Source organism: Lytechinus pictus, chromosome 8, assembly GCF_037042905.1.
Source record: "Lytechinus pictus isolate F3 Inbred chromosome 8, Lp3.0, whole genome shotgun sequence".
Lineage (NCBI taxonomy): Eukaryota > Metazoa > Echinodermata > Echinoidea > Temnopleuroida > Toxopneustidae > Lytechinus > Lytechinus pictus.
In genome coordinates, this window is record NC_087252.1 from 8,769,201 (window position 1) to 8,841,289 (window position 72,089).

The 72,089-nt window shown below is 36.4% G+C and overlaps 2 protein-coding genes and 1 long non-coding RNA gene across 4 annotated transcripts in view; 2 read left to right on the forward strand and 1 right to left on the reverse strand.

Annotated features, from left to right (window-relative positions):
* Positions 1-3,858, forward strand: part of LOC129280729 (uncharacterized) — a 4,288-nt gene extending 430 nt beyond the window's left edge. Inside the window, exons 2-5 of one of the 2 annotated variants that reach the window (XR_010294398.1) lie at positions 327-502; positions 1,181-1,280; positions 1,698-1,812; positions 3,507-3,858. This is a non-coding gene — a long non-coding RNA (uncharacterized LOC129280729). Of the gene's footprint in view, positions 1-326; positions 503-1,162; positions 1,281-1,697; positions 1,813-3,506 lie in introns of both variants that reach the window. The other variant, XR_010294397.1, reaches the window with a different exon arrangement.
* An 11,400-nt stretch (positions 3,859-15,258) lies between these two features.
* LOC129266348 (serine/threonine-protein phosphatase 2A 65 kDa regulatory subunit A alpha isoform-like) lies at positions 15,259-46,333 on the forward strand. Its single transcript, XM_064103534.1, has 14 exons — positions 15,259-15,413; positions 18,940-19,030; positions 21,630-21,730; positions 23,912-24,144; positions 25,070-25,217; positions 25,651-25,809; positions 27,980-28,165; positions 29,030-29,115; positions 31,915-32,137; positions 33,059-33,119; positions 34,139-34,212; positions 38,093-38,316; positions 42,760-42,848; positions 45,442-46,333. Exons 1-14 carry the CDS (start codon positions 15,321-15,323, stop codon positions 45,447-45,449), a joined length of 1,776 nt encoding a protein of 591 aa, XP_063959604.1. The 5' UTR covers positions 15,259-15,320; the 3' UTR covers positions 45,450-46,333.
* Positions 46,334-51,787: 5,454 nt separating this feature from the next.
* On the reverse strand, positions 51,788-68,731 carry LOC129266347 (zinc finger protein 892-like). The gene is made up of 2 exons (XM_064103536.1): positions 68,600-68,731; positions 51,788-59,553 (listed from the first exon to the last, which is right to left on the reverse strand). The coding sequence occupies exon 2, from the start codon at positions 59,021-59,023 to the stop codon at positions 56,858-56,860; it is 2,166 nt and encodes a 721-aa protein (XP_063959606.1). The 5' UTR covers positions 59,024-59,553; positions 68,600-68,731; the 3' UTR covers positions 51,788-56,857.
* Between the last annotated feature and the right edge of the window lie 3,358 nt (positions 68,732-72,089).

The following is a 72,089-nucleotide window of genomic DNA, read 5'->3' on the forward strand; positions in this document are numbered from 1 at the left end:
TTATTTCACAAAATCTTTCAGTTGATATTGTTCCATATATTGTTATAAGTAAATGAGAGAGATATGTGATCGAATGTGAAACTGATTTTCTTGGTCTTGGAAAAAATCTGAGACTCAGCCAGTTATGATTTTCAATTTCAGATTTAACATTATGAATATGATAGTGGCCAGCGCCTCGTGTCTGCGCACCAATCACTTTACACACGATTTGAGGATTTTGATGAGATTTTGAAATGCCGAAAATCGAAATTCATTATTTTTTCCACCATTTTAAGAGTCTGATTTTTTCATGAATAGCTGTTTATCACTTTTTGACTGTATTTCAGGAGAGAGGGAGACCCAAAACCACCTGGAGTCATACTGAGCCTCGAGGAGGAGATGAAGTCAGTGAACATGACCTGGGGTACCGGTAGTTTCCAGAAGAAGGCCCAGCTCAGAACCGCCAGGAGTAGAGATCCGAATACTTCGTTGCTGCCCTCCATATGAGGAGGCTGTAAGTTAGGTAATTCAGATGTCAAGTTTTCTTTTGGGGTCTTTGTGTATCTTCTATTAATATGAGAATTATGGAAAAGAGATGGTGATTTAATGGTTTTAAAGATGTAAAATATGAAATTCTAGCACTTTTTTTAGGCCTAATATGAGTTCGGACACCCTACTTATAATTTTTTTTTTGAGGAGCGCGATATTTTTGTACATGACCCAAGCCTAGTTTCACCACAGATTAATTAATAGCTACACAGCTGTTGCATTTACAATTTTAATAACAATCTACAACAATTGAGCATTTTATAAAATTGAGTGTGTCTAGGAAAGCAAATTCGGAGGCATAAGGAGAGCCATTTATTGAGCTCCATGGAATTATAAACATGAAGGACTGATCTCTGCGACATCGATTTCAGAAGTATTCCCAAGACCAAGTGAACTTACTCATTTTTTAAATAAATATGATGATGTGCTGTTTATCATTATAGTTGAACCATTGATTCACAATCCCATGTATTTTTCTTAATGTGCAAATGGAATTTTACAACACTCTGTAGTAACCCTTGCCCGCCTTAGGTGTAGACATGTATTGCTATTCACTGTAATATAGACATATTTTTATTCACTGTTCACTGTACTGATTATTTTTCTCTCCATTGTTTTAAAAAAAATTCTTCAGATACATCGCATCTACCAGCAAAGAACGTGTGCCAGTACAGGGAAGGAATGTACCTGTCGCACATGAACTCTTCAGAGGCAGTGAGGACAACAAGATCTGCAAGCAAGTGATCCTTTTTGTAAGAAAATTTCCAATTTGTACATTTCACAATTAATTTTTTTTAAAGCCTTTGTACACATTTAGAGTATCAAGGCTTACAAAATGTAAAAATTAAATGTTTGCCCAAAAATCATTATGGGAAAGGTGGATTTCCGAGGAAAAATCAAATCTATCTTGGTTTACACAGTTGTACGAGCAACCTTATAGGAGGCTTGTCTAGGCTCCGTGATGAAAATACAATGTAAAAATTGATTCACTATCCCATGTATTTTTCTTAAAGTGCAAATGGAATTTTACAACACTCTGTAGTAACCCTTGCCCGCCTAAGGTGTAGACATGTATTGCTATTCACTGTAATATATACGTATTTGTTATTCGCTGTTGTTCACTGTACTGATTATTTTTCTCTCCATTGTTTTTGAAAAAAATTCCTCAGATACATCGCATCTACCAGCAAAGAATGTGTGCCAGTAGAGGAAAGGAATGTACCTGTCGCACGTGAACTCTTCAGAGGCAGTGAGGACTAGATCTGCAAGCAAGTGATCCTTTTTGTAAGAAAATTTCCAATTTGTACATTTTACAATTAATTTTTTTTAAAGCCTTTGTACACATTTAGAGTATCAAGGCTTACAAAATGTAAAAATTTAATGTTTGCCCAAAAATCATTATGGGAAAGTTGGATTTCCGAGGGAAATCTATCTTTGTTTACACAGTTGTACGAGCAACCTTATAGGAGGCTTGTCTAGGCTCCGTGATGAAAATACAATGTAAAAATGATAAAATTATCTTCATGGAGTCCTCTAGGCTAGCCAGTGACATGGGCCCATGCCCATCAATTTTAATTCATGCTTTTGCATAGCCAAATGGCGTGAATTTAAAACTGGAAGTATAATTTCAGATTGACCTCCGAAATGAAACGTGCACAATAAGTCTGAACTAAAATAACATTTCCTGAATTTTTTCTTAAATCTGGAGGCTGAAGTATTTTTTTATCTTTGAAATTAAATTGGTTCTCGTTGTTTTTTACCTCTGACTTACCAGTATGTGTGGGGGTACCGTAGAAGTAGAATTAAAGGGATGGTCCAGGCTGGAAACATATCTCAATAAATAGAGTAAAATTCACATAGCAAAATGCTGAAAACTTGATCAAAATTTGATAACTAATTAAGGTTTTGAATTTTAAAGATTTGCATTATTCCGGTGAAATAGTTCTAGGCATGTCTTTATGAATATTCATTAGGTTGGCTGATGATGTCATATCCCAATTGCCCTTTTGTATTTTATTATATGAGATTAGGTTTATTAAGATATTTTTAACCAAGAACTATTGACAATTGGATTGACAACTGATTAGGTGCATTAGTTATTGACGCAACCTATTTCATTACAATGGAGACGCATCATTTACACGTGTATGAAAAAATCAAACATTTATGATTTCATCTAGTAACATAAAAAAAAGGAAAGTGGAGATGTGACATCAGCCCACCTAATGAATATTCATGACGAAGTGCATACAACTGTTTTCACAAAATATTGATAAACTTTAAAATTCAATAACTTCTTGTTATCCTATTTTGATGAAATTTTCATCATTTTGCTCTGTGAATTTTACTCAAGTATTATTTAGATGTAAATATTTTCGGCCCGGACCATCCCTTTAATCCTCGGATAAAATTTTGTATTTCATTTTTTTTTTTTTTGCTTTGTCTTGCGTTTTTAAACATGTTCTGGGAACTGCTTTTTGAAAGTTGTCAGCATTAACAAGTTGTCTTTTTCCGACAGTTACCATAGTAACAGTCAGAGGCCAGTGCTTCTCAGCCAATCAAAAGCAATGATTTCACTGAAATAGTCGGCACTGACAATCATGAAATACCCATCAGATGTTAGCAGATAATGTGCAACATAGACTCCTAGATACATATATGCAAACATACATAGTCTAAGTCTTTATTATTAAAATAAATGTATAGGTATAAGGTCGAGGCAATTTCATCTCTGCGATGTCAATTTCAGAAGTATTCCCAAGACCATGTGAACTTACTATACATGTTGTAATAAAAATGATGATGTGCTGTCTATCATTTATAATTGAATCATTGAAATATGGAACTTAGAGAAGTTTCACTATCCCATGTATTTTCTTTATGTGCAGATATAATTTTACACCACTGAAATTTTGTATTACGGTATTCACTGTACTTATTATTTTTCATTCCATTGGTTTTTTTCTTCTAATCTTCAGATACATCGCATCTACCAGCAAAGATCAAGTGCCACTACAGGAAAGGAAGGTACCTGTTTCACGTTTCCTCTTCAGAGCCAGTGAGGGACCCAAGATCTCAATAAATAATAATTAAAAAAAGACTCCTTTATCATTCCTTTAAAAATAGTACATATTATTTATTGAAGGTAAATGCTTAGATGCATTATATTCAAATTTTGTCTCCAAGCTAGCATGTAAAAATTGGATTGACTACATATTTACTGTGTAAGTTAATGATCTTTGTTGACACATAATACAAGAATTATACACAGCATGTTACAGTTTGTAACATAATTTTCTTTCATTAAATTCCTAGTTTAGATACCATATAGATGTTTTTTGTGACTTTTGTCATTCTCTGATGTTTTTTGGTACAGATTTCAAGAGACTGAGGGATTGATTTACCAGAGCAAGTTTACAGTCCAATCCTGTTATATTGTGCATGTGGAAATTAACAAGGTTTCAATACAATGCTACAAATTTACCTTGATTCATTTCATCAGTCCTATGTGCAAGGATAATTATTTCACTTGTCCTTGCACATTGTTATAACAGGAGTGGACATTCAATGTAAAGATAATTGAAGATAATTTATAATTGAAATAACCGCCTGAGAGGGGGGGGGGGGGTGTTGGTACCAATATTCTAATGTGTGTGTGCGCAAGGAAAACGAAGGAGTGATTATACGAGAAGAGTAAAAGATCGGGAATGTACATATCCACATGATTCATTTTTGTTTATGCTATACATTGCAGGGTGTTTCTAACTGGTACCACTTGACAATTTATGTTTCCAACTGGTCCTAACTGGTGCTTCCAACTTGTTCTAACTGGCACCAGTTGACAACTGGTGTTTCCAACTGGTTTTAACTGGCACCAGTTGACAACTCATGTTTCCAACTGGTCCTAACTGGCACCAGTTGACAATTGGTGTTTCCAACTGGTTTTAACTGGCACCAGTTGACACCTCATGTTTCAAAATGGTCCTAACTGGCACCAGTTGACAATTTGTGTTTCCAACTGGTTTTAACTGGCACCAGTTGACAACTCATGTTTCCAACTGGTCCTAACTGGCACCAGTTTACAATTGGTGTTTCCAACTGGTTTTAACTGGCACCAGTTGACAACTCATGTTTCCAACTGGTCCTAACTGGTACCAGTTAGGACCAGTTGTCAACTGGTACCAGTTGCTAACTGGTACCAGTTAGGACCAGTTGCCAACTGGTATTTCCAACTGGTACCAGTTACAATTTGTCAACTGGATTCCAGTTGATTCCAGTATTCCAATTTCCATATTGAATCCAGTTCGCTAACTGGAATCAACTGGTACCAGTACCAGTTGGATGAACTGGTCCTTAACTGGTTTTTTGACCTGGGATTGTCTGCCTGCGTTTTGCGCTAGCATTATTAATGTAAGGAAGACCCCCAATTACTCCTTTTCATGATTTACAAAACATGAATAGAGTGTCTCGTTTGCAGGTCTAAATCTCGAAATTTTCCGCTCGCATCAATTGTTTATATATATACCTATTCTTTTTAAGTTTCAAAAAGTGCTTAGAATGTCCATTTTTAGGTCAAAATGTATTAAAAAATGTCAGCTCGCATTATTTATTTGTTGAAAAATGTAACGTCTTCAAGGCTAACTGCAAGAAGTCTGTTACAGCCTTTTCCATCAGTTCATTTCTGCTCGCACTTCGCGTTCGTAGTAATTCTTTAGTTGCATGTACATCTTTTTCAGGATAACTATTATTGCCCGTGCAGAATGTTCAAAATTTAGGAAAAATACATTAAAATTTCAACAACAAAAAATTAGCTCGCGCTTTGAGCTCGCATTATATGAATAAGGATTATGATATTATATATTCATGTTGATTTATTTAAGAATAAAGCTAGGAAGTTTCTATGAGGACTACCCCTTCAAAGAAACAAACAAAACTCATCTTCGAGCGGCCGATCGGGGAAAATATGGCTGAAAAAAAAAAATTCCGCCCCCCCCTTTTGGCGAAGGCTGGATCCGCCCTTGAGATGTAATGCTATTTTCTGAATACCATGTCAAAATCACTCTTAAAGTTAGATTCTCATGATAAAATTATTTTTCTTCTCGCTCGATCGCTTCGCTCGCTCGGGACTTTTTGCGCGCGCTTTTTTGTACTTTTTCACGCATTGAGCATTTGAGCTTCACCTAATGCTCGGGGCACAATAATAAAAAAAATCCTGTTCATAACATGATATGACTGGGAAATTTTTGGCTCTTGCCCCTCTGGCCACCGACCCCTGTTACGCCCCTGGTTTTGTATACGAGGCGGTAGGCTCTGGCCCTGGCTTTGGACAGCTTCATTTTATCCCTACTACTAGTAGTAGACTTGTTCACTGCAAAAAAGGGGTGAACGCTGCTTTTTTTTTTGTACAAATGTGCCTCTTGGCATGTATATTCCTTGAACCCATTTGAAAATTTTTATCCAAAGAGACACTCTGTATCTATGCAAATTAACCCTAATTAGCATAAATTATGTAAATTAGCCTCTAAAATGAGTAATTTACTAAAAACACTTGTAAACATGTAAAGCTACTTCAAAGAAATGTCCAATTTGATGCAAAGCGTTTGTGGAACCCTGAAGGAAAAACTAGTTAGACCAGTATTTTTTTAAAATGGTTTCCAGTATATTTTTACTGGTTTCCAGTATTATTTTACTGGGCCAGGTGATTTTTAAGTGGACCAGTAAAAATCAACTGGAAACCAGTTCCATGCAGTTCAGGCAAAGTAGTAATACCAGTTAAACTATTTTTCATCAAACTGGTGTATGCTGGACCAGTATAACCAGTATTTTTTTACTGGTTTCCAGTATAATTTTACTGGGCCAGGTGATTTTTAACTGGACCAGTAAAAATCAACTGGAAACCAGTTCCATGCAGGTCAGGCAAAGTAGTAATACCAGTTAAATTGTTTTTCATCAAACTGGTGTATGCTGGACCAGTATAACCAGTATTTTTTTTTTACTGGTTTCCAGTATAATTTTACTGGGCCAGTTCCATCATTGTATATACCAGTTCAAGCAAAGTAGTAATACCAGTTAACCTGTTTTTCATCAAACTGGTGTTACTGGACCAGTATTTTTTTGTATTGGTTTCCAGTATATTTTTTACTGGGCCAGTTGATTTTAACTGGACCAGTAAAAATCAAATGAAGACCAGTTTTATCAAATGTATTATCATTATTATTATTATTATTATTATTCTTATTATTATTATTACCATTGTTATTATTATTACTATTATTATTATCATTATTATTATTATCATTATTATCATTGCTGTTGTTATCTATTTTATTATAGATATTATTATTATTGATATTATAATTATATTTTATAAATTCTATTATTATTTTGATAATTATCACTGTAAGTTTCGTTATGCTTTCGATAAAAAAAATATATATTTACCTGATAAGTCAACAGTCTAATTCCAATCCTTGTTTGAAATAAAATTACTAACTGGTCATGACCAGTTATACCAGTAATTCTGATTGTGCTGATCACGTGGTTTACCTAATTTGCATATTTCAAATTTTTTACAAAAAATCATTATTTAAAATGAAATATCCATGCAATGGCACTCATTGTTTTTTATTACGTTCTAAATAAATGTGTGCACTAATTCAAAATAAAAATGTGTAATTTTGCATTACATATTTAGAATAACAGCAGAAAGATGAAGTTACTAACCATCTTTTCCACCACATTTCACTGATCATGATATACTGCATAAGCAACCAAACGCATATGACACATTGATCCAGAGCACCAGTTCCACCAGTAGGAAATACCAGTAACACCAGTTGAGTTGGGTACCAGTTTACAACGCCAGTTTAGGCCACTGAGACCAGTAACAGACTTCAGTTTCAAAATTGCAGTTAAAAATTAACTGGAGACCAGTAATTCAAGACCAATTTAATTTTTAACTGGTCCAGTATAATTTTAACTGGACCAGTACGACCAGTTAGACCAGTAAACCGGTGTTCCAATTTCCAGAGTTACCAGTTAAAATTCTACTAGTCGAACTGGTCCAGTTGAACTGGTTCTTCCTTCTGGGAAGTAGCATAAGAAAACTAATGAAAAAAGAATGCGGTAACCATACATTTCATTACCTAATTTGCATAAATTATACACATTTTCAATAAAAAGTGCCTCTTTTTCAAATGATTCTGGATAATCTAAATTGAATAAAACTAGCAATAAATGTGGTATGTAAATAATAAATGGTAGGAATGTGTCTAAGGGTTTGGGAAAGACATTGGAAAAACGAACTTTTTGAAATATGCAAATAATCTCTAATTACCGTAATTTATGCATAAAACTGCAAAATGCTTTGAACATTAGAAAATCCGCCTTAATAGTAAAACATGTCTTGCTCGGGAAAATCTAATTATGATGAAAGGAAAGGAAACTGTACATGAAAAAACTATTTCTTTGTAATATTCAATATTTGCGTTAAATTCATTTGTTTGTGATATTTTTAGTGCGTAATTTGCATAAATTATGCAAATTAGTACTATGGAGGCGCGATAGCTCAGTCGGTAGAGCGGGGGACTCGTATTCCGGTGACCCGGGTTCGATTCCCACTTGGTGCGCTAGTGCCCTTTGGTAAGGCATTAATCCTCAGTACCAGGTCCTTCGGAGGGGACCTTAAGCCGTCGGTCCTCTGGTTGCTTGCTTACAAGCATTCATGCTTTCTTAGCAATCAGGTAAAAATCACCACCAATCAATATCAAGCTTTTGTGTGATTTTGAATGATCTGAATTTAATAAATAATGATATATGTTTTAAATAGGGTTACTAGAAAGTATTCAGGCACAAGGGATTCACTACATCTTTGCAAATGACCACTTATTACCATAAATACATATTAATGAGTTAACCTATATACTACTTCCATGAATAGTGTAAAAAACTTCAATCACCAAAATTTTACTAAGTACTAACTTTCTATGGATGTAGGAAAATAATACATTTACCAACGGGCTGGTTAACCATCCATATTGTCGTCTAATTTGCATAAATTATTATGCATAAATTGCCATACATTATGCAAATTCGAATACAACATGGCTAATTTTCGCAGTTTTTACCTGATTCCCAATTAAAATGTGGCAAAACTAAAATTAACGTTCATATTATGACATGAAGAGAAAAGTAAATACAGATGTAGATACAACTTTTAATATTTTGCTCATTATACAACTGGTATAATTATATAGTTCAAGACTGTGTATTATTTAATTGCTTGTATCAACTGAATTGATTCTCTTCTAACATCTACATGGGGATTATATTTACAAACGTTGGTCCCACAGTTAAAGAAACTTTTAGAGTTCACAGTCTGAAACTTTAAGAGTTTCCTAAACGCTGCGATGCCACATTTAGCAAAACTAATTTTATATTTATGAAACCTCTTCTGCTCTTGGAAAAATAGAGAAAGACAGAAAAGGTTTCTATGAATGCTTATTTTGAGCCATGTTTTAGTCAAACGAGTTACTTACATACGATGTTATTCAAGGAACTCTGCACTTCAAACATTTTCTTGTTTATATGCTTAGTTCCTACTTTGTATTTATATCATTATTATCAATGTAACATTATCATGTCAATTAATGGAGAAAAATAAAACATTGCTATGCATGTTACATGCATTGACGTTCTGGTAACCGAAGCCTAATCCCATTAAGAGCCTCTCGAAGGTACTCTCCATCCCTTTCTCAATATTAAGAGTTATATGATTTTTATTCGAAATTATCGCTATCATTTCCTCTGATCTTTTGAAAAAAAAAGACAAAGACGTCCTGGTACATTGAAGCCTATATAGACCCTTTACTATATTTACGTTGCTTGTCAAAGTAGCCCCATCACTTTTCTTTGACTCTATTAGTCTATTTAAAATATCTGCATGTTAATATCACCCCTTCTGTAATAGGGGCGCTTTTGCTGAATATTAAATCAGCTTTCATTTTCATTAACGTCCAGGAGGCATAAAGATTAAATTCCTGTAAACAATAAAGCCTATCCCCATCGAAACCTATAAGAAGTAATACGACTAATTATCTTATTAATTACATTTCTGCAAATTCTGCTACACTGTATAATACTTCAATACTTATTGTTCTCTTGGATGAGAAATAGAAGACCTTATACTCTACTGGTTTCATTAGCATTTGGAACATCAAAGTCTTTCCCAAAAGGAGCCCCCATGGCATTTCTAGTACACGGGCACACATCAAAATATATTATTGTGCGTAACATAGAAACGTATTCTTCAATTTAGATGGGTATTGGTACATTTTTAACTATATCAATAATTGTAATACAAAATATGAAGAGATTCCATTGGGAAAGGTGCCTATGTTTCCATTAGCTAGCCATGGTAACTATTAACAAGTAAGAGGAATGTTTTTTGCCCCAAAGGGGGTTTAAAAAGCATGGGTGTCGATCACGGGGGGGATGGGGGGGATATATCCCCCCCCAATATTTCAAGTGGGGGGGGGGGGGTGGCCTGTATTATCATCCCCCCCCCAATAACTTAGGGTAGAAAATTTATAACAATGATGAAAAAATGTAAATGTTTGATCATGATGATTATAGTGATGATTATAGTATGCCATCAATCAGTTTGTTTCCCTCGCAATTTGTGTATATTGTTATTAAATTAAAACATTCTTTTCCAGGACTTTTAAACAGATTGGAGGAGGTTCAAGATGAAAAAGAATGAAATGTTGACGTATATGATATTTTTTAACACATGACATAAAAGGACCCCGACGAAAAACAACTTTTGTTGATAGGGTGTTCCATCCCACCAGTGGTAATATGATCATATTTTTACAATTTTTAATAAGTGAAATCAATTAATGGTTTCAGAAAGAATAATCATTCATTTCTCTCTAAAGCGTATCTTCGGATATGAACATCGGATTTTTTCCCCTTGTTATTCTTGTTATTGTTATGGACTTGAATAACTAAACTTGATTGGCTCTTTCTTATTTTGGCAAAAAGAAATCTCTTTTGAGTTTGGAGAGGGATGACAGTTTTGCATTCTATATGAGCACACTCATGCGGTACGTAAATTTCATTTTAACACATATATTAGCTGATATTACACACTGATGGTTCAAGAAAATGTTGGAGAAATATCATAACTGACAGTTGAGTTTTTATTGTTTTTATTTTTTGTTTTATGCACTTATAAAGCATTTAAAACATGTTAAAATCCAGGGATAAAATCGTCTAAGGAATGACGGTAAGCCCGATGGCGCACGAGAAGCCACACAGTTTGTAATTTGTGCTAGTCTTAATTTGTCCGAAACTGCATTTTATCATCATGCATTAAGAAGAAAAAAGATATCGCCAGTCGGTTTAGATTTAAGAGAGAAGTTGTATACATCATGTCCAATAAACAGATCACTTTGTACATGGTCCAGACAATTTTTGTCATTTTTTCTTTCGTATGAGTTTAGAATAGGCTTTCTTGTAACACAAATTGAATTTTCAAAAAAAAATTATAAGTACAGTACACTGCAATAATGAAAGAATTTCCAAGAACACAGTGGCGTAACTACGGGGGGGGGGGGGCATGGGGGCACATGCCCCCCAATCGGCTGGCCCAAAAAAAAAAACGGGGAAGAGGAGAAAGGAAGAGAAACGTAGTGGGAATGAAGAAATTATTGTTCATTATAATGTTATATTATAATAATGTTATGTTATAATACATAAGAAACATTTTTTCATAACTTTATTTTGCTCAGGCCTAGATTTCTTCATTGTTCCCGGTACTCGCATTGTCTGTTTAACATTTTAAAGTCAATATACACCAAATATATTTCCTCACACTTCGACTTATTATTGTTTTATGTAGTGACATATGGTTCTTTTTCATGAATACTTAAAGTGATTGCCCCATTTTAAGGTGTTAATATAAAACATTTCCTGTCAGTGCTTACGTTCGCACTGTACTAGTAGATTGGTGAGATATGACTGCTCTTCATGAATTCCTAAAAGTCAGTCCTTAAAATGTCCCTTTTTACGATCTGAATATCAAAAATTTTCGATCGCATCATTTGTTTAGTGAAATACGTATCGTATGGTCTTAGTGAATTCTTACAAACAGGCCTTAGAATGCCTCTCTTCAGGTCTGAATATCCTAAATTTTCAGCTCGCGCTTTGCGCTCGCAATATTTGATGAGTGAGATGCGTATTATCATGATTACAATGACTACAAAAAGTGATTCATGTGTTTAGATGTAGCAAAATCAGCAAGCGCTTTGCACTCGCATAAGATGACTATGGTGAGATATGTATACTCTTAATGGATTCCTAAAATATAGTCCTTAACATGTCCTTGTTTGGGGTAAATATTTACAAAAATTTCAGCTCGCGCTTCGCGCTCGCATTGTTTGTTTAGCGAGACAGGTATGTATCATGATTACAAAAAATTGCTTATAATGTCCTTTTTTGGTCTGCATATCAAAAATTTTCAGCTCGCGCTTTGCGCTCGCATTATTTGAGCAGTGAGATACATATCCGTTTAATGGCACTGTCCTTAAAATGTCCCTATCAGTATACCTGGCAACGGAGCGCGCTTCGCGCGCTCACTAAGTGACTCAAAAATTTTGCTGGTACCCCCCCCCATGCCGTGACTCACGGTACGCCACTGCAAGAACACCATGCATATCAACCACTCCCAAATGTCCTAACTTGTGATTTTAGTAGGGGTAATGTTGAAAGATCCCCATCCACAAGAACATTTGTGTCAATCATCCCCCCCAACCAAGAATACCGATCGACACCCATGTTAAAAAGTGTAGTATGGAAAGGAGTGGGGAACCATGAAGGTACGCTCTGTATCATGAATTTTCTACATGCAACTTGTGAAATGATGCCTCCTATAGATCTTTACCAGGATGGTTTATCTAATATGTAATTGTGGGGGTACTATGACGGGCAAACGATGTTGGATATGTTTCAATGTGCCGGATTTTCTCTACCTGTAACTTGCAGACAGGCAGAGTGTCCCCTCTATGTTTTTTAAGAAATCATTTTAAAAAATGGAAGTGACCTTTCCATGTAGAAAAATGACGTTTTGTCAAAATTGAGGGTTCCAAAAGGACGCTAGTTTCAAACATAGAGTCAAATGCGGAATGAGACGTAATACATTCGACATGCAGGCTCCTTTATGGAATGGGATCTAATGAACTAACATGAAATCGACAGAGCCACTTCTTTTCTATATATTAAACAGAGGTTCCATAAATCTAGAATTTGCTTTGATAGGTACTAAAGACGCCTTTTTGCCACAGTTGGGGCTACGAAAACATGAAATATTTCAATATAGTCAAAATATGAAAAGGGATAGGGAACTAGCTCCCTTAGAAGTAGGCTTTAATTTGACAGAATTTCTTATTTATATAACCTGTACACTAGAACAATGTCTCCTCCAGGGCATTGTGAACGATTTTTACAGGGGGTGCTGAAAAGCAAAAAAAAGGTTCACTATAAAATGAAGGTCACTTTGGGCCCAAGAAATTTAACAAGCAAAGAAACAAAAGGATTGCACTGCAAAATTAAGGTTATTTTGGTAACGGTTTTTTTTTCGTTTTGTCACATCTGCCGGAATTCCAGGGGGTGATGTATGTGGAGAATAATACACGCAATACCCCCTCCCTCCAAAACCTTGAGGGTGCTTCAGCCCCTGCTTACAGTGCCAGGGCCTCCTCTATCGTTACAAATGCTGCTTTTAATAAGTGCCCTTTTCCAGATGAGGGCTTCATTAAGACGATATTTTCAATATACATTGTCAAAATAAAATCAGGGTGGGGCAAATTCGACAGGCCCCCGTAATGTACACTAACTTATTTTCATGGGATATAAAACAATGCCTTCTCTGTTTTTCCAAGAGGAGAATGTAAAGCGGCTTTACTGTGTAGTATAAATGCATCTTTCTTCCGAAAGGGGCACTAAAGGGGTTGGGGTAGTTTTTGAGCTCACATGTGGCTGTTCTTCGATCAATGTACCACAGCTCCTCTACATGTCACTTCAGAGTATTTTCTCCTCAATCTATTCCAAGATATCAATACAAACAAAAGTAATTTTTGGGGAGTACTAAAGACAATAAATTATTTTCAAATACATAAAATCAAAAGGGGAAAGGGTACCCTAGGCATGCTCATGTTGGGTTATTGCCTTTACTGTGCTATAGAGCATTATTGCAAACTGCAGAGTAAATAAAAGAGGTTCCCTAAATATAAAAGTTGCTTTAACAAATACGCCATTTGCCTTGCCGATGGCTTTAAAAACACGATATTTTCATATAGTGTTGAAATACGGAGAGAGGTGGGGGTAGATTCGCGGTGGGGGGGGGGGGGGGCTCCCGTGGGCGTAGGCTTAAATAAACGAAAAAAAATCTTTAGGAAACATGTTGACTGATGTATCATAATTCTTTTCCAAGTCGATGATACAAGTAAAACTGGCTTTGTAAAGTAGCAGGAATCCATGAGTGTGACTGTGACATAGAGGTTTGTTTTGGTCTCGTTTTAGCGCAATATCACGTAATACATTTTTGACATATTTGCCCTCTTTCTAAGCAAATTAAGACACTAATACTGTCATGAAGCATATCAATGTTTTCGCTAATATATTATCTTTCTTGTAGAATGTTGACATTGTGCATTAATTGCTGTTATTTATAAAACAGTTCAGGATTCATGAAAAAATACTCTTTTTAAAATTATGATTTGCATAATTTATGTAAATTAGGTAATAGTAAACAAGGATATCCCAATAATTTCAAGACAGTTTTCTTCCCTTTCTGACCTAAAGTCTTTGTTTCCTATTTAAGAGTAGTTCTGGTTAAATATATATTCTAAAAGGGATGGTCCAGGCTGAAAATATTTATATCTTAATACATAGAGTAGAATGCACTGAGCAATATGCCGAAAATTTCATCAAAATCGGATAACAAATAATAAAGTTATTGAAGTTTAAAGATTAGCAACATTTTGTGAAAACAGTCGTCATGAATATTCATTAAGTGGGCTCACATCTCCACTTTCCGTTTTCTTATGTTATTACATAAAATCATATTTTTTTCATTATTTCATACTTGTGTGAATAATATGTCTCCCTTATAATGAAATAAGTTGCAGCAATAAATATCTCATGCACTGAATCAGTTGTCAATCCAATTTTTCTAGTTCTTGGAGGAAAAAAATTGAATAAACCTAATTTCATATAATAAAATACAAAAGAACAAGTGGGGATGTGACATCATCAGCCCACCTAATGAATATTCATGACAACTGTTTTCACAAAATATTGCTAAACTTTAAAATTTAATAACTTTGTTATTTGTTATCCGATTTTGATGAATTTTTTTGCATTTTGCTCAGTGAATTCTACTCTATTTATTAAGCTATAAATACTTTCAGCCCGGACCATCCCTTTAAATACTTGTTTTCACTATATCGACATAATATGCAAATTTATGCAAATTACTTGCTTATTTGCATAGATACAGCATGTCTCTTTGGATGAATCTTTTTCTTTTGACTCAAGGAACATTTGTGCCAAGTGGGACATTTGTACTAAAAAATGCAGCGTTCAACGTCTACTAACCCTACAGGAATTACGTGTGTTACGCATTTTGAAAGAAAATGTGCGCGCTGAACGAACGTACGCGAATGCATCCGGGCGATCGGGTTATTTGAAACCCGTCAAAATTGACCACCACCGGTGATAATACAGACAAAATGGCGTCAAAAGAACAGCAGCCAACCATTGGAGATGACTCCCTGTATCCCATAGCTGTACTCGTTGATGAGCTGAGACACGAAGACGTAACGGTAAGACTACCCATTTTGTGATACATTTTCCAGTAGTGGTATTTGAGATGAGTTTTCGGTGCAAAAGATGACTCGAATATTTATGATAGTATGCGTACCGGTACGTACGACTACGGTACGGAACCGTGTGGAGCCTGAGCTGAGTTTACGTGTGTTGTTATGCGCGATTCGCGAAGAACGGCCGTCTGTGTGTGAGTAGTGTGATTAGTGTAATCATGACATTGATTAGTGAAATGAAATCATGATCATGGAAATAGAAAAATCAAATTTTCAATCATCTCCTCACAGCAACATGGACATAAGGAGGCGTGGTCTTATTCTGAATTGTGTGTGCAAACGTTGTGTGTGAAGTCAATGGGACTCGGTTGAAAGAAGTCGTCAGCGGCAGCATGCCATTGACATTGTCGTTGACAAAATAAACGGCAATGAATGAATGGACTGGCTGCTTAAGTTAAGCTTAAGTTAAGGGTTTTTCCCATCCTGTAACTATTTTGCACAAACTATTTTAATCCATACATATTTTAAAATAACTATTGAATTGATACTGACATTTTTTAACGCGAAAATTGGTGGCCGATACAGCGGCACGGCCAATATGGGAGACTCCAATAGGGGAGACAATCTCCCACATTGGAGACTTGCTTTGCAAAAGGACAAAAGAAACAACACCAACAAAAGCATGATTTTTTCCACCCAAAATTTTGTCTCACTGAGGTCAGAAGCCCATTTCTTTGTTTTGTGTGTGATTGACAACAAAAATCCTTATCAAAACAAAAGTAGACGGTGAATTTTTAAAGTAGACGGTGAAAAGGGGTAATTTTTCATGAGGAATCTGCTTATCACATTTTTATTTGCCGCCAAGGTAATCCTTTTGCAGCAAATGTAAACAAAGGAAATTGGTCTCCAAAACTGGAGACTGTCTCTGATTTATTGGATACCCAAATTCTTTACAAAAGTCTCTGATATTGGAGATAATCTCCCACATTGGAGACAGTCTCCACTATTGGCCGTGCGCCTCTACTGGTCAAGATTGACCATGACCACCACTTCGTACTTCTGACTAGCCAGGAGGCTTCTAGAGAGTAAAAATCATTTTATACTAAGGCCAAGTAAAAAAAGAAAGTAGTTGATCGTCCTCGCGCGCATCTATTTTGGCCGCCGCATGAAAATTTTTACTATTTACTATTTTCAAAAATTGGCTAAAAAAAAAAAAATAAATAAAAAAAAATAAATAAAAAAAATGGTGATGTTTCTCCTCCGTGCCTGCTTTCCTTTTTGATTGCAGCATCATTTTTCTTGATATATACTATTTTTATGGCTGCTGAATAGCGAAAAAAATTCACAAGATTGGCGAGTGATTTGCTCTCATGTGCTCTGGGCTCTCTCTCGCAACTTCATAAACAATTGCTAAGTCCGATATCGCCGTAACTGCAAGAAGGAAAAAAATTCTGATTTGGTTTTTTATTGGAATTTTGAAGATACCATCATAAATTAGCGAGAAAATAAAGTTTGCAAACTCGGAAAAGATCACGGATATCTTAATTTTTAGTGCATTTTCGGGGACCCCGCTTCCTAAATCTGAACTAATCCGTCGCGTGCTTTGGAAATATGGCGCAGATGAATCAATTTTAATGATGTAATTTGTATTTTAGCGGGGTATTTTGGTGAGTGATAGCGCCAGTACTTCTATGTGTGTTACGGTGAATGAGCTGTGCTTGTGACTCTGTTGGGTAAATGCATGTGTGCTGGGATGATGTGATTGACTGTGCTGGCGCGACATGTGAATTTGTGAAATGAATTGAATTTTCTCGCAAGTTTTCTTACGTCAGCAGGCAATGCATTGAATATTCAAAAATGGCCTGACAATCATTTGAATAAAAAATAGCAAAAAAAATGGTAAATAGTAAGGACCTCCCTCATCACTGATGTCAAAAAACGGGCCGAGAAAATGCCTCCTTGTTTTTAAAAAAAATAGCAAGATAGCAAATAGTAAGGACCTCCCTCATCACTGCTCTCAGAAAACCCGGACGATCAACTACTATCTTTTTTTACTTGGCCTAACGTATGCTTACTCTCAACGAAGCCTGGAATTGCTTCCCATACATCTGCACGTACCGCCCCAAAACCTGAAACTTTCGCCCCCGAGATTTCTACTTTCCTTCTAAAAGGAAATCATGTAGATCTACATGGGATAAAACTTCATTTCCGACATTGACTACGCTATCAATTTTATTTTTAAACAAGAATTCATCCAAAAAATTAGAAAAATATGAAAAAACGGAAGAGACTTGCACGATGTTTACGCCGTCATCTTGTTTCCTATTGTTCTTCCCCAACGTTACGACTAAATCTTACAAGGTTTGTTTTGATTTTCTATGAGTTTTTATAATTGTCCCATACGTAACACCCATTTTACTAATTATGCAAATCAAGTGCCCCAAATTAGCATAAATATGCATATCAAATTTTCCTTAATGAAATTTAAAATTCAACATTTGTGCTTTCTTACCCCATCACAGATAACTTCTTTAATTTAAGATGAAATTTTGCCTTCTAGGGTGACCTTTTCTTGGACTTGCCCATCTTCATGTTGATAAATCAAGTAAACAAACCATAGAAAACTCGACTGTATTGAATTTGCTCAGAAATTGAAATCATTTGCAAGTGAAAAACAAATCCAAGCGATCCCCGTTCGAACAGTTGCTGAAGCTTCTGAAGATGCATAGTGCGTCCACGTTTTTGCACACATTTATCACAAAATACCAATGTTTGAGTTTTCCTTTTTCTTTTATATTTTTTTCCTTGCAAATCATCTTTAAGCTTCCATGAAACCAGGATTTGGAGAAACATGTTTCTAAACATATTGCTCCGAAATCACAAAGGTAGTTTTGAAAATCGGCAGTTAAACCCATGGTTTATGTAGATTTCCTGTATGAATTAGGCTTATTATTAATACATGTCCAACACTTATAATGCGCTGTTGTCACAGTGCGCCAAATTGACGCCTGCCCTGTTGCCATGGTTAAGTATGCTATTTTATTCATGAGTCCACTGTTTTAAATTAATGAGCTCACAGTTCAAAACAGTGGTTTCATGAATAAAATGGCACTTGACCATGGCAACAGGCGTTAATTTGGTGCACTGTGACAAAAGCGTGCATCAATATTAGACATTATATACGCGGTAAATAGGGATACAGGAAATATGCATAAACCATGGATTCAACCGATGGTTTTCAAAACCACCTTTGTGAATTTGGCCAATGAAAGACCTTTTATCCAGGGGCCTTTAACCTACAGGTCCATGTAAACCATTTTTTCTAATGGTCTTTTCTTGTTAGACCAGTAGATACATGCCATTGTATTAACCATATACATGTATACAGGTCTGGATCTAAGATTTACTGGTCCAAAAATATAAGTAAAAGGAGAAAATACATGAACAAGTATTTAATTCATTGATACCAGGTTACAACATGAAATTTGTTCACTGTGCATTTGTATTTATTTACATTCAATGTCAACAGAGGAGACTGTTAAGCATCAAAAAGCTGTCTACAATCGCTTTAGCATTGGGTGAAGAAAGAACAAGGGCAGAACTTATACCATTCCTTACAGGTGAGAGACTAACAAGTATGATATTATCAGAATTTAGGGAAGTTCATTCTGGAAGTAAGTCGGTTTTGATAACTAGTAGTAGGAGTGGGCTATAAATGGGTGATTTTTTGTTTTACTGTGGCAACAGTTTTTTTGTGTTCCTTTTACCTTATCTCAACATGAAATGACAATATTTTTTTTCTCGGGTCCGAGAAAAAAGTGTGCCGGGCCAAAATCCAAAATGGCCGCCAAAACCCCCCAAATAAACAGTTTTGGCCACAACTTTTTTATTTGGTGGTCAATTTCTCTGGTTTTGGTGTCAATTCATATGTTTTGGTGGGCAGGCAATTTGTTTTTCCTGTATTTAGTACTTTTAAACCATTATTTGTAGAGTTAAAAGGTAATTATACCTAAATTTTCCCATTTTTGTAGCCTTTTTTCAGCCCAAAAGTGGGTTTTATCATCCTGGGGTTCTGGGATATTAGATGGTACGAGGTCAACAATAGCAAGCAGCTTCATATAGCTAGATTGCTTTTATTCCTCCACTTTGGGTCTTACGGATATTTGTGAAATATATCTTATCAAATAAAAGAAAATATTATTTATCCATAGGGACTATACGGTGTACAATGCACTCTACATACTACACTGCATATATCCATGCATTGACCACCATGGCATATGACAAGGCCTGTATATAAACTATATTGTCATAGAAATGAGCTTCAAAGGTTTAGAATTAGATTGTGAATTTGATTCCTTGTCAGCTGATGTACATGGTGAAACCAGCAACGTAAATTACACTTACATGTAAATATCACATACATTTATATATACGTACATCACATTTTTAGCCATATCTTCTTCATTTGGAGGCTTTTTTTTTACCTGGTTCTGGTGTCTAACTGGCCTATGTTTATGGGGTCAGGTAAGTACTAGTATCATGGTAAGGCTGATCAACAAGCCAATCGGACTAAAGGATTGCATGCAAGTTACCATTAAGTTAACATAATGGTAAATTTTTATGCAACGGGGCCCAGAATAGCTACAGTGTAAATTACCTCTCTCCGCCCCCTGAATTAGCATATTTGACAAAACATGTCTTCAATTTCTGAGACAAAACATATCTTCAATTTCTGAGGCATCTAATTCTAAACCTGAGAGCTTATTTCTACGACACTATAGTTTATACAACCCTTGTTATCTGTCATGGTGGCCAATGCATTTATGCAGTGCAGTATGTATGTACAGTACATTGTATACTGTATATCCCCAATGGATAATTGACATTTTTTATTTAATAAGATATATTTCACAAATATCCGTAAGACCCAAAGTGGAGGAATAAAAGCAATCTAGCTATAATATGAAGTTGCTTGCTATTGTTGACCTCGTACCATCTAATATCCCAGAACCCCAGGATGATAAAACCTACTTTTTGGCTGAAAAAAGGCTACAAAAATGGGAAAATTTAGGTATAATTACCTTTTAACTCTAAAAATAATGGTTTAAAAGTACTAATTATAGGAAAAACAAATTGCCTGCCCCCGAAAACATATGAATAGACACCAAAACCAGAGAAATTGACCACCAAATAAAAAAGTTGTGGCCAAAACTGTGATTTTGGGGGGTTTTGGCGGCCATTTTGGATTTTGGCCCGGCACACTTTTTTCTCGGACCCGAGACAAAAAATATTGTCATTTCATGTTGAGATACATTACAAGGAATAAAAAAAAACTGTTGTCATATTGAAATTACAAAAAAAGTATTTTTGACCCATGTATAGCCCACTCCTATGATAAGTTGGATTTGATATAAGTTTGTAGTACATGTAAGTTGGTTTTGATAGAAGCTGTAAAATAGATAATAATATTGATGAATGTTAAATGAAAATCGGTCAGAGAATAGCCGAGTTATGAATTTAAAAACTTTTTATTTTGCGATGTCACACACGAGCAGCCCCTCCATATATGTTTTGTGATTGAAATTCCCCCAAATAACATTTTCTCAAAAATTTGAATGTGATTGTATTTGAGTATTTGGTTTACAAAATCAGGATATTTGGAGTTGATGAACCCGATTTACATGTACGTGAGAAAGCTGCTCGCAAGTTTTCTCACAAATTATAGACTTGAAAAAAATCATTACTTTTATATACTTTGATGGATTTTCATCAAGCCTGCACCAATTATTTTCTTTAGTAGAATATTCTGCTATAATTGATACAAACTTTTCCTCAGGGTGAGCTTCCCCTTTTAAAATCCGACCTGAATGGAAGTTGTTTGAAAAACAAAAGGGAATCCACAGGACTACTTTAATTGAAATTTTGAACAAAGTCGGACCAAGCAAGAGACAATTAACCAGAAAACTTGCATGAAGTTTAAATCAGTATACTGGCAATGTACAGGTATATGGGAATTTCAAGTTTGCCTTTTGTCATTATGATGTACAACTTTCCATTGGTTCTGATCACTAAATTTCATCTGTTTAACAGTTGTATTTTTTTATTTTGATTTCTGCCCCATGGGAAGAAGGCAGATGCGTTTATAGAAAATGGAGAAGATATTTTAGAAGTGTATTGAAATCTTGTTTTTTCCTTTTTTTTCCTTTTTTTAAAAAGATACCATTTATGATGAAGATGAAGTGCTTTTGGCATTGGCAGAGCAGCTTGGTACTTTTACTCCCTTTGTCGGTGGTCAAGAACATGTATCTTGTTTATTGGTAAGTAGTCACTAGCAGGGGGAGGAAGGGCTGGTGATTGAATTTTTGCAAAATCAGGCAATTGAAAAATGTATATTATTTTGAGCTGAGCCAATGAAATTATTTTGTAACAAGGTATAGCAAAGATATACCCAGTCATTTACAAATAGGCTCAGCCCTGTACATGTAATGTACACTGAGATGCCAACCGTTACGTTTTTGCCGTATTTGTTACGTTTTTTCACCCAAAATACAGCATTACTTTTTTCTTTGTAAAATATGTTTTCTTAAAATTTCGATCGTGTACAATATGCATTGTGTGTAGCTAGCTGGGTGTTAAAGGCGAGTGTGCATTACGATAGGCAGTGCGGTAATAAATTACGCATTTCTACTAATGCATAAATCCTTAATGTGGCAGCCGTGTGTGTTGCTGCCCGAGTTGTGCTTTTATCAAGGCTTTCCGATTAAATTTTCGATATCCTGGCCAATCAATGCGAGTTCCGAACGCACGCACATCTACAAGCGCAAAGCAGCGGCACAAATCGCGATATATAGCGACTGGTGCATACGTCTCTAAGGATGATGACGTCATCCAAGATGGCAACTTACGTTGACCAACGAAAGGATCGAAGATGACTATGTTTCGATCATCATTTGAAAGGAATTAGCGGTAACTGCGGTCTGAGGTACGATATTTCTGAATTTTATATATTTTTTCGATAGTTTGAATGTACTTTCTTTTTTATAATGTGACATTTTATGTAAAAAAAACGATCTGAAAATTGGGTTTCCGCTGAATGTTAGATCGAACGTTACTGCTAATACGTTGGCTATACGTACGGGCCAACAACTCTTCAGTCTATGTATGGGTGAGTGGAGCCAACGCAGTTCAGCGGAACAACCAAAATACAGAGGCTGAAGCTTTTGGTCTAGTGCGATTGATGCACGATCGTTGTCGATTTGTTGTCTTGATTTGTTGATTTGTCGGGTCTCGATTAATCATGGCGTCAACTTCGTCCTCTAAGTCTAAATCACAACGGAAACAGATGTTTCGAGAGGAATACTCGACTCGGTGGCCTTGTATTATCCGTTCCAAACTGGATGAATTTACCGCACGGTGCGTGCACTGTCTGTCAATGTGATTTCACTATTTCACACGGAGGAGCGAATGACATTACTGCCCAGGATATCAAACGGAAGAAACACCTCAACCTCGCACAAAGTCGTGAAACTAATCAAAACATTGGACATATCTTTAGAAGAGGGGACTACTCGACGATCAGAGCTGAAACATTGATGGCTAATTTGATGGCTAAAGGTTGTATGATTGATAAATCATGACCATTTTTCTACACTTTACATTCAACAGTGCCTGCTGTAAGGTTCTATGGTTAGATATTTGTTTTTATTGCATCTTTTTAAGACATATAAATTTTATTCGCTTGTGCCGGTCTCATTTTTTTCTGGTTTGATTTATGTGTTTTGTTAGAAATGGAATCATCTTACAAGAGAATGCACCATGCAGGATTCTGAACCCCAAAGTTGAAAAATCTCCTTACTGTGGGAGAGGGACATCCCCTCTCACCGGCTCGGTCGTTTCGCTTCGTTATATTTTACAAAATACTTTAAAACAAATCAAAATACTGTTTTTTTTCCTCTCAGAATACTTTTTTTGCTTTTTGGAGGTTGGCATCTCTGTGTACATGTAGTCATAATTTTTTTGTTATATAATGAAGAAAAAAAAAATCTCCTATTCCGTTGGAATATTTTATTTATTTTTTACAATAAAAACAAACCGTTATTACCCCTGCTTTAGCTCCATCTGCTGCCTCATCAGCAGCCCACAGTGCATTCAAGAAATTAATCCTGTAAAGGTACCCATGTACCTCACCTGGGTTTAGTGCATCCTAGTTTGTATAGTAGTGAACAATGTAATCACAGTAAAATGCAACATTTATACAGTGCTTAATACAATGTTTCTTAGCGCTGCATACTATAATAACGGCTTTAGCACAGCGAGTTTGATTGAGTAATTCAAGGAATTTTTTCCTACCCAGTTAATGTACATGTACTATACCTGAGTTGAGAGTGGCAAGTGTAGATAAATGCCATGCCTAAGGATGTGAGTGCTGCGGTGGCATGCGAACCTTGTGATTTAATGACTCATCTTTTATTGCTGCTTTTATCGCACCTTCCACACAGCCTCCCCTGGAAAGTTTAGCCACCGTTGAAGAGACTGTAGTGAGAGATAAAGCCGTGGAAAGCTTGCGTAATCTATCTGGGGAACACAGCACAGCTGACTTAGAGAATCAATTTATCCCAATGGTCAAACGTCTGGCGGCCGGGGACTGGTTTACATCACGGACGTCGGCATGCGGCCTCTTTAGCGTCTGTTACACAAGATGCAAGAATACGTATAAAGGAGAGTTAAGACAGTGAGTATTTTAATATGTATCCATAGTATGATGATGATGATGGTGATGAGAAGAAGAAGAATGTTACAAATATAAACAGCAACCACAAAGACCTGGTTCCTTTAACACAAAGGTTAGCAATTAATCATACGTTTGATTTTACATTGTAGTTGATGGAATCAATTGTAGAAAAATGTTCTACGATCATCGCTAAGCTTTGTGTTCAGGGCCACCAGATGAGAGAGATTATCTATATTAGGGCATTATCAGTTGTATCGATTATGTAGTCTTTACAATGAAATATCTAAAGTGATAAGCCGCTTGCCCTGTCAGGTTGTAGTGACAACACCTTAATGATTGAGAGAGCTGCTGCTAAAAAAAAAGAAAAAGAAAGGAGAATGTGGATTGGCATAAGGAGAAGAGTAACTTTGACCTTTCACTCAAAGACCGGTCATCCAATAAGGGGGAACTATCTAGTAAATGGCCTGTTCATGGGCTTCAAATCACCAACAGAAATACCAAACTCGAAATCAAAATTTTCCTTATCCCTGGGGGTTGTTGGAGTTGGTATGGGGAAATTACACGTAGATCGTCACCACCAGCTGTGAAGCTGGGTGATGCTCGGATCAGCAGATGACACTCAACACCAGCTCTTAACACGAAGTGCCGCAAATACGTTATATTTTGCAAGGTCGATCCCAACACCAGCATCATTTCAAGTACGATGTTGTAGCTGGTGTTGGCATAGTCACAACCCAACACCAGATTTCATCATTGTACTTGAAATCACTCAATATGGTCTTGGGAATGACCAACTCGGATGTCAGATACGACTAACAATACTGTATACAACAACGTTTTTCTTATCATTTAACAATAACTGTATACAACTATGTTTTTCATATCGTTGATATTATTTCCACTATTTTCCTTCCACATTGATCAGACTGTTTAACAATCTATGTAGTGATGACACCCCTATGGTAAGGAGAGCTGCTGCCAGTAAACTGGGTGAATTTGCCAAAGTAGTAGAAGGCGAATATGTCAAGTCTGATCTCATTCCTATGTTCATCAACCTAGCCAGTGACGAACAGGTAATACCTTTTGTTCATGTTTTTTGGGGTGATTTCTACCAATTCTGCTTGTGTCATTACATAAAAAAGCAAAGAGGTACATGTATGAGAGTGACGATATGAGATTTCGCAAGAGGGGAAAGAAAGATGCTCTATTCAACATTGTTTTTGTAGGTTAATCTATGAAAATGAGGTAGGAATTGATTGAAAGCAAACAGTAAAATCCCTCAAGAATGCATCATATTTGCAATAGCAGTGCGCAGTTAGCTAGTAGGCCTTACACATATTGCACTTGCATTTATTGACTAATGAATCGAAACGTATTGTGACATCACCTCCTATGCCCTGCAACAATGCATTTTGCTCAGTAGTGTCTGTTACGATGTCTTATTATCATCGGCAGGAGCTCTTGACCAAGTATCTCTTTTTATTTTGTTGTAATTTGTATCCACAGCAAGACTCGGTGCGACTGTTAGCCGTGGAAGCTTGTGTAAACATCGCCTCTCTGCTTCAGCAATCGGATAAGGAAGCCCTCATCATGCCCACTATGAGAGGCTGCGCAGAAGATAAGTCATGGAGAGTGAGATATATGGTTGCAGATAAGTTCACAGAGGTGGGTATATTTTTCTGTTGAAGTAACTCCCATAGAAACTCGGCAAAGCAGCTCTCTGCTGCATCAACACCAATCTGGTATCTTGCCAATTACATAGGAAATATTTTACGTCTAACTTAATCAGTCATAGTGTCTGACCTGAGACTACAGAAATCACGCTTGGACTTTTTTTGGTTAAAGGGATGGTCCAGGCTGGAAAGATTTATGTCTCGGTAAACAGAGTAAAATTCACAGAGCAAAATGCTGAAAATTTGATCAAAATCGGATAAGAAATAAAAAAAGTTATTGAATTTTAACGATTTGCATTGTTCCGATGAGACAGTTCTAGGCATGTCTTTATGAATATTCATTAGGTGGGCTGATGATGATCATATCCCCACTTGTTCTTTTGTATTTTATTATAGGAAATTAGGGTTATTCAAAATTTTTCTACCAAGAACTAAAACAATTGGATTGACAACTGATTAAGTGCATTAGTTATTTATTGCCGCAAGTTATTTCATCATAATGGGGACACACATGTAGGAAAAAATGAAACATTTATGATTTCATGTAATAACAAAAGAAAAGGGAAGTGGAGATGTGACGTCATCAGCTCACCTAATGACTATTCATGACGATGTGCATATAATCTTTTTAACAAAATATTGATAAACTTTAAAATTCAATAACCTTCGTATATTGTTATCAGATTTTGGTGATATTTTCTGCATTTTGCTCTGTGAATTTTACTCTACTTATTTATATATAAATATTTTCAGGCTGGGCCATCCCTTTAAAGTTGAGATAATGGCAGACCTGGGATTTGAATTCGCAACCTCACATTTATGAGTCCAATGCTGTAACCACTGGGCCACTTGAGCCTAAGATTGATCTATTATGCCTAGCTGCCAACCATGGTTGGCGCCGGAGGAATTATGACAGTCAGTCCTGTTTTTATTCTTACAATACTCCAACGAATCAGATTGTCCTCAAATTCGGTCCAAATATGAGTAGCTCTAAGAGTGATGATGACCTGGGGCCCGTAACACAAAGGTTAGCGATTGATCGGAAGCTTAGTTTTTACGATTGATTATACATTGTAGTCAATGGAATCAATCGTAGAAAAATGTTCTACGATCATTGCTAAGCTTTGTGTTACGGGGCCCTGATTAGTTTTGGGCTATCAAATTCAAAGATCAAACAGCTTATTATGTACATTGGAAATAGCTTGTTTTGATTGATTGATTGATTGATTGGTGGGGATTTTTTGCCTGATTGCTAAGAAAGCATGAATGCTTGTAAGCAAGCAACCAGAGGACCGACCGTTTAAGGTCCTCTCCGAAGGACCTGGTTATGGGGATTAATGCCTTACCAAAGGGCACTAGCGCACCAAGTGTGAATCGAAGCCGGGTCACCAGAATACGAATCCCCCGCTCTACCGACTGAGCTATCGCGCCTCCTTTTCATGATACATGCAAATGTATAGTTTTAGGGATTGATAGATTGAGATGGTGATTAAAGTTGATTAATATTCATTTTATCTGTGTATTTCGTTAATGGGGATGCCCCTGCTTACCTCATTGATTTGATTCAGAAATATCAACCCAGTCGAAATCCTTGTTCACAATCGAAGGATTCATCTCTCTGAAATACGAGTAAAGTCCAAGACCTTTTCGTGATAGAGCTTTTGGGAGCAAAATTGTGGAACAGCTTACCTCGTAATATAAGATCAATAACATATTTCAGCAGATTCAAATATTAAAAACTATTTAGATGGTGTTATGTGTCTCTAACAACTGATTGTTATTATTGATTTCATTAATGTGTTTATTTTCTTAATAAAGGATTGATTTAATCCTGCTAAATACCAATCAGTGCCCCGCCTAACAAAGAGTTACGATTGATCCAATCAACTCTATGGAAATCCATCAACATCATTATTTTTCTTCAGAAAATTTGCACTATGTACTTTGTCAAAGAGAAGCACACTGAATTGTCAAGAAAACAAATGTATGAATATACTATATGCACCATATCTAGAAAATAATTTGAATAAACATGCATTTTAGATGTTGACGTTGCTTGCTTTCCGTAGTTGTGGTTGATTGGATCAATCGCGACTCTTTGTAAGACAAGGCCCCTGATGTATTGTTTCAGTGATCTGTAAACCCCTTCTCTTTTCTCCTAGTTACAAGATGCAGTAGGTCCCGAAATAACCAAGCAGGACCTGGTGCCGGCGTTCAAGGGTCTCCTGAAGGACTGCGAGGCAGAGGTCAGAGCAGCCGCTGCTCACAAAGTCAAAGCATTCTGTGAGCACCTGTCCGAAGACATGAGGGAGGAGGCCATCATGACACAGCTTCTGCCCTGTATCAAGGTCAATATTTCAAGACATTTCATCAAATTTACTTCATGTAGAGGTGTTGTGGCTCAGTGGATAAGTCTCTGGACTTTGAACCACAAGGTCCGGCGCTCAAATCCCACCGCAGCACTCGCGTTTTTTGGCAAGGCGTTTATCTATATTTGCCACTCTTCACCCAGGAGTAGTAAATGGGTACTCGGTAGGAAGGAATTCCTTGCATGTTCGAGCGCCCGATCAGAGTAGCCGTGCTAAAGCCGGGGTAATAGTATGTAGCGCTAAGATACATTTGTGTTAAGTGCTATATAAATGTTGCATATTATTATTAAAAGTTTTTGTTGCCGCCGGTACGGCCGTCATTGTCATATGTCTTGAAAGAAATACAATGTTTTGAGATTCATGAAAGTTTCGCATAAATTTAATATGTTATCTTGCACTTTATTTTGTATATCAAAGGTTATAGCCATGTTCTCTTGATACTAGTAGTAGAATGTCTCAAATCAGTTATGCAACATCTGGCAAACGTTCAATTAGTGTAAAAAGTAGTATTTGTTTGGCGATTGTTGGTAAACTGATTTAATGATTTGATTGTTCAGGTTTTTCTCTCAGGCTTAATGAATTCAATTTAATTATTTGATTATCACTCAAGGCCTATGCTATTTTTTTAAAAGTGTTTGACCAACACACTTCTCATAGTAATGAACATTGGTAGCACTTGTATTATGATACAGACAACTTGGTGTAAACACAAAATGAATGAGACTTTGTCTTTTGGGGCATTTCCACTCTTTTCTCTCTCAGACAATAGATTTTGCTGATGAGATGAAAAAAATGAATCCATGGGATAAATGTCATTTTTCATATGTTTTTGTTATTATTCAGGACCTTGTAGTTGACCCGAATCAGCATGTGAAGAGCGCTCTTGCTTCCGTCATCATGGGACTTTCGCCTATTCTTGGGAAGGACAGGTAAGTGACCTGACTATTTTAGCATAGAGCGAAGGGAGTGGGGAGGGGGGATTTGTTACCCCCCTGTCTTCATCTTTTCCATTTATTATAGCAAGATGCGACGGGACCACCTGAGCTTCGTAACATAAAGTTTAGCTATTGATCATGCAGACATGCCAACCGTTCCCTTTTTAATATATTTGTTCCTCTTTTTGCTATGAATACACAATTCTTTTTTTGTATGATTTGTTGCTTTTTTTAAATTTCCGATCATGGAGTATGTATTATGCACAGCGCGTGACACTAGCACCAGTCCGACAGTCCCAGATCGGTAAAAATCACTGTCGTCCAGTAACTCGTTGCATGAAAAGAACAAGTCATTTCTCGCCTACGAGGACATGTTGAAAAGGGTGAATTATCAAGTTTTCAAGTAGAGGCATTTCACATGTTTTTTAACCAATCTCACTACAATAGGCTGGCGATTGTTACGTTGAGACATTTTAAGAAATACGCTTTTTTTTACTTCTAAGAAATACCTTTTTTTGTAGTAGAAGGTTGGCAGGTCTGGATCATGGGACTGATATCTAAGATTGATATCTACGATTGATTTCATAGGTTTATTGTGTGTGATCTTTCATGAAATTCAGACCCACAATCGATTGCAAAGTTTAGTGTTACAGGTCCCTGGTCATGTCCTGTATGCTTTAACTCTTAATGTGCCATTCACTGTAATCAGCGAGTGCCATATTTTTTTCAAAGAGTCTATATTTAATTTTTTTATTTATAAAAAAAGAATCACTCCTGAGAAAATAATGTTAAACCTCTTGACCATAAGCTGAACTGAACAATGGAATCGCTCATGCATGCTATGCACTTCTCAAAATGCAATAGGCATAACAATAGCTGTATGACCATTGCACGAAAATGTGTTCGTGGCACTCCAGTGGATGCACAGATATGTGTTCATGGCACGTTAAAGAGTTAACACTAAGCCAACATTGGATGGGGGTCAATTTGAAACCCCAATGTCTGTGCAACCTATACCCGTACAAGATATGCCATAACCCTACAACCTCCCTGTTTTGAATGTAGCACTAGAGGGAAGCTTGAAAGAAAGACAAAGGCGACTAATGCCACTTACAGTGCTCGCTCAGTGCATTCAAGCGATTGATTGGGACGCTGTCAGAGAGGGTCATGGGTTCAAGTCCCAGCTATGACAGAGCTTCCCAGTCTCCCGGATCATGCGGGAGAATACTGGATTGCGATCCAATCTCCCGTTCTCCCGACCCCATGCCAAAATCTCCCGGATAATCAGGATTTTTAGCTGTTAAATTGTAAAATTCATACAAACGACTGTTTTACGAGTCTAGCATGTTCAACTCCCTAACACCCACGTGGAACCTCCTTATCACATTTTCATTTTACCCAGTAACTTTTACCAGTTTTTGTATAATCGTACATTGATTTCCAATGTAAATGAAGATAATTTTACTGAACGACTGGTGAAGTAGTCTAACAAGCCATTTTATTTCCGGGTTCTGCAATGTGTGTGATGAAAACACTTCAGCGGTACTCCATGCACATGGCCCCGGATGCGGCCGGCGCGGCTCCAGCCGGCCGCGCTGCGCCAGGAAGCTACGAGAAGGGAAGTTCACGAGCACTGCGAGTCATTTTTCGTAAGCTTGTGTGCGCTTTATTCGAGCTGAAACTGTGGATCAACGATGGGATTAACAAGTGAATTACTTTTACACCCCGACTTTAAGTTTCAGGAATAATTCTATTGACAATCCTGAAGAACCAGAAGCAAAATGGAGATTTTTTCGCCTACTTACACTTGGGTTGATCGGATTCGAACATTTTCTCTTTCGTGAGTGAGCTAGCCTGGCGTTGGCTGGCTGAGCTGTGCGAAGCACGCCCCGTCCCGATTCATCCACACTACAATCGCATCGTCGGTGACCATGGAGATCTTGGAGATGGAGTAATCCAAGAAGACCAAGACGACAAAATACTTTTCGAAGTATAAAGATAATTTTCAAGCGGAATGGGACTGTGTGACAATTTTCACAGGAATCCCTCAGACTCAGAGACATACCTCCGCTCCGAAAAATCTACTGGATTCTATCTTTCCAATGTTGGCAGCTCTGCTATGTTGTTGATTTCTTTCAGCAAGAGATTTAACCACCCTGTGCTGCACCCGACACAGGTGGGGATGTGGAAGGATTCATTCCTTGAATCGCTTGACCCCTTTAACTAGGCTGCAGGGTCCAAAGCTGAGATAATGATAATAATATTTATGTCGAGGAAGTGGGTTTGCCTTATACCATGCGATGAGTCTTACAAGGAAAGGTGGATGGAGGTAGAAGTGAAATGGAGAGGCGAGAATGTGGAAGGTAGGGAATTTTTTTCTGAAATAAGTGTAGTCCTCTTCAGGTCTCGCTCAACCAGGTCCCCATAACGCGAAGATTGGCGATGAATAGCAAATATGAAATGAAATATTCCTGGGGCCTGTTGCATAAAACTTTTTACCTGAGAAAACTCTGGTAAAAACTGAAAACTAAGGTTAGTCTGATTTCTGCCATTGACTTTAACACAGGGCAAAAACTCTGGTAAAAACAACCTGAGTTTTCTCAGGTAAAAAGTTTTATGCAACGGGCCCCTGGTCCGTATTTTGCACCAAATGCGAGTGTAATATTGATTGGTCAGTTCATTTAGCGATTGATCGCTAATTTTTGTGTTACGGAGCACAGGATGCACCACATGGCGGTACCTTAACGCTTATCTAACTGTATTGTATTTATTATGTAATGTTTTCTTCTTCAGGACTATAGAGCACCTGTTACCGCTGTTCTTGACTGCGCTGAAGGACGAATGCCCGGAGGTCAGGCTGAACATCATCAGTAACCTTGACTGTGTCAACAAGGTCATTGGCATCAGTCAACTAGCACAGTCTCTACTCCCAGCCATTGTAGAACTGGCAGAGGATAACAAATGGAGGGTTCGACTTGCTATCATAGAGTACATGCCACTACTAGCTGCACAACTGGTAAGTCCATGAGGGGAAGTCGGAGAGAATGGAGAAACCAATACACCATTGCGCCACCGTCTTAGAGGCTGGAGCCATTGCCATGCATGTGTTGGTGATCTGCAGCTAGCAAATCTCTGACAACTCTGTTTACATGTGTTCATATATCCTCCGAGGGAGGGCGCTATGAGATTTATGATGTCATATACATAAGGTTTATGAGTAGGGATGCTACTTTTCAGTTTTAAGCTTTAAATCGGGCCTAGGCAACTTACTTTCAGGCCAAAGAAAATGCATTCTCTGTACAAAAATGCCCAAGCTAGATAATTTTTCGGCTTGAATAATAATTCTTTGTGACATTCCTGAATGAACTTCAAGTTCTTTTTGTGTTAGTAAAAAAGGTACACTGCAAATGAATGCTGTTTAAAATTGCTGATGCTCAAAGTATACCAAAACAAACAGCGGAAATTTTTTGTTGAATATTATGTGAAGCAAGGTCCTTGTGCAATTTAGACATGCACCAAACGTGATTTGTTTAAGATCATCAAAGATGCCATTTGAATTAAAGCTTTTGAAAGAAATTATGTTTTTAGCCATTTTGTGTATTCGAGCCAGCGGAAGAATAGTCCATACCTTAATAAATCACAATTATAGTACCAATTCGGCCAATTTGAAGTATCCATTGGTATAGTCATGTTACAAACTTTTCCAACTTTAGAAAATTCATAATTTTCTTATTTCTAGTTTGATATTGTTAATTTTTCAACTATCTGCCTATGTGCTTTTTATTTTTCCTCTGAAAACACGTTTCTTTTTGGTCCGGATTTCCCTCCAATGTATTATCTACTGTACTGACTGTTCTACAAAAAGAAAAGAATTGAACACTGTTCGTTTGGCCTTTTCTAATGCATGTTTTTTTTAATGGTTTTATTCTTGATGTAGGGTGTAGAGTTCTATGATGAAAAGCTGAATTCTCTTTGCATGTCATGGCTCGTGGACAATGGTAAGTCTATATGCGGTAAATAGTATGCAGTTATTGACTGATATGATGGATAATATCATTCTACAGACCACTGGAGTTATAATAAGTGTTTATAATTTTCCGAAGCTCCAAGGGTAAAGTATGATCACAAGGAAAAACATAACTGTTAGGTGGTCTACTGAATGGTAGATGGTTTACACAATCCTGCTAAGTATATCTGTTATGTTTGAGAGTTTTTAAAGCATTTTGGAGCTTGATTGAAGTTGTTGCCATCACAAACAGTTACAGTTTTATTGGTGGATAAAACAATGGAGTAAAGACTATTGAATTGATTGTAAGGTTTAGAATCATATCAAAGAGCTGACATCTGCGTTTAAATTGATGAGACATAATTTGAAAATCCATCATGAAAATCAATGTTGGGTTCTTATACACTAGCAGTCAGAGGTTCTTCTGCAGCAGCACAGAATACACTCTCAACCAAGCAACATTTGATAACTATGTACAATCTCTCTCTTTTTATGTATGAGCGAAGTTGGCTCAGTAGTTTAAGTGTCTGCCTGACGAACCAAAGGTCATGGGTTTGAGTCCACCCCTGGGCAGATGACCGAAGCCTGCGTTGTGTGTAAGCGTCTCTCCCCTGTTCATAGATGCAGGCTATGTTACAGTGGAAAACACTCCGTCCCTTGGATAGGATGTTAAATAGAGGCCCTGTGTAGAGGAGAGTCACTGCCTTTGCATGTTAAGAACCCACTGCACTTTTCATAGAAGAGTAAGGGGAAACCCCGGTGTAGTGGTCCACCTGCACTCCCCCAATCAGTTATATCGGGAGGAGAGACCTACGGGTCATGGTGATTCAGTTCGCTTTTCGCCTCCCAAGCACAGGTGATGCCAAACAAATAATAATAATAGTAATAGACATTGCATCATTATTCTTTAGACTACCGTGTTGTGTTAAGCTTTATTGTCACTACTCATCTATAATAAACCAAAAGTGGATTGAATTGAAATGAATTGAATTTTTTATTCGGTTCTTGCAGTATATGCCATCAGAGAAGCTGCTACACTCAATCTCAAGAAGCTCGTAGAAAAGTTTGGTTCATCATGGGCACAGGTAAGTTATTAACCAGGGGGCATATTCTGAAAATTCTTTCAAGAGAAATATTCTTGTATCTTCAGTTACAACAAATAAAAAAAAACATGTATTCTGAAAATTCTTGTATCTTTTCTTGTTAATATTCTTGTGACTTTCGCTGAGCGCGTATGATGTCAGAGCTGGAATTGTGCGTAAGCTAAATCGGCGCATAAATATCTATGTGCGCAAGACAACATATCGAGATAAAAGTTATTCTGAAAATCCTCTTATCTTTGCGTTCTGTTAACTTGGAAAATACAAAAAAATTACAAGAGGTAGGGGGCTATTGTAACTTAATGTTGCATGCGATATTTGTCCGTCTGCAATAATAATTTCTTGCTCCATCCCGCAAGAACATCATGTTTTACAAAAGGAGACATTCCAAAGACATAACAACGGATCGGTAGACTTTTCAAGAATTAAAAATTGGTATTCAAGATGATGAATCTTTCCAGAGAAAACATGTCTTTTAGAACAGCCACAAGTACTTTTAGCACAGACGCGCACAAGCATAAGCGTCGGGGGGTGCAACAAAATTACGCCTCATATCAACAATGCGTTCAATTTTTTTTTAGAAGAGATGCTTCTATTGGTTGACCTAAGATATAGGTCAACCAATAAAGAATTAATTTATTGGTTAATGATAAAATATTTGGCGTGTCAGAGATAAAATAGGGGACGTCCTTACAGAGATAAGACAATTTTGAGAATACCGATTTGAGACAATTTTAGTTATCTTGCTGAGTTACAAGAATATTAAAGACAATCTTGAGAATACCATCCGAGGGCACTGTATCACAAAGCATAGTGATTAATCATCAGGCTGATATCTACATGTAAGATCAATTCCATTGATTATTGTCTATGGTCAATCATAAAATCAGTTTCACAGTCAATGGCTAAACTTTGCATTTTGGGGCGTAGGACAGTTAGCCTTGACTATCCGGGCCTGGTGAGATGAAGCTTAGCGACGGATCGCGGGATTGATTTTTGTTTTGTCTCGCCTGCATAGCAGACTGAGTGTGTAGGTTGCTGTATTTCTGATGGCGGCGTCGTAAACATTGAAATCTTAATCTACAGTTAAGTTTTTGAAATGTCATAAGTTAGGAAGTATATGGACCAAGTTTATGAAACTTTGATATAAGAGTTATCAAGTATCACTGATCATCTTACATGAGTTTCAGGTCACATGACCAAGGTCAAAGGTCATTTAGGGTCAATGCACTTAGACCATGTTGGGAGAATCAACATGGAAATCTTAATCAAGGTTCAGTTTTTTAAATGTGATAACTTTGAAAGAATGTGGATCTAGTTTATGAAACTTGGACAGAAGGGTAATGGTGTATATCTCTCTCTCAATTCTCCTTCAACACCCCTTTTCCATCACTCCCAATCTCTTTTTCATAATTTCCTACCTCGATTTGTCACTCCCACCCCTTTTTCTTCACCCTGCCCCCTCCCTGTCACCATCTCCTTTTCCATTTCTCCCCACCCTTTTTATCACTGCACCTCTCCCCTCCATCTCATTACTCTGCCCATTTTTCCTTCCACCTCTCTCTTTGTCTCTCTCAACCCCACCCACTCCACTCCCCTATCTTATCTCTCTCTGTCCATCTCAACCCCACCCACTCCACTCCCCTATCTTATCTCTCTCTCTCTTTGTCTCTCTCAACCCCACCCACTCCACTCCCCTATCTTATCTCTCTCTTTGTCTTTCTCAACCCCACCCACTCCACTCCCCTATCCTATCTCTCTCTCTGTCCTTCTCAAACCCACCCACTCCACTTTCCTATCTTATCATTCTCTCTTTCTCAACCCCACCCACTCCACTTCCATATCTTATCATTCTCTCTTTCTCAACCCCACCCACTCCACTTCCCTATCTTATCATTCTCTCTTTCTCAAACCCACCCACTCCACTTCCCTATCTTATCATTCTCTCTTTCTCAAACCCACCCACTCCACTTCCCTATCTTATCATTCTCTCTTTCTCAAACCCACCCACTCCACTTCCCTATCTTATCATTCTCTCTTTCTCAAACCCACCCACTCCACTTCCCTATCTTATCATTCTCTCTTTCTCAACCCCACCCACTCCACTTCCCTATCTTATCATTCTCTCTTTCTCAAACCCACCCACTCCACTTCCCTATCTTATCATTCTCTCTTTCTCAAACCCACCCACTCCACTTCCCTATCTTATCATTCTCTCTTTCTCAACCCCACCCACTCCACTTCCCTATCTTATCTCTCTCTCTGTCCTTCTCAAACCCACCCACTCCACTTCCCTATCTTATCATTCTCTCTTTCTCAACCCCACCCACTCCACTTCCCTATCTTACCATTCTCTCTTTCTCAAACCCACCCACTCCACTTCCCTATCTTATCATTCTCTCTTTCTCAAACCCACCCACTCCACTTCCTATCTTATCATTCTCTCTTTCTCAAACCCACCCACTCCACTTCCCTATCTTATCATTCTCTCTTTCTCAAACCCACCCACTCCACTTCCCTATCTTATCATTCTCTCTTTCTCAAACCCACCCACTCCACTTCCCTATCTTATCATTCTCTCTTTCTCAAACCCACCCACTCCACTTCCCTATCTTATCATTCTCTCTTTCTCAAACCCACCCACTCCACTTCCATATCTTATCATTCTCTCTTTCTCAAACCCACCCACTCCACTTCCCTATCTTATCATTCTCTCTTTCTCAAACCCACCCACTCCACTTCCCTATCTTATCATTCTCTCTTTCTCAAACCCACCCACTCCACTTCCCTATCTTATCATTCTCTCTTTCTCAAACCCACCCACTCCACTTCCCTATCTTATCATTCTCTCTTTCTCAACCCCACCCACTCCACTTCCCTATCTTATCATTCTCTCTTTCTCAAACCCACCCACTCCACTTCCCTATCTTATCATTCTCTCTTTCTCAAACCCACCCACTCCACTTCCCTATCTTATCATTCTCTCTTTCTCAACCCCACCCACTCCACTTCCCTATCTTATCTCTCTCTCTGTCCTTCTCAAACCCACCCACTCCACTTCCCTATCTTATCATTCTCTCTTTCTCAACCCCACCCACTCCACTTCCCTATCTTACCATTCTCTCTTTCTCAAACCCACCCACTCCACTTCCCTATCTTATCATTCTCTCTTTCTCAACCCCACCCACTCCACTTCCCTATCTTATCATTCTCTCTTTCTCAAACCCACCCACTCCACTTCCCTATCTTATCATTCTCTCTTTCTCAAACCCACCCACTCCACTTCCCTATCTTATCATTCTCTCTTTCTCAACCCCACCCACTCCACTTCCCTATCTTATCATTCTCTCTTTCTCAAACCCACCCACTCCACTTCCCTATCTTATCATTCTCTCTTTCTCAAACCCACCCACTCCACTTCCCTATCTTATCATTCTCTCTTTCTCAACCCCACCCACTCCACTTCCCTATCTTATCTCTCTCTCTGTCCTTCTCAAACCCACCCACTCCACTTCCCTATCTTATCATTCTCTCTTTCTCAACCCCACCCACTCCACTTCCATATCTTATCATTCTCTCTTTCTCAACCCCACCCACTCCACTTCCCTATCTTATCATTCACTCTTTCTCAACCCCACCCACTCCACTTCCCTATCTTATCATTCTCTCTTTCTCAAACCCACCCACTCCACTTCCTATCTTATCATTCTCTCTTTCTCAAACCCACCCACTCCACTTCCCTATCTTATCATTCTCTCTTTCTCAAACTCACCCACTCCACTTCCCTATCTTATCATTCTCTCTTTCTCAACCCCACCCACTTCACTTCCCTCTCCTTATATTTCTCTCTCCATCTCCCATACAGCATACCATTATCCCGAATATCCTAGCCATGTCTAAGGATTCCAACTATCTTCATCGTATGACATGTCTTTTCTCTGTCAACGTCCTCATTGACGTCGTTGATCCAGAAGTTGTTATGAAGTTAATGTTGCCTACTATCACCTCTCTTGCTGGGGATGCCGTCGCCAATGTCCGCTTCAACGTTGCCAAGACTCTCCAGAAGATGGTACCACTCGTCAATCCCCCGTGAGTTCCAACGATGTATATTCATTGTACATTCAAACGTCAGCCTATTGCTCAGAAAGTCTGATGCCACATTTGCTGAACCCATTTGGTCTTTTACCAATCTGGGCCAGGTTGCATAAAAGTTACTATTATAGTAACTTTGCCATCCAATGGTAACTACCATGGTAACGATGATCATCAGCCAATCAGAATGGAGGATTCCATGAAAGATATCATGGGATGGCAAATTTACCGTTATTGGTAACTTTTACGCAACGGGGCCTAGGTCTAAATAGAGAGTTCCCAGTTTTTGTTTACACATAGGGGAAAGCAACAAAAAAATCACAGAATTCTAAACTAAATTTTTCAGGCTAAAGATAATGAGCTGCGTTAAATAGAGTACCAAAGTGATGATATCACAAAAAAAACTTTTTTTGCATTTCAGTATTTTTGATACCTTAATTTGGTAGAGTATGATGAAAAACCTGTATAACCCTAATTTGGTCGGATCGGTCCATGGGGCCCCAAGATATGACTTCCTGAATACACAATTAGCCCCATTAAAGTCAATGTATTCATGAGGTCATATCTTGGGGCCCCATGGACCAATTCCCATCAAATTTTGGTTATAGGGGGGTTATCATGCTCTGCCAGAATATGATATCAAAAATGCTGAAATGCAAAAAATGAGAATTGATGACATCACACTTTGGTACTTTGTATCTAAGCAAATTCCAACAAAACAAATAAGTGAAATGATAATGATGATGATGAAAAAGCTGATCCCAATGTCTTTTTTTTTTTTGCATACCAGTATGTATGGAAACTGAATGTTCTTCTAAGATTTTCACTATTTAGAATTGGTTTGTAGTACGTTTTATATACAATATAAAATCTCAATATCACTCTCTGCGTTCTCTAAAGATATATATATATATCTTTAGAGAACGCAGAGAGTGATATTGAAAAAACCAAAGAATTAACCCCCCCCCAAAAAAAATCGCTTCACGTGATATTTCCGAAATGCAAAAAGATAGCGTCGCAAAATTTTATGACTTTTCTTTGAAGACTCGCGCAACTTTTGAGCCTGATTTCGCGACATACGGGTATACCATTGCGACGTCACATGACTTTTTCGAGGCAATGTCATGCTGAAATTGGCTCAGTTTTATACTTTGTGTAAAAAGTCTATGGGAGATGAAATTCATATAAGGGTGATTATTTTTCGTTCTAATTGGTCTGCTTAATTAATTTAGTTGTTAAATGGTCTGTAATAATTTCCATTGAAAAAAAACAATGAAAAACAAAAGATGAAAAAACTAAGAAATTGATATGAAATTCTAAAAACAACGAAATACATAAGGAAAAAATTGGCTTTCACAATTTTTCTTTGTAGAAACCTTTAAATTAGAATTTTAGATTACGAAGATGACATCTGCGAAGAAAGAAGAAAATTTGAAGTGAAATCGGGCAATAAATATGCAAATAACATTTTTCATGAATAAATTTGCATATTTTATTCATAATAATTAAAAAATAATTATTTTCAGAATTCGTATTAATACTAGCTCGTAGTTTATGTGGAAAAGAATGTGCGTGCCAAGTTTTGGCGCGATCGCTTGAACGGCGGGCCATCATGGGCCCCCCGTCCTCAATACATCTCAAATAGCCCAGTCCTTTTAGGGTTTAGCCTGAGTCATATCGATTATTTTGAAAACTGGTGTTCGACAGCTTTAATTCGATCGAACATCAAATTTTGAAGCCTGGAAAATCAAGTCAATTTTTTTTGCTTTGGCTGTCGATGCACACACGCACTGCGACGGTATGCGCTGGGAGGGTTAGCGTTGCACAAGCAGATGACAGAGCAATGTTCGTTTGTATTTTCCATGATCACAAACCAAAAAGGGACCAATGCCAAATTCTTCCCAAAACATCTTAAACAATGATATTTGCAGATGACAACATATAAGTTTAAAATGAAACAATATTAAAGACCTGAATCACGCAGAGTCGATCTGAATGATTTTCGGTCAACTATAGCATTCGAAGTCCAGACTCGTACACACTACAGCCCCGTACACTCACTCTACCGAAACGACAGGCGTGCTTTGCCGGCCAACAAGTGCTTTGCCGTATCCCAGCGGAGAGCACTGTAACTTGCCTGATCGAGATGTAGTTGGATCCAATATGAGCTCCAAATTGATGGGAATAAATATCATACTTAATTTTCTCTGGATGGTCATTTGAATTTGTATTCTATGCTGATATAACAATTGTGAGGAAGGTTTGTTGAATATGAGTTATGACAATGTTCGAGAAGTAATCCTGATATGATTGATAATCCATTTTTAATTTTAGACACAAGTGCAAAGCATGCGATCAAAATAAATACGAATGTCTCGGATCGAGCTCTAAATTTATTTAAATGATTATTGGAAGTTAAATAATTATGATTTAATATGATTTTATGGCCATACTAAAAACATTGACAATGTCAGCAAAGTATGTTATGTTCATATGGAAGTATTAATTACTGTCATTATTTTCATTTTTAATCCATCTCTGGATGTCTGCGAGAAAGGAAGCACGATGCACATGCGCGTTCGATGACGTATGACATTAATAAATTAAGAGGCTTTTATAGGAGGAAATTATAATTTGTTAACAAATTTTCGGCATTACTCCTATTTGTTTAAGATCAGTATGCTCGATCTGTAAATGAAAATCATAAGATCAGTATGCTCGATCTGTAATGAAAATCATATGATCATAAGTCAGAAAAAATTGGAACCAGTGGGATTCGAACCTGCCATCTACTGCTTTCCGGGCAGCGACTTAACCACCAGGCTATTCTGGTTCACGGCTAAGCCACGATGAACTGGAATTCAAATTATTTACAGATCGAGCATACTGATCTTAAACAAATAGGAGTAATGCCGAAAATTTGTTAACAAATGACGTATGACATATTTTCCATTCATGAATTCAGAGCCAAACAGGTACAAACAAGCTTCAAATTAATGGGAAAAAATATCAAACGTTTTGTCATGTAAAATGGTATTATATGGTGATATTATGATCGTGAGAAGAGTTTCTGCATGTTGACAGTGCTCGAGAATCAATCCTGACCTAATTTTTTTAGACAAGTGCACTCACTCACGTCGATCGTGATATGTGATGTCCGTCATTGAAAATTGAAACAAAATACAAATGTTTCACATCAAGCTCTTAATTCATGTTAATGATTATCATATGCAAATAATTGTTAAAATATTATGATTAAATGATGTTCTATGGTCATGATATTAATATTGTTCATGAAAGGAAGGAATATTTTACATTGATCGCGTCATAATTTTCTGGTTTGATTAAAGCACAGTACTGCTGATGACGATGACTTCCATTCATGAATTCATCGTGCATAAATAATCTCAGCACGAGCAGACGAGTAAGACTCTAACTGTTATCAAAATAAACTTCAAATTAATGGTGAATAGGCATCATTATTACACAATCGGTTTCATTTTGGGGGCAATATAAATCAAGTTAGTAGTAATTAAGTAATTATTTTGATGAATGTGTTTACCAATCGAAGCGTCATAATTTTCTGGTTTGATTAAAGCACAGTACTGCGCATGCGCGACTGATGACGGTGACTTCCATTCATGAATTCATCGTGCATAAATAATCTCAGCACGAGCAGACGAGTAAGACTCGAACTGTTATCAAAATAAACTTCAAATTAATGGTGAATAGACATCATTATTATACAATCGATTTCATTTTGGGGGGAATATAAATCAAGTAAGTAGTAATTAAGTAATTATTTTGATGAATGTATTTACCAATCGAAGCGTCATAATTTTCTGGTTTGATTAAAGCACAGTACTGCGCATGCGCGACTGATGACGATGACTTCCATTCATGAATTCATCGTGCATAAATAATCTCAGCACGAGCAGACGAGTAAGACTCAAACTGTTATCAAAATAAACTTCAAATTAATGGTGAATAGGCATCATTATTACACAATCGGTTTCATTTTGGGGGCAATATGAATCAAGTATAAAGTAGTAATTAAGTAATTATTTTGATGAACGTGTGTACCAATCGAAGCGGCTGGCAGTATTTCTTTCCTTCACACTCTTTTTTTTTTTCGATGCGCCAATTTTAAAAATCGATTTGACTCAGGCTTACAAAGAACACAGATTTGGCGTTCTAGAAAATTGAATACTGCGTCCCTATTCCATTTGCTGTTTGGACTGCTTAATACTTGGCCTAATACTCCTGTTGTCTGTTGTGAAATCGTCACCAGACTTTGACAAACGCTGCCATTTCATACCCATACTACACATATGATGGTAATAACAGTGATAATATGAATTGTGGTGATGGTAGTAATGATAATGGCAATGAAGATGTGAAGGAGCAGGAGGATGATATTGAACATTTTTTTCTTTCCAGCCTTCAAGGCGAGATCAAAGAAGTGCTGGATAAGCTAAATACTGATGCCGATCTTGATGTCAAATATTATGCGGCAGAAGCTTTGACAGGTATATAATCCAAACATTTCATTTTTTTTTGGGGGGGGGGGATTTGGGAAGTGGTGATTGTCCTTAATTACTGCAATGATGTTTGAAGATCAAGTCCATCCTAGAAAACTGGTGAGTTAAATCAATGGAGAAAAGTCAACCAAGCTAAACGCTGAAAATTTCATCAAAATCAGGTGTGAAATAAGAAATAAGTTGTGACATTTTAAAGTTTCGCCAATTTTTTGCAAAACAGTTACATGACTATGTAACTCTGTGATAATGAGAAAGATGGTGATATCCCTCAATCACTATTTCTTTTGTTTTTTTTATTGTTTGAATTATAGATCATTTTTATTTTTACAGATTTGACAGTTAGGACCAACTTGGCTGAACCATAAAATGTTAAGCAATGGAAATTCCACATTTTCAGGGAGGATTAAAACTTTCATCTCACACGTCACTGAGGAGAACATACGATTATTTCATATTTCATATTATGAAATACAAAAGAAATAGTGAGTAGGTGATGTCATCAGTCGCCTCATTTGCATACAGACCAGGATGTGCATAGTAATTTTTTTGTGAAACTAAGCGAAACTTTAAAACAAAGTAATAACTTATTTTACATCCGATTTTGATGAAATTTTTAGTGTTATGCTCGTTTGATTTTTGTCATTTTATTCAAATAAACTTTTTCTTGGGGAAGACTTGTCCTTTAACAATAGAGGGCGAAATTCTGTACATGCCTGCTCAACAAAGGCACTTACACAGCAAAATCACCGATGTTTATTTAACACCAGCCCGGTATCTATATCAGTCCACACCAGAGAGGTGTTGAAACAACAACATTTAAGAATCCATCTGAGAAGAAGAAGACGGGGGGGGGGGGGGATCTGATTCAGCCCCCCCTTGGCATTTTTTGCGATTATAATCTGCCGCGCAAATTTTTTTGACTGCGTTGCTGACTTTTTACTTAGTCTAACATAAATTTTCAGACCAACGGATACGCGGTTCCAAGATTACGCAACATTTCGTAAGTGCATGCAGACCCAAAATGCTGTAAAAACCCAGTGCAAATAGTGTTTTTAGCCAAAATTAATCCAGGGTAGCCACTTCAGTTAAAAAAACTGTTCTCCCAGCGGGCCCTGCTATTATTAATGCCGCATTTTGCAGTGTTTTTTTATAGCAACTTTACTACTGTTCAAAGATATGCCATTTGAATTAACGTAACTGTCTCTGCTAGGTTTCCTCTGTGTGATTATAGCATGAAGAATTGATTCCCATGCATGTTAGTATTCTCTTAACCCTTTGGCTACTGGAACCAGAAGGTCCCTGTCCAAAGTATATAGGAATCAGAGAATTCAGTAGGCAACACGTTAATGAGCATGTTGACCATGAGTTATATATATTTTTTAACCCTATCTAGGCCGGGGTATTTTTGGAGTTCATATGGCCGGCAGTGGGGGGCCTCCCAGGCCCCCTTGAGATCTCGGCCGTTGTCCGCGCGATCGCGCCGAAAATTGGCACGCACATTGTCTTGGACATAATCTACAAAACTATATAATAATTTATTTCATGCAAATTTGCTATTAAGCGATTATGCTAATTTATGCATAATTTTTTTTGAAATCATACTTTTCCCTCTAATTCCCTAAATAAAGCTCCCAATGTTCCAATTTTTGGTATAAAAACTCTTTTTGGTATTCCTAGCAAGTGTACATGAAAAAAATTGCAATATCAGATCAATTTCCTATTTATTTTATTGTTTGTTTTTTTCAATTTTTTTTGTATTTCTGTGTTTTTTGGACTTTTTTTTTTTTTTTTAATGAAATTTGTTGGGGGCTCTTCTGAGATCATAAACAGCATGAAATAAATACATTTAGATCAGCAAAACTAAAAATAATCACACATTTATGATTTTTGGTTGAAAACAGAATTTGCACTGACACTACCCAAAATCACGTTTTTGAGCAATTTTTGGTCTGACATGCACTTACATAATGTTGCATAATTTCGGAACCGCATACCCGGGTGACGCAAAACTGGTCTCAAAAGTTGTGCAAGACTTGAAAGTAAAAAGTCAGTGAGCGGCGCGGTCAAAAAAATTGCGCGAATCGTTTATTCGCCTGGATAGGGTTAAATTTGATGCAATATAGTTTGCAAAATCTGATATAGCATAATATTGTTGTGGGAAAAAAATAAGTCAACCGCTGTGGATTTTCAAGGTTTGTTCTCTATGAACGTTGTAACAGTGAAAGGATCTAATGTAAATTATTGCTCTTCGGTTGGCCTAGCATTCAAGATAATAACCGAACTAACCATGCCAATCACTCGCATGGAGTCCCATGCCAATATTTCTGTGTAAAGTGCTTTGACCTCCCAAACATATTTTCTGTAAATGAGGGACTATGGAGTAGCATACCACCATACATTGTGCAGTTTTCTGTACGCAAACATGTATGTATGTGTTTGTCTTCTGCCTCTCTCTCTCTTTCCGCACAGCACTCTCCTCCAACACAGCACTGTCTAAGAAATAGTGGTGCACACAGGCAGAGTGGTACCCCTTCTCACAATCTACTTTGTCATCTTTTCCTCATTTTCTCCATGTACACAGTGATGTAAGGATAGACCCCGAGACAGAATCAACTACCAGCTCGTCAGCCTGTTGCCCGACGCCATGGTAGATAAATAAGAAAATAACTTCTGGAATTAAAATGAATTGAAATCAGACACTGTCCAGAGATGTCACTGCTGACGTGTTTACTTTAACAGCAGTAAATGGAACCACATTTTCAATGTCGAAGAGCTTGTATGCTGCTGAAGAGGGCAAAACTGAATTATAGTCTGGTATTTTATAGTCTTCTTACAAGATATCACCACATTAAACAGCTTATAATTTTATTTTATTTATTATCCTTTATAAAAGAGGAAGTTTATCCTCAATTGAAATAATTTGTTAACTCAAGCAGAAACCTAGAGAAAGATATCTATGACATTTGGCAAAATCCAACATAGAATTTAAAAAAATGGAGGTCATATTGTATGATGTCACATGTGGGTTGCTTTCTCATAATTTCTCATGCTTTAACCACTGTTTTATATTCTAAGATATTTTACCTGTGAGACTGTATTTCCAATCATGTGAAATTCATACATACTTTAATGGGAGAAGTCTCTGGATTTTACCATGAACCATGACAATTTTAACTTGTTAGGAATACGTGTAGCACACATTGCACTTCTGGGGAGTTTTTCACAAAAAAGCTTTGTCAGTGATATTTACTGATTAATTTGCTCTTGGCCAATCGGATGCAAGGATTTGCAGTAGCTTACATCTATCAGTGAAAGTCACTGACAAAACCTTTCACGAGTCACTCCCCCCCCCCAAAAAAAAAAAAAAAACATACATGTAGTTCACATCAGTTTACACAGGTATTAGATTTGTTACACATAGTCAGTGGCGGGCCGTGACCCGGAGGAGACAACGATTGGAGGGGCACTGTATTGTTTGTGAACAATGCTGTGCCCCTCCAATGCTTTGTCTCCTCCGGGTCACGGTCGGCCACTGCACATAGTTTGTAGAACTGTTCCAGTAGTACCTTGCCTGTGTAATTTCTATTAACGCCCTCGATGATGGGCTTTATATATCTGGTTATTGTTGCTACAAACTCCGCTGCTTTATAGCCAAAGCATAATAATCTTACCTTCGAGCTAGATGACCAATATAGGGACTGCTTCCTGTAGATATTCTACGTGTTCAGCTGTGTTTTAATAACTTATAAATATGCAGCGATCCACCCTAAGTTTTGACCCCAGCATCGAGCCACCCTTGCACCACCGTACCCTTGATTTCTACGATTGATTGTACATTGTAGTCAATGCAATCAATCGTAAAAATTTGTTCTACGATCATGGCTAAGCTTTTTGTTAAGGGCTCCAGGCCCGGAAGCACATCTAATGGTTCATTAAAAAAAAAGGACAATTATTTTTGTTTGTACTATTTGAAATTGACTGTTACACATCGAATATGAACAGTGTCATGGAGCTTGTAACGCATAGCAGGTCGATTATTGTAAGAATAATATTTTACAATTGATTGCACTGACCAAAATATATAAACAGTTGGAAAATTAGGCTTGCAAAAATTGCTCAGATATTTTGTTACGGGACCCAACATAGTTATGTAATCATTCTGCAAGCGATTCGTTACGGTTTTTAACACGATTTCACAGACTGTATTTGGTGTACAGGGGCCCGTAACACAAAGCTTTAATGATCGTAGAACATTTTTTTAAGATTGATTGCATTGACTACAATGTACAATCAACCATGAAAATCAAGCGTACGATCACTCGCTAACCTTTGTGTTACGGGACCAGGTGCTTTCATAGTTCTTCTGATGTGGATTAGTTGTGTCTGTTATTTAATTTTATCCTCAGTGCTAAAATGACGAATCTTGTGTGAATAGTGTACATAAATACTTGGTATAAAAGAGAGATTAAAAAAATATGTTGGGGATAAATTTTGCACAACATTTTTTGTTGACTTTTTTGATGTAGGGAAGGTTTTGCATTTTTTTTTAAAATATATTTTATTAAATTATTGCTTGAAAAGCATGTTAGAATTTTCTTGGAATATACACAATGACTATCCAAATAGAGATGTGTTTGATTAAATAAAAAAAATTATCATGACATTTTTGCAGAATATCTTAATTTGGTGTTGCAACTTGCTAGAATTAATGAATTATCAATTAAAATATTAAATGTAATTTTCACTTGTACTTGAGTTTATACGTTTGAACATTCTTTAGGGGTATGCTTTATATGTCTTGTTCTCCCCAAGTTAGTTGAGGTCATACTTGCAGAGATTACGAGTCGTCATTTGACATGTATATTTACTTGTTGGAAGTTGTAATTTCCAGGTTTACTGTGCAAATAGGAAATGCATATATGCAAACTTATGTTTTCATAGTGAATGTTCATGCTAAAAAATAAAATTATTGAAGTGCTTAGCAAAATTTATTTTAGGGTTAGCCTATGGATAGGGCATGACTGTCACCACCCCTACAGCCATCAGACCAGCTTCAATTCTTTATCTGATGAAAATATTTTAACCTCAAACTTATATTGATTCAGTGGAAATGGGTTAATAAGCATTCTGTGTTTATGTTCACTCTATACCTTTTTGGTTAACTTTCATGCCTGACAAAGTAAAATGCAGTTTAGATAACAAAATTGAAATGAAATTAGTGTGAAATGAATGAAAATTCCTTCACTGTTTTTTTTTTTTTTTTTTTTACCATTGCAAGGGCACTATTTACACCATTCATTTTTGGCATGAATATCTGATAAGCAAAACAAGGATCAGATTAATTAAAATTTAATCAGCAGGATTCTTACTCAAAAGACATGGTCAGAAAAGGCTAAAATGTATCTAACCTTGGGCTGGCCCATGTGCTATTTATTTTAACTTTCGGGGGATGGGAAAATCTTTAATAATTTCCATGTTTAGTATGTGATATTTTTGTTTTATATTACAGATGATCGTATTATCATTAGCATACAATACATACATGTATGTTGGCCTATGCCCGATGCGTTCATCACCTGCTGATCCTCAAATTGGCAACAGATAATTTTTTCTTTTATGGTGTCTTTGAAATATTATGGTGTATTGTGTATGAAAATTACAGATGAGAATGTACCTAAAGTTGAATAAATATTGGGATATTTAAACAACAAAGAAAAGAGAGAAAACTGTAGATGGTGATGGAAAACATTTTTAAGGACTTGTCTAGTTCACCATTTATGAAGAATTCTCAGTATTATCGGAAGTTCTATAAATATGAGGAAATATTAAATTGGGTCCCTTGGTATAAAGGATGCAGTTTGTCTATTCATTTCAAGTACATCTATGTATAATTATGTACATTGCGCTTTATATTTTTACAGTTCTTAATTACTGAACCAAACCTTTTAAAAAGTTGTGAATAATTTATTTTTTCATCTGTGGTTTCTAATGTGAGCCAAATTTCGAAGGAATACAGGACTAATCAATTGAATTCAGGAGCTTTTTCTGTGAAGTTTAGTTTGATTTTTTTTTTCATGAGATATTGAATACTAACATGGGGTTTATCAGCTTAAATTTGAAGTTCAGTCGTTTTGTAAAACCATTAACAGGAAAATTTCACAATTTCACAATTTCTGTAATACATGTACACTGTATTATGTGTACATCAGAAGTATATTGTGTTTATTCAATTTGTGTATGCTTGAAATAAAAAATAAAACTTTGAAAAGTCTCTTTAAAGTACAAATACTCTCAACAATCAACTTTTAGTAACTGTAAAATATGAGAGCAAGCTATCACCTAATTTAATAATTGTGCAACAAAACTTTGCTTCTATTTTAATAGCAACGATAATTGGTCATACATGTATGTGACGTCAGTTAATTTTCTGCTGATATGCAGTGATACCGAATTTGTATAGTGCCATTTATCTGGGGAAACGTTATAGATAATCATTGTGTGTTAAACACCCCGTTTCAGATTTAGAAAGAAGCCATCGATATCCACCTTCGTCATTGCATATATGTATACTATATTTTAACCTAACACTATGTATTTGTCTACTGAGATGCAAATTAAATATAAAACACCAGCACTATTCATTAACAGGATATACAGTGAAAATGTCATGCGATCATAAATATTACAAGTTGTGCAAAATTGATTAGAAAACAAAGTGAGAATTGTGTGGATAAGTGGTGGGATTACCAAAAAAAAAATGCTGTCATATATATGTTTGTAAATTATTTGAACTTGTGTCAAAACCTTAGAGCTACGCTGTGGCTTGGTCGAATGGACAGTTTTGTTTGTGTTTCTATAACTGACATTGTGAAAGTGTGGTAGTCTTGTATTAGTATGCACACAGGCCTATTTGTAATAATGACTTCATTATCTAAAAATGAATAAATATTCTGTCTACCACCACATCATTGTTTTGACTGAGTGTATTTATTTTGTCTGGGTGGTCTACACTTGATTTTTTTGCATTCCATTTGGACCTCTGTATCAGCGAGATTTCGCCCAGTGGACATCCGGTGCTTTAAGCGGAGGACTGTATAAGCTCCAATTCGGGTACAGACATAATTGAGGTAGTCATGAATTTTCACATACAAATCTTGAACTTGTAGTTTTGTCCAGATTCTAGCTTGAACATTTAAATTAAAAAAAACCCTTGAAAAATTATTCAATACGAGACTTGAACCTGCGATTGGCTTACTGATTACACCACACCGATCGAGCTCACTGCTGCGTTGGAAATTACGCTTTATCCTTGTGTTTCGTGTGCCAGTTAATATTTATGAGGTGTAAATAAACCCTATTATATCGTCATACTGAATAGCAACACGCACAGTCCTTTTTAAGTGACGCAGGCGTATGGCAAATCTTTTTAATATTCATTCTTGTATATTGATATCAACAAGTACAATTCTTGATATCCAGAATTGATTTTCTTGATAAGAATTATATCAAGAAAAATGTATGTTATAAAGGCTTGCCATTCCCTCATCTCTGAAAGCCTCGTACAACATTTTCTCATGAAGATGTTTATTGACATAATTTTTTTGTCAAATTGAAGAGCTCTCGACCTTGAATCCACACTGGTCATCACTTCCATCCCTACATGTATATCATTATGACATCACCATCATCACCATCATCACTATTATCATCACTGTTATCATCACCATCACTATTATCACCATCATCATTACTATTGTCATCACCATCAATTATCACCACCTTCATCACTATTACCATCACCACCATCTTCATCACTATTATCAACACCATCATACATCATCACCATCATCATTACTATTGTCATCACCATCAATTATCATCACCTTCATCATTATCGCCACCATCATCACTATTATCAACATCATCACTATTATCACCGTCATAATCACTATTATCATCACCACCACCATCATCACTATTAACGTCACCATCATCAGAATAACCATCATCACCACCATTATCCCAATTACTACCATCAATATCATCATTACCAACATTATCATCACCATAATGATCATCATCACCACCACACCATCATTACCACCATTATCAAAATCACCATTATCCCAATTACCACTATCACCATCAATATCATGAGCATCATCACCACCATGATTACCATCACTTTAATCATCACAACCCACTCTAATCACTACCATCATCACCATTATCGTCAATAACACGCATTTACATGGTGCTAAAACTATTTCTATATACATTGTATTCTATTGCGCTGCAAGAGTTCCCCAGATGCTGTACGTACTACTGTCACCATCATTACCACCACCACCACCATTATTTTTTACGTCCTCTTGATCATTATTATCACCAATATCATCATCACCACCATCTACATCACCATTATCACCAATACTATCATCACCATTATCGTCAATATCATCACCATCAACAATATTATCATCACCACCATTAACATCATCACCACCACCATCACCAATACAATGATCATCATCATCCTTGTCACCATCATCTCCACCATTATCATCATTATCACCAATACAATGATCATCATCATCCTTGTCACCATCATAAGCACCATCATCTCCACCATTATCATCATCACCACCATTATCACCAATATCATCACCATCATCATCATTACCACCATTGACCAAAACATAAAAACAGTTGGAAAATTAGGCTTGCAAAATCAATGACATCACCAATACAATGATCATCATCGTCCTCGTCACCATGATAAGCACCATCATCACCACCACCATTATCATCATCACCACTATCAACAGCTTTTCATACTCCATGAGTGGACTAGGAGTATTGTGGATTGGCATCCGGCATGTTTAATAAAATACAATATCAAATAAACAATACTGACAATGAAGTAATTGTGTTCATAATCTTATTCTATTTCAAGCGATAAGCATGGAGAATCTATAATATAATAACATACACAAAATTATGGGTAAGCATGACTGAGGTATAAAGGAGAGCATACTTATACAACACTAAAAGGGCTCTTTTATTTATTTTTAAATATTTGGGCATGATAAAGTGTAACCTTCACATTGCACTGTTGAATGAAAACACAGGATTTATTTGGGGGATTCTTCTGGTTGTAGAATTAATGTATATCCATGTGCAATTTAAAGAATCAACAGGTTGAACAAAACATATCTTAAGAATATTACAACCCTTAAAAGTCTCCAGAAGAGAAATATTACATAATTTACATGATAGCCACTTTTTATACATCATCAAAACCATTGCGCTGACATGTCCAGTTATAAGTCTGTACCGGTGTGTTGGCTCAGTTGGTAGAGCATCCATCTCACAACCGGGAGGTCAGGGGTTCAAACCCTGGCCGCATCAGACCAAAAGACATTAAAAGATGGAAGTTGCTGCTACCCTGTTTGATGTTCCAACGATTAAAGGGATAGAGCCTCGTCGATCTGGCGCTGCAAAGCGGCTGCCGGGCCCACGATCAATTGAGCAAAGCAAACTTTCGGAGTATTTCACTCATGTCTATTTCGAACAATAAATTATGGATTTTCCTTTTTTTTCATCATTTAAGTCAACCCTCTCCTTCAATACCAGCCCTATTGGAATCAAACCTGATTTAATAAAATACTTTTTTTTTTTAACACAACCGGGAGGTCGGGGGTTCAAATCCCGGCCGCGTCAGACCAAAAGACGTTAAAAGATGGGAGTTGCTGCTACCCTGTTTGGCGTTCAACGATTAAAGGGATAGAGCCTCGTCGATCTGGCGCTGCACAGCGGCTGCCGGGCCCACGATCAATTGGGCAAAGCAAATTTTCGGAGTATTTCACTCATGTCTATTTCGAACAATAAATTATGGATATTCATTTTTTTTTCATCACTTAAGTCAACCCTCTCCTTTAATACAAGCCCTATTAGAATCAAACCTGATTTTATAAAACACCTTTTTTAAAAAAAAAACCTATTCTCAAAACATCATCTACATGTACATGTACATACAACAGGCTTCTGTGGTCCAAAGAGACTTTGGCAAACTCATCAGCATTCTTATGTTACTATTACACTTGCACAATGTTGGGGCCCAAATAGTTTACGACTAGTTCACGCATCGAGTCGTGCCATGTCATGAAGTGGGCGGGCAGATGCAGAACAATGCTTGAAGTGTCGTGCCAAAATTGAAAAATTTTCCAAAATCTTGGCACGACAAATTTAGGAGATTATTGGCGTGAACTATTCGTAAACTGTGCGCAACCATGTCAGGCCAAGTCGTGCCATGGCATGAGCGGCACGCATTTCACGCCGAGATTACTGGTAGTTTGCGACAAGTTAAACAATAATTTGCGCATAATTCACGCTCGCATAAGAATTACTCGCTTCAAAGGCATACGCATGCGCAGTTTGGCTATATTAAATGGCAATTCATGGAGCTAAATTTTATGCTCCAATGAATGATGATGAATTGAATGATGTGACCAATAGCGTATCCAGCATTAACTTTGACAAAGAAATGTATGGCCATACACAAGCGAAATAGTCACTATTGTTCCTAGACAATTGGGCCCATGAAATGCTTTGTAGGATCTGACGCTGGATTAGCACCTGGTAACAGTATACAAACTACTCGTAAATACTGCGTGAACGTTTTGTCAATGCGTAAACTATTCGGTACCATATGGCACAAACCGCATTGTTGCGAACTGTTACGATAATGCCAATGCGGGAACCTAAAATCGTGCAATAGCAGCATTAACTGCAATTTACTATTACATCACTTTTGAGCATCATACATGCATGACTAATTGAATATTCATTGTCAATTCGATAAGTCATTCTTAGGTATAAATAACAAAATAATAAATGCAAATCTATAAGTAATTGAGTTGTTTAATAATGTCACCACTTGAGAATTCAGAATATAACAATAGCTCTGTTAACATTCATGCATTTCGTTTTCATTTTTGTACAACCAATACATAATCCTTATACCCATAGTTTTGAAGTACCGTTTTGTTTTGGATACATTCATTTCAAATCTACTATAAAAAGAAGGAAAATCAAAACATCCTCCAGCAGTTCATTGAATAAAGAGAAAATCAATAAAACCCTACTCACAAACAATACCAGTCAGGTTCATTGAGAGCTGTAAGAGCAGAAACACACCTGCAATTTTAGATGAAATAGTTTTAGCCCTTTTAGTATATTTTCAATTACATGCGCATGTAGCTTAGTCTGCTCTCAAGTGATATTTCAACATGTATGTGAAATAGGTGCATATATCACATGTACATGTATTTACCCCTTTTTAAAATATTGAAGGGGTAATATATGTCAGACTATCAAGAATTTAATATGAAAATATAAAGAACAAGAAGCAAAATTAAAAGCGCATAAGTTTCACTGGAAGTGTTGAAAGAAAGATTTTAGAAAAAAAAAAATCTAATTATGCTTTATAGTAATCCTATACATTTAATACACAAGAAAGCCCACAAAACACTATACAGTTTTGCTACACATTTACTTTCAAAATGTTCAGACAAAATGTATAGCCCTCTAAATAACTGGGTTTTTATGACATACAAAGGGTTAATTCACTGCTAGCTGCTTAAATAACACACAGGGGCTTGTGTGTCAATGCATCAAGAGTTCAAGGACCCCCCCCCCATCATTCAGTAAATTGCCAAAATCGTCTACTGCCAACTCGTCCATTCAACTCATGGACTTTACCTTCATGTAGTCTACCGGTAATGCCATTCTGTCCATCAACATTTTGTCTAACAAACATTTGGTCCAACATCACTTTGTCTAATCACCAGTTCGTCTATGTCGTCTCATATAAACCAGTTGGTCTAATATCCATTTTATTTTCATGAAATTTCGTCCAATTTAACACTTACTCCAATTAGACCAAAGGTACATTATATGGACCCAATGGCTATTGGAACAGCTGGTAATTAGACAAAATGGTGAGTGGACAAACTAATTAGACCATGTGAACTGATGGTAGAACAAATGATAGTACATGTAGACACATTGGTAATTGGACAAATTGGCATTACACCAATTAAAAATAAACAGATCAATCACCGGCCTGTTTTATACTCAATGCTGTTTTAGTGTGTTTTGATAGAGCCCTTTTCAAAACTTATAAGCAGTGCCTTGTAACCAAGAGAATACAATATACAGACCCTATACACATTTGCAGACAATATTATTATGTGAAAATCCCATTAACAAGTACACATGTAAACACACACATGGAAAGTTGTACATAATACATGTATGTATGTCATTTGTACTCGTATACATGTAGTTTGAGTTAGAAAGTCAAAAAGGGGCCTAAGCTTTCGATCCTAGCAGAATCTTCGTCGGAGGCAAAATGACAAACATAAAGTGGAACAACCATAATATAGACCACAAACAAGCTACAGCAACACTAGAAACAAGGAGGCAAAAGGGGCATTAGTGAGTAGAGAAGACCAATCAGGTTAGTGAAGGGGATGAAAGAAAAGGAGTAGGCAGACACAAAGTGAAGTTAGTGTAAGTAAGGCCAGTTTGAGTTTGAGTTGTCAACATTGCATTATATGCTCACCTGTATTTGAATTATCACAACAGTATGGCCCATGTGCTACATGTATGCAATAAATACCTAGAATAATTTGGCAAGAAAAGTACATGTACATACTACACAGAATTCATCCAATCTACTTGAACGTGATTGTAAGTTTGATTTCCAAAAATAATTTACACTCACCTAATATACAATGCCTTAATATTTATAATACAAAATCAATAAATATATTGCATTTTCATAGCTTTTATACTGTGCATCATGACTATCAAAATTTGCTGAAAAAATTTGAGTGCTATTTTAAAATGCTTACATGTAGCTGTACCAATGAAGTCATCAAAATATTGAAGTTTGAGTTGAGAGTAAAGTTTTTAGATGCTATCGAAGGATAATTATCCAACAAATGCCTTGAAAAATAAACATGAATTTAGAAATGAGCTGTAATTGCTGATTGAATTATATGAAATTAACAAAGATTGATATCCAATTAACAAAGAAGTACTTGTAATTACGTGTTTTAAGATATCTCATGGTGAATGATAGTGTAGGCACACTGAGTTACAGAGTTAAAGCAACAGTGGACGGCAGTGGTCAGGCCCAACCGGCACAGAATGATTTCGACCACCATTCATGAAAAACACTGCTTCCGTCCATGACTAATTTCAAATGAAGTGTTTAAAAGTAACTCCTTGCAAAGAGGAGTTGCACTTCCCTTCATTTCCATCTTTAATCTTGTTTCAATTGCATAGTTTACATTACACATTGTTATAATTGATAAATATCAGTTTATTTTCAAAGATTTGATAATGTCAGATTGTTATTTCATTGACGGTTCACCTTTCGCCTTAAGACCACTAACTCTGCCTTAAAGAAACTTTGTAATGCCATGAATAGTGACCACCACTAAAATAGGTATACCTTCATGTAGAACACTGCCGAGATGTTTTGTATACATGTACATATACATCTAATATTGGCTTGAAATTTATAGATAAACTGCAAATAAACAAAGTTGCATGAAAACACTTCCATAAGGTCTCGTTCTTCTTCCCTAACCAAATCAATTTATTGTATGTGACTGTGTTGTTTTATCAAGGAAAGAAAGTCTTACCACAATTTGCTACTGTACATGTACATGCAATTTCTCTATAAATAAAATTGTCATTTGAGATTTTTAGCAGGTTTCTTCATCTAAATGTAGTGATATATTTGTAGCATTGGAATCCTTTCGAAAATGACAAAATTTGCTAGAATTTGAGTTATAAAATAATTAATATTCTGTTATTTTTGTTGCCATAACAATTGAATGTATCTTCATGTGTAAGCAAATGAAATAAATAAATTATGAACACTTTATATTACAGGCAAAGCAGCTGTTCCTGAATATACTTCAGCTTGGATCGCTGCTTCTTTCAGGTTTTTTCACCTTAGAATGTGTCTTGACGTGCCTCTCTAGGGATGTGCTCTGTCCAAAAGCTTTCCCACACTCCTGGCAAACGTAAGGTTTTTCCCCAGTGTGAATGCGCTCATGGCGTTGACAGGTAGTCTTTTGGGTGAACCGGCATTCACAGAAGCTGCATCCGTACGGCTTCTCACCGGTGTGAATAAGCCGATGCTTTTGAAGGCCACTCTTCTGGGCGAACCCATTCCCGCATTCCGTACATATGAACGGAAGCTCGCCGGAATGGGTCCTCTCGTGGCGCAGGCATGTGGATTTTTGCGTGAAACCTTTGCCGCATTCCTTACATTTGAATGGTTTTTCGCCAGTGTGGCAAAGGCTGTGCCGCAGGAGGTGGCTACGTTGGAGAAACGTCTTCTCGCAGACGAGGCATGTGAACACCTTTGGATCTCTTGACCGCAGCAAGGCCGGAGGATCAATGCATGGTGCTGTACTGGTTTCTAAACCTTCATTCTTGTTTCCTAGCGTTTCCTTCTGACTAGCACCATTGGTCGTAGCAGATTCCTGTAATTTATCTTCTGAGGTGGTATTCTGCGTTATTGGTGAATTTAATGCGATTATGATATCTTGTGAAGTTGTATTTTCAGCTGGTGATGAATCTAAGGGAATTTTCATATCTTGTGAAGTTGTATTCTGAGCTTTTGGTGATTCTGCAGGGATGTCGATAAGGGACAGATCCGACTTCTCGCTCGATGCCCTATGTTTTTCTTTGGCGTGCCTTTCGAGCCTCTTAGAAGAAGAGAAGCCATCACCACACTCATTGCACATGTACGGCTGATTTCTGCCATGCGTCTGTTCATGTCGTTGCAGAGAGGCTTTCTGTCCAAATCGCTTCCCGCAATGCTGGCAAGAAAAGGCCTTCTCACCCGTATGAACTATTTGATGTCTAAGCAGGAAAGATGGCAAGCTAAAGATCTTCTTACAGATATCACATGCATAACCCTTTTTATCTAAACAAGATGTTTCCAGATCAACTTTTCTCGTTTCAGGATTGACTTTTCTCCGTTTCTTGGTGGTACTTGTTTGGACATGGTTCGCACCTTTAACATGCTGTTCAGAAACTTCCTGTAAGTAATTCCTAGACTGGATCACTTCTTCCCCTTTTTCTATGCCCAACTTTTCCACATGAGAACTTCCCGCTTTATCATCCTGCATTAAGATCCTTGATGGAGTCACTACCTTTTCTTCTTCAGGAACATGTACCTCATTGCTCTCACGGTGAGTTTCCATAGGCAAACTAGCTCTTCTGTGTTGAAGAACATTGCAAGCCTTTTCCCTGGGCCCCTGCCCATCACGCACGAGTTCTGGCATCCTCTGGACCATGTGCATCTGTTGATGGATAGTTAGCACTCTTCGCTGGTTGAAGCTACGCCCACATTCTCCACAGGTGTGCTTCTTGCGGTCTCCCATCTTACTCATCATCCCAAAAAGTTTGCCTTTTGTCTTAAAAACGTTCGATTTGGCATTGAGAGCTTGGAACCTTCCACCAACTGAAGGTACCCCAGGAGATGTCTCTGAACAATCAACGCTGATATCTTTATCAACCTCCGCATCCATTGTCTCTTCATCTTGGGTCACAAATTCCTCACCAACACTACCATTAAAACTAGTCTCTGCCACTGTACCTAAAACAGGCCTCCTCTCTCCTTGTTTATCTTCAGTCATTCTTTGAGCCTCTTCTTCCTCTAGAAGGCTACCTTTCCAAAGTGAAATCTGACTATTCCTACCTCTTTTCCTCTTATTCATTTTCTTTCTCACATTATCACCTTCATATTTTGTGTCTCCAGACTGAGCTTTTATGACGAGGTATTCATGACAATCCTTCACCTTGTCATTCCCTTCATGTTCCTCCTGTAGATTTTCTGCTCTTGCTCCACAAGGTCCACCATCATGTTTCTGGTTCAACTTCCTCAGGACAATCTGATCAAGAATACCCATTTTCCCGAGCCGTTTACGATGGTGCGAGTTCGGTCTGGTTTGGTCATGACCATGGTCATCCCATGATGAAGGAATCCCATGGTTATTGAGAGATAGTGGGTGACTGGTTAAAGTAATTAAAGATTGAGTGTTTCCTGGGTCTTCTGTAGACTCCTCCATGATTGCAATGATCTCATTTCAGACCTGGGATTAGAGTGCTACTGCCATGTTTTTCTCTGAGGTTCTGTCCTATCTTTCCGCAGTACATGTACACTCAGGCCACATTACTGTAGCTTACCGCTGAAGAAAAACCCCAAAGAAACTCAAATTTTGATCAATGCAATGCCCAGAATAAAATCAAATTGACTGGTAATAATAGGCCTACCCTGGAGATCATAGCATAGGTCAATCAAAATCAAGAAAATAAAAAAGCCATGTCCTGAGAGATCTTTCTAGGTGTCCATCATGTCAGAGAATACCGTAAATGGTTGTTTGATGGTGCAAGGCAGTGGGAGCAGAGTTCAGGATGACTTTTGTATTAAAGTATTCTTTACCACAAAGAACCACAGAGAAGTTGTAGAAAAGTTCTTTATTTCCAAATGGCTTCTTCTGGGATCATTGCGGGAGATAGGATGGTGGCCAAATAGAGCAAGGTGGAAGCAGTCCAGGATGTCATTTGCATTCACGCTCTCTCCAGGTCATTGATCAACCTAGAGTAAGAGTAAAAAAAAAAGAAATGGAAGAAGTCTCTATCAATCATGGTAAATACACTTTATTATGACTTGCAGTTCACAGCATTTCTGACCTCGATTTCAACTACACATAGATGGAGATATGCAGAGCTGCCAAGCTTAATTGTGAAAATATCAAATTCGTTATTTCTTTTAACCTACATGTACATGTATTTTCAAACCTAAAATCAAATATTTCTCCAACATTTTGAAGAAAAAAAATCCTATTTCTGGGGGAAAATACTATTTAGTGTTACTTATCCCTTCAAATCCCACTAAATAACAATTGTCAGCTCTGCATACAGTATCACTCCCCCCCCCCCCAAAAAAAAAAGTATTTCAAAAATATGATAAAAAAAATAATGCTCTGGACCACCTATCATATCAACTGGTGAATTATGAAAAAGCATGCTCTTATGCTACCCATTAAAAAAAATTGTTCAAAGCCTACTCTTTGACTTCAAAATTTTTTTTAATCAACTATCAACATAAAGTTTTAGGATTATTACATTATCCTATTAAATTTAGCATTTACAGAAATCAAGTTTCACTGTACTTGTACGTAGATCTATCTAAGTCTAAAATCTAGGTCTAAATAGCAATTATTAATTTATCAATTATCTGATCTTGAAATGAAGAACTTTTATACAACTTATCTGATTTTTGATTTTTTTTTTTATACTTAGAGGACCCGTTTTGTGAAATATCTAGAAAAACAAGTAATGTTTTTTTTTTATTGGTGATTTTAACATTGATCTTTTATTATGACTAATTCCCATCAATCACATGTACAACATTGTCATTGTATACCTTTGATTTTAAACCCAAGGAGAACAATACAAACTTCAGCGACTCATATCGATAACTTATTCACAAACAACTTTGATAGTGTCTTAAAAAATGAATACTTGTTAATGATGTCAGTGATCATTTTAAACTTAGTGTTTTCACAGTTATAAATTTGAATGTTTCAGACTCTACCCATAATCCTAAGTGATACAAATGTGTGATGAATAATGAAAATGTTACTGACTTTTTGAGAGTTTCAGTGTACTTGATGAATATGATCATAGATGTTGATTGTTGATTTTACATTTCTATGAATAAATTAACTAGTCTAAATGATCAATGTTTTCCTTTCATAGAGAAGTCAGACCCACAATGTAAGAAAAAACCCTGGTTTAATAATGGTTTAAAGAAAATGTGCAGGGAAGAAAATGGGCAAGTCCAAGAAAAGGTCACCCTAGAAGACAAAATTTCATCTTTAATTTAAAAAGTTATCTTTGGTGGGGTAAGAAAGCCAAAATGTTGAATTTTAAAATTGCATTAAGAAAATGTTGATAATATGCATATTCATGCTAATTTCGGGCACCTAATTTGCATAATTGGTAAAATGGGCATTACGTATGGGACAATTATAAAAACTCATAGAAAATTAAAACAAAACTTATGAGATTTAGTCATAGGTGAGACATGGACCCCCTAACATCTTATTACTTTTGGGGGAAAAAGTGGTGTCATCTAATTAATTATGCAAATTAGGTCTTGTCCAAGGATGGAATGTCCCATACGTAACATTTTGAGGATGTTTTTTAAGTTATTTCTCATAATACAATATTGTTGCATCTCTGGGAAGTTCTAATTTATTAAGTATGAAAATTGATGTTATACCACAAAAAAATTCAAAAATAGAGTTTACTTTTTAATTAAAAGTTAATTAAAAAGTTGTTACGTATGGGACATTTACACACAATGTCAATGGGGAGATTTGTGTACAAAGTGAATGGAGAAAAACAAATTTCATGAGTGCTCTAAAAATTGATTATTTACCTTTTCTTTAGTTTTTAAAGACTGATTTGTTATGAATACTGATAAATGAAAACAATTGAAATGAAAAAATTGTGAAAATTGAAAAATATGAAAAAAATAAAAAACAATAGAAATACATAAGAAATTCATGAAACCATGAAAAACAAGAAAAAAAAAGTTGAAATGGCTAATTTCCTTTTCAGTCATATCAAATATGTCTCAAGTCACCAGAACATTTTAAAAGAAAGGAACTCTTTTGTTATTTCCATATTTCAAACTATTTCAAATTTTTGAATTATGGGGAAAATTGTGTACGTTCTCTATGGGGACAAAATGTCCCATACGTAACATGTCATAAATTTGTTTAATTAGAGGGATCTGGCTTATGACATAAAACTTGCCTTAGTCTATACTAGAGTATTGTGACTTCTATCACACTAAGTTACAAGTTGTCAAATGAAATACTTTCAGAGAATTCTTAACTAGAAAAAAAGTTCTAAAAATTGTCTTTTTTCTGCGTCCCATACGACATGGCACATCTTTTCTCTCTAAAAGGTCAAGGTCATATGTCACCATTTTTCGCATGATTATTCTTCTCCTAGATTTCTACCATCATGAAGGTATTCAATCTAATCAAAGTCATTTAACACTATTTTTCAGGTCATTAAAGCCTCTGAAATGTCCCATACGTAACGCGCGCGAATTCTTGGACTTGTCCAAATATCTTGCATCAAAAATACATAAAGAATCAAACTGAATATAGAAAAATAACTTCTAGCAAATATAGAAATAAGGTTACTATTGCAATATGTCAGTGCAAACAATTGCAATATAATTATAAACTCGTTTTTATAATACATAGGATAATATCAGAAGTGCCGATGTACATGTAGTTCACTACGTAAGGGTGTCATGTCCGTTACCCTACATGTAGTTGTACATTGTATTGTCAAATACTAAGCCACGAAGAAAAAAATAATCTTCACTATCAACTTTCATATTTATAAATTAGGTTTGGTCGGTGGGATTCCGTGGGAATAACTGGAAAATGTTCATGAATTGATACTATCTGGTGTTTTAGAATAAATTTTTCTCAATATTTTTTTGTTTTATAAATATTGTAGGAAAAGCCCCCTCTTAAATCACAAAAACAAATGAGATACATGTATTAATACAGAATATCCATTATTATGTGTGTCTCTAGCCTTAATTTAAACATGTAAATTAGAATTCTACCATATCTTGTAATAAAAGGATTATATTCGCTTAAAGTTGAATTAAGGGGGTGAGTTTCCATAAATATAGGTTCTACACACAATATATAGTATATATAAGTTGTTCAAACAGATAGCATGTCACAAAAATCCTCTGCCTTCTCGATATTTTGCTTTGAAAGTCTATGAAATTAGCCACCTGTCAGAGCCCGAGAGACGAGTGTACAGAAAAGCCACTCGGAGTGTGACGTCACCGGGGGGAATTTAGTATAAGAGGTGCCTGAATGTCATACAGAAATGCTATGCAGAGAGAGAAAGATATTTTACAATTTTTTTTCAAAGCAACTCAAATCAAACAAATAGGACTGATATGTACAAATATTTACTTTCCCTGTATAAAAAACAGTATGAATAACCATCATGAACTCTTCAATCATGATGTAAGATAGCAAACAGTGAGTTATTGAATGATATTTTCACTATTTCTCATTTATTTTATCACGATGTTCAATCAAGTGAATAGCTGGAAAGTAATTCCGGCGGCTGGCTCAGCTCTCGCTCAGCGCGCGCTGAACGCATAATACTAGTACACACAACACCCAGGCATTGAGTGTACTACTGTTATGGTCTGGTATGTCGACTTAGTTCATGGCCGTGCAGCGATCCCCTGGCGTTTTTTCTTCTTTTCTTTTGTCTTTGACTCCACTTTTATATCCTCTGGATCATTTCCACTCATAGCTCATTCCACAGAACAATCTTGAACCAAACGTATTATTCTTTCTCGGCCTTCTGAGTTGTTTTCTATATTTAATTACGCTAGGGGTCACCGTCACACATACAAACGCAATTCGCAAGTGAGTTGAAGACAGAGAGATATATTATAGTAATTAGTATACATATCTATGGTTGAAGACAACAAGAAAGGTATGCGGTACGGTAGCTCGACAGCTAGCTGCGCCGGAGCGGGCGGCCGGTCGGCACAAAGCAATTCCGCAACCAACTGTGTTTTTTTGCAAGAGCCGCGTCACACGCGGATAAATATGTCATAATAACACGTCTGCTACGTTATCGACTGGTGAAAAGATCTCGATCAAATTTCATATTATTCACCTTGAAATTATTCCTTTAGGGTCTATGGTATCATTCTGAGGGAATTTACATATTTGGAATAATAGTACGGCCACAAATATTTTAATCATTTCCTCTTTGCAAGTTCTATGGCTCGCAGATACAACTTCAACTGCAGTTATTCCATATGAAGGCGTACGTGCATAGTACACAAAGCGGCACTGCCTTGTTTACTTCACCGGGACCGAATACCCCCGGTGACGTCACACTCAAAGAACACCCGTCTCGGTAGGCATTGCAGGAGCGAACTCAGGGAAAATGGGTAGGGATAAATCGTTCAAATTCACTATTTTGAAAAAAGAAAATGGGGGGTCGAATCACCTCTTAGTGTTTGGGGGGTTGTAAGGTTGCTATTAATGTAAATATCTCAATATTTGGAATCGTCTTCTTAATTCAACTTTAAAAAAGTGGACGAAACTGTCATGTCCTTTACACTACTGTACGTGTGTCATGTCCGTTACGCAACATTTTGAGCTATGAATACAGAATGCACTACAAAATTGTTGTTAAACACCATTTTATGAATGGAGCATGATCTTAAGGTTTAATTAACACCAACATCAAGTGCACGCAATCTAAGAATTCACAGGAATTTTGATAAACAATACATGTAGGAGGTCAAAATGCTTCGTCCATTTTCGTGTCATATCCGTTACGCTCACAAAAAGTGCATTTCCTCGGCAACTGTTTAATGAAACGATTTGATATTTCATGTGTATGTAACTTATACTTAAATGTGTCTGATAAACTCAGTGACAAATATAAAAAAAACTCCCAATTCTACTGTATGAAGCTTTGAAGAACAAAATTTGTCTGAATGTCATGTCCATTTCTCTGGAATTGACCATCTACATGTATCAAAAGCTTTTGATTACAAGTATAAATCATGATATTCTTAAATTATTATGAAAATGAGATATGGTACTACGGTATCAGAAGTCTTCCCTTAGATTGGTTCAAAAGCTATCTTTATAATCGCAGACAGTATGTACATTTAATGGTTCATCTCCTATACATAACATTAATATTAATGTTCCTCTGGGAACTGATCTACTTTTTATGTATATAAATGAGTAGAGGACACTTACAAACAGTAAATAGATCTAAATGAACAACAATGAATTATATCACTTAACAAAGAAAAAAATAAATAGCAATTAAATTTTGTATAACTTATGAATTAAAGATTAAATTAATTTGTAAATAAGCAGGATGGGTGAAGTGTCCTGGGTTGCACAATAGTACATAACGTATTTACAAAAAAATTGAAAATGGAGCCCCCGAAAAAAAAATCCCTATGATTTGTACCTGTATCTTTTATCAGATTGTGGAAATAAATCAATTAAAAAAAAATCTAATCATACAGGCCTAAGCACACTTTTCTCTAACCCAGGGAGCTCCTGAGGCACAAATGGATCCTCAAAAAATAGGAAAAGTTCTTCAACTTGGCCTTGCTTACTAAACTTTAGTAGGGAGTTCAGCACTCATCCTACGAACGAGGTTATAAGTTCGGTGACTTTTTGAAATCTCGAAGGAATCCCAACAAATTTTATATCATTGGAAAGCTTGTGAAATAATACAAAAAATAATGGTGCTTCAATCAACTCATTGTCTGATATATTGACAGAGATATTCCAATTTACAGGGTAAAATATGCAGATTTTGTTCTGTCAAAAAAATAAAGGCTTGTTTGAGTGGGGGAGACAGTGGCTTTTTGAAATCTTGAAGGAATCCCAACAAATTTTAATAGTACCATTGGAAAGCTTGTGTAGTAAGAAAAAAGAATGGTGCATAAATCAACTCATGTCAAATATTGACAGAGATATTTCTGTTTAAAAGGGAGAATGTGCAGTTTTTTTACAGCAAAAGTAGATTTTCATAACTTACACAAAATACAATGAATGGAACTGTGTAATACTTTTTTTTTTAAGTGCAATGCGCTGCATGCCTTCTTCTTCATCTCTATAAAGTATAAGTACAGTCCACCGTCTCGCCGTCTGGCATATTGTCCTTGAATGCCCCTGAATTATACATCATTTTATCCATAAAACTTCAAAGTTTCTCATGGTATAGGTTTCTATAGGGTATTTCCTCCTCCTTTAATGGCTTCATACTTGTTTTATACATGGGTGCACAGCAGTCTTGGAGGTCTCGAGGCCCGCTTTGCCAGTCCTCGGCCTCGTAATGCCGTGACTCGTCCTCGTAGCATGCGGCCTCGATGACTCAGCTCGAGGCCAGGTTTGAGGCCAGAAGATTTAATACTAATCTGGTGAAATTAATAGTCAGTATTATTCTTTGAAGTATTTTCCAATAATATTTCATGGAAAATGTATATCCTACGATTGATAATAAAGTTTATTTGCCCATGATTTGCCTCAACGCTAAAAGCTGCGCACATCAGTTTTGTGGTATAGCAGGCCGTACGGGCAGCGGACTACACAGCGCATTGCACTGTGCAGCTGCATGTATTGTGTATACGATTGCATCCATGGGTAACTCGGCCGTATCGTAGGAAGAACTCGGCAGTCTATAAATCACACTTCAGTTGAACTGTTTCTTTCTCTCTTTTTTTCTTTTTAAGATATGAAATCCTTGTTTCGGAGATTCTTACATCTAGAAGTTTTCAAATTTTTTCATTGATATTTAACACAGTAAATAATATCAAATAATATTGAATTAAAGTGTTTATAAATTTGTGTTTTTAACAAGAGCATATTGCAATTACGGTAACTGAATTATTTGCCCCATTTTTCTCAGGCGCAGGCCGAATTCGCCCACCACGTGAATAAATGAACGAGCGTACCCGCGTAGCCTGCATGCAGTGCCTATATATACAGTGCGTCCCAGAAAAAACGAAACCGAGATTTAGCGATGATTTATCATAACTTAATCATAAATAAAATAGACAAATGACCTACCAATGTAAAGCTTAGAATCTCCTCTTTAATCTGATATTACTTAGATAATTCCTCATTCACGCATGAGTAAGCAAAAACAATTTGAGGAAAGGATACCAAAAACTCAGTTGGCGGGGGGTATCTGAATTTCAAAGAGAAAATCACATGACTGAAAAGTTCAATATCTGCTCTTTTATTTGATACCTTAATCACAGAAAATGGTCACGAAGTAAAAAAGTTATGATCCCTCGAAACAATGCTTGTATTTCCATAATTTCATTAAATAAACGTGTTTTCACTGGTTTCCCACAGAAGCTATCGCACGGTAACAAAAGACTTAATGCATGGCTGATCGTCAACAAAACTCAATGTCGAGAGAGTTTGAACGCTAGCCTGTAAAACCTCTTTATTTTATGAAATTATTGAAATTCAAGCCTTATTTCAAATAACCAGAACTTTGTTATTTCTTGACCATTTTCTGTAATTGAGGTATCAAATTAAAGAGCATATATTGAACTTTTTAGTCATGTGGTTTTCTTATTACAACCCAGATACGGCCCGCCAAATGAGTTTTTGGTATCCTTTCTTCAAATTGTTTTTGCTCACTCATGCGTGAATGATGAATTATCTAAGTAATGCCAGATGAAAGAGGAGATTCTAAGCTTTAAAATGGTAGGTCATTTGTCTATTGTATTTGTGATTAAGTTATGATAAATCATCGATAAATCTCGGTTTCGTTTTTTTGTGGGACGCATTGTATAGCCATAGTAAAATCTCTCAAACGAAAAAGCTTTAATTTAACAGGAGTCATGTCCGCAGATTTACGGATAATCAGATTTGCATACCGTGAACATGAGGAGTTTGAAGGAAAGGGGAAGAAGAAACACCGAGCACGATGCAGGTTTTGCAAACCTTCAGCTCCCAAGCTCAGTGAGTTTAAAGGGACAACCTCAAATTTCACCAGGCACATTCAACGTGTGCACAAGGCAAACTGCTCGATTATCTCACGATAATTCATGAATTTCTTGACGTTGTGGTTGTTCTGTGGTCTTGAAGTTGAATTGCAATTCAAATTTTGCAAAATGATACGGTGCTAATAATGCACTTCAATTGATGCACTTTCGTATTAATGTCCGATGATAAATAAACATAGGGTCTTTAGGGAAAGAAAATAGAGCAAGCCTAACGTTAGTCCTACTCCTACTATAGGCTAGAGCCTTTTGTAGAGGTTGCATATGCATCAATTTACCTTTCATCTCAGTTTAATTTCTCATCCAGTTCATCTTTATTGCATTGCCGTCGGCAAGACAAGTTAGACCCCATCTTCTTTTCTTTCTCCCTTTCTTCAGTTCAGGTGTCAAAGTAATTTTAAAAGGTATAAAGTAAACCAACTAAAATATGACATTATTTTAATTTGTTGTTTACTTATATGACATTTTAATTTGTTTACTTAAACCTTTTAAAGTAAACGACAAATTAAAATAATGTCATATTTCAATTTGTTGTTTATGTATTAATTTTAAAATATGACATTAATTAATTTGATTTGTAGGCCTATGAGTATGACTATGTCGTATTTTAATTTGTTTACTTTAAAGTAACTTTAATTTAAACTAGCTTTTAGAGTAGGCCTAGGGCCTAAACAAATTAAAATATGCCATTTAATTTGGTGACTCGGACCACGGTGACTCGACTACAAGACTGGTGCACAGACAGATACAAATTCTGAAAGTGGCATTTCACCGAACTCCCCAACTTTAGTTTAACTCCCCAACTTTAGTTTAAGTTCACAAATGGCGTTTTGCATGTGTCCCACCTACTGAGTTCCGTGTATCCATTTCCTTAATAATTGAGTAAGAAAGTTTTTCGTATAAATTCTGCGTATTCTGTGGAAGACGTTAAAACAAAAACGTCGTCCGAAATCTTATCAAATATCTCTTTCATTATTTATTTGATATACAATAGAAAAATACTCACAATGAACTGGCAACTGCAACAACAAAGACTGAAACAAGAGTTTGAATTTACAATACAATCAGTCTGCGTTCCTCGTCCTCGATCGTCAGCTGGAATACAGCGCCCTCTGCGTCGCTCCCGCGTGCATAAATTATGGGGGCACTCCACTGAACTAGAAATACGTATTTCTAGTTCAGTGGGGCACTCCCACGGAAATGAAAGGAAGGGAAGGCTTATACCCGTCCACAATGCACGCACCGGTCTGTCGCCATTTCAATAGCCCTCCTCTTCGCTTGAGTGCACTGAGCGCCATCTTGCTAGTCCCTCTTGTTTGTCGGATCGTACGGTGCATGCACGTAGCTCGGAATTCAACTCAGAATTAGATAACAGTCCCGAGCGAAGATTTCTAGCTTATTTCATACATTTTCTACAATTGAAATATTTCATTTATCACTGAAAATTTCCAAATAAGATCCCTGACTTTTTTTTTAAAGGTATGAGCTAATTACAACTTGCATGCATCGCTAAAAAACAAAGGTTAACTTTTTGCTCATTTTCGTAGGTGGAGCTTTGGTTTTGGAACATTGAACTTTCTCTGTTTATTTATGCACTGTTAACATGTTCATTACTATGTTTGGTCGTAATTCTCTTAATTTATCTGTATTTTTTGTTGATTATATGCTTTATTTTTCAATAAATATGTAATAAAAAAAAATACCGTCGCTCGAGCACGTACAGTACAAGAAGCTGCAGATGAATATATCAAGCTAGTATTTCCAATAACCCTATTGGTATTTGCCTTACTGTTATACTGAAAGAATTGATTTTTTAATTTATTTTTTACAGGGGTTGTCACTCATAATGGTTAGACGCGTGTATTTGAGTGTCCGAAAGTCTACACACAGCTTCAACACAGGGAACCGTGGTTTTCATGAACGTAATATTGCAGAAATCCGGGTATATCTTTATGACTATTAATGATCTCACATGTGGATTACAAAATTCTTGCACAAGATCTTGCCAAACGACTACAAAATGTAATAACGAGCATTGTATCTCCCGATCAAAGTGGTTTTATTAGAGAAAGGTCTTCAGCCGAAAATATACGTCTGGTGCAAGATATAATTGATTATTATCAGGGCATAAAAGCCCCGGGCATAATTATGTTTCTGGATTTTGAAAAAGCCTATGACAACATAAGTCATAATTTTCTATTTTACCTTTTAAAAAGATAAAATTTTGGAAATTCATTCATTCGGTGGATTCAATCGATGTATAAAAACGCAAAAGGCCGTGTGCTAAATCATGGCTGGATCTCTGAAACTTTTCAAATTAAAAGAGGTGTAAGGCAGTGGTGCCCCCTCTCATCACTACTTTTTATTATTGTTGCAGAAGTTTTGGCGACGAAAATTAAACAGAATCATAAAATTGAAGGTCTCAGTTTACCGATTTCGCAGTTGAATGATGATCAAGTAGAAGTAAAAATATCTCAATTTGCAGATGATTCAACTATATTTATGAAAAATAAAAATTATCTTTCTATTTTGATGGAAGAATTAATACTATTTGGTTCAAATGCTGGGCCAAGGATTAATTTGCAAAAAACCAAGCTGCTGAATCTTAATATTGATATTGTCCCCGGACAAATAGAATGTACTGAAGAACCGATAAAATATTTAGGTATATATGTTGGGAAAAATGAGAAAGATGTTGAAGATTATAATTGGCAAAATAAACTAGATAAGATACAAAATATTATTAGAGAATGGAAACTAAGAAATCTAACATTTTCGGAAAGATTATTATCATCAAAACTTTGTTGGTGTCTCAAATTGTGTATCCTGCAAAAGTGATAAGAGTTCCCCAAAAAGTAATAAAATCTCTAAATAAAATGTTATATACTTTCATTTGGAATTCTTCAAAAGAAAAGGTTAAAAGAAATGTTTGTATAAATAAAACAAATGAAGGTGGTCTTAGTATGGTCCACTTGGAATCGAAAATTGAATCGCTTAAGATTTCGTGGATAAGCAAGTTGTTAGAGCAAGGCGAACGTAGTTGGAAATTTCTTTTTAATTACTGGTTATCAAAGATTGGTGAAATTCCTTTATGTTTTGAATACAATATATCAACAAAAGATATGAATTTTCTTTGTACAAAAGCAAATATACCTAGTTTTTACCATGATTTTTTTTTGTAGCTGGTCTAAGTTAAGATATATTGGTATATTTGGAGTAAAAAACATTGAAAATGAAATCATTTGGAATAACAGCAATATTACTTTTAATAAACGTATGTTGGTATTTGAGAAATGGAAGCATGCAGGTATAATTAGGGTTAAAGATGTTTTAAGAAATTGTCAGTGGTTAGCACCAAATATTTTAAATAAATCTGTCTATTCTTCTCAGCTTTTATTTGATTTAGAATATGCTAAATTAAAAAAGTCTTTTCCTGTTTATTGGTTGAATAAGTTGTTTAAGGAAAATTATCCACTCGAATAAAAAAAAAAGTGAACGAATCTTAATTTCATTAAAAAGTGGAAAACAAATAACTCTAGATTATTTACCAACAAGAAAGATATATTCTTTATTATGTTCGGAGGTATCGGAAGAACCAGGCATTGTTTCTTTTTGGTCTAATCTTTTTTCATTACCAGTTTCCTTTAGTTGGAACCATGTATTTTATTTTAAGTTGCATTTAATTGTGGATAATAGAATTAGACAATTTAGTTTTAAATTTTTGAACAAGATTTTACCCTCAAGAGACAATTTATTTAAGTGGCATGTAGTAGAAAACAACTCATGTAACATTTGCAGAAAAGTTGATACCACTTTTCATTTCATACTGTATTGTAAATATGTTCGATTTTTTTGGAAAATTATAGAAAAGTTGGTATTTTATATTTTCAAGATTACTATTTCTATAGATGAAAAAAACATTAATCATATGTTATGATCTGCAAAGTTCCAGCAATGTTATGTGTAATTCATTTTGCGTTATTGCTCAATTTGTTATTTATCGAAATTACATAAAAAGCATATTCAAAGGAAAAATATATGATGCGAATTCTTTATGGATTGAATTCAAGCTCACTATGATTATTTATTTAGAAAGTTTATGTAAACAAAAAAGCAAGTTCGGAATTTTGAAAAAATGTGATATTCAAAAAATTATTGCATTATTGAAGTGAATTGATTTTTTTCTATTGTTTGTATATATATGTACATGTTATTGTGAATAAATACCTCGATTAAGAGGATAAAAGAAAAAAATGATGATCTCACATGAGATTGATAATAGTGTGAAAATTTGATGTAAATATTATTACAATTAATGCACTATTTACCTACGTCTCGATGTTCATTTAAAAGTGTCCATGTTTACAACTCTTGCTATGGCAAACGGTCTGAAATCACCCATATTTTCGAGACATGGCAACAATGCTAAATAGATTACCTACAGTTTGATGTATAAAACTTTATGACTGGTATAATGGTTACATCTCGTTTTTTCC

Excerpts from the sequence above, each read along its gene's own strand:
- LOC129266347 (XM_064103536.1), bottom strand. The coding sequence starts at position 59,023 with ATGGAGGAGTCTACAGAAGACCCAGGAAACACTCAATCTTTAATTACT.
- LOC129266348 (XM_064103534.1), top strand. The coding sequence starts at position 15,321 with ATGGCGTCAAAAGAACAGCAGCCAACCATTGGAGATGACTCCCTGTAT. Across the intron at positions 19,031-21,629 it reads ACTTATACCATTCCTTACAG|ATACCATTTATGATGAAGAT; the intron begins GTGAGAGACTAA and ends TTTTTTAAAAAG. Across the intron at positions 28,166-29,029 it reads AGCTTCTGCCCTGTATCAAG|GACCTTGTAGTTGACCCGAA; the intron begins GTCAATATTTCA and ends GTTATTATTCAG.